This window comes from Perca fluviatilis, chromosome 18 (assembly GCF_010015445.1).
Source record: "Perca fluviatilis chromosome 18, GENO_Pfluv_1.0, whole genome shotgun sequence".
Taxonomy (NCBI): Eukaryota; Metazoa; Chordata; class Actinopteri; order Perciformes; family Percidae; genus Perca; species Perca fluviatilis.
The window spans coordinates 1,739,265-1,811,353 of NC_053129.1; the positions used below are offsets into that span (position 1 = coordinate 1,739,265).

The 72,089-nt window shown below is 38.8% G+C and overlaps 4 non-coding genes across 4 annotated transcripts; all 4 read left to right on the forward strand.

The window, feature by feature from the left end:
- Window positions 1-29,272: 29,272 nt before the first annotated feature.
- On the forward strand, window positions 29,273-29,354 carry trnas-gcu. The gene has a single exon. It is a non-coding gene; the product is annotated as a tRNA-Ser (tRNA).
- A 2,610-nt stretch (window positions 29,355-31,964) lies between these two features.
- Window positions 31,965-32,043, forward strand: trnas-gcu. The gene has a single exon. It is a non-coding gene; the product is annotated as a tRNA-Ser (tRNA).
- Window positions 32,044-34,312: 2,269 nt separating this feature from the next.
- trnas-gcu lies at window positions 34,313-34,394 on the forward strand. Its single transcript has one exon. It is a non-coding gene; the product is annotated as a tRNA-Ser (tRNA).
- A 6,667-nt stretch (window positions 34,395-41,061) lies between these two features.
- On the forward strand, window positions 41,062-41,143 carry trnas-gcu. Its single transcript has one exon. It is a non-coding gene; the product is annotated as a tRNA-Ser (tRNA).
- Window positions 41,144-72,089: the final 30,946 nt, after the last annotated feature.

Sequence of the window (72,089 nt, forward strand, 5' to 3'; positions counted from 1 at the left end):
AATCACACAGGCGGGAAAGAGGACAAAGCCCAGGAAGTCAATGAGACGAGAAGGTAAGTTTCTAAATAAAACAGGAACTGGAAAACTAAACAGAAAACACGAAACAAACTAAAAACTAAAACTTGACACAGGGACGAGACATGACAGCATGATCTGAAAGCATCGTTTGATTTTGCCAACAGAGTAAGGTGTTTTGTGAATATAGTTTGAGAATTTGGTATTGTGTTTACAGTTTCGAGAAAATGGGTAGGGTTTCAAGAAATGTGTAAGTAAAATAAATCCAATGTCATTTTGTAGTAGAATAAGAGTTTGTGATGCACCAGGATAATCTAACCAAAACTCGATATTAATGTGCAATTTATCATTCTGGATAAAATGAGACATTAAAAAAATAGTTTGGGTCATTCTAACACAATGATAAAGTATTATTACACAAAATATAGTGGGTATGAATTAAATTAAAACAATCCTAATACTGTATGTCAGGATCTGCTGTGACAGGCTAAAAAAAAAACCTCAAGCAAGAATCAGATATGTAATTTCCCCTGTTGATCTTTTAAATTGAGTTAGGCAGTATCGGTGGCGCCGGCGGGGTTCTATTTCATAGTACTCACAAAAACGGTCCGCCTGCTGAAGCGTTTTACTGCGCCAGAAATCAGCTGTTCTTATAATATGAAGGTGTGCTCCTAGCGTACTTTTTATCATATCATAATGACCAGATCGTGAAAATATTTTTAGAGAGAGAGAGAGAGAAAGGGGGAGAGAGAGGTGGATGTGCTCAGAGCAGACAGCTGTATAGAGATATAAATAACAGGATTTCTCTGTTCGCCGTCATCATATCCTGAATATGATCAAAAACGGGATAAGCCTCATAACCGCAATATTCATGTCCATGTTAACACACATGATTCATACAACATACTAGCTTGGTCCGTGGGTTTAGCGATACTCAGCGTCATACAAATGAACATTCTGATTAATAGTGGATGAGTTATTGGTGAAATAACGTGTAATAATGAGAAAATGAACAGAGCAGAAAGCAGAACAGAGCTGCTGTCGGCTGCTCCTGTGTGCATTTAACCCTTGTGTTGCCCTGGGGTTAAATTTGACCCGTTTTCAAAGTTTTCTATTTTAGAAATATGGGTTTCTTTCAACCAAATTGCCCCAAAATAACTTGAAAGCATGCATGTATGTTGTAGGAACACATACAACATTCTTCGCAGGTCAAATTAATGATTACTTTTATTCAATTTCAATGAAAGAAAAAGGTTTTAAAAAAGTATCATGACCAAACTTTGACATAAACCAGTCTGTGATTCACTCAACATCGTCTGCTCTTAACTATCAGTCAAAATAGTTCATAATGTCTGCTTTTTTAACAAAATAAATCTGGTATAATGTTATTTAAATTAGGTTTATTGACCATGAATAAAAAAAGCATTGGAAAAAGCGAATGAAACGTCAGAAAAGGTGCCAGAAAAAGTGAATTTTCAATTTTGACCCGGAAGGAGAACAAGTTCATGGTGGATGGGAAGACAACACAAGGGTTAAGCATTGTTCTCATTAGATGCGTTGCATACCTCACAGAAAAAAAATGTACGCACAGTGCTACAGGATTACGGCTTCCAGCGCCACTCAGCAGTATCATCAACATTATCATAGTAGTAAGATATATATTTTTGTTATATTGCTTTAAACCACTAATAGTTTTAATTATTTTTAAATTAACACGTTGCGATAATGGTACCTTTCAATCATTTCTGCCATTACTCTTTACCGTGTGTTAGTGTTTATCTTTGAAATTATTAATGTCCAAGCCCAAGCATGCAGAGAGACAAATGTCCTCCAACGTCCAAAAGAGCAGCAGATGGTCGATAGCTTAGGAGAGCAGACAGACAGCCAGGTTCCACTGCAAACACATTAACTTCACGGGTGCATGAAGCCACACTTATGTCAAGGAGCGTGATTGGATTTGCAGGAACCCAGTGTTATCATTGGTTATTCAGCCGTTTATCTGTAATATAAGGACGAGGATATTGAGTTCTTCCTGCCTTCCGTCCGGCGAGTATGACATCGTAGTCTGGAAGGGCGAGAGGATCATAACCTGATTATCTGATAAGAAAATGGAGACCTACCAGGGTCTAACACAGCTCTGCTGCCAAGACATCAAGCCAGTATGTGGTGCAGTCTGCCCCTGTCTTCTAAAACAGCTTTTTCACTTTTTATGGATCCCGGGATGTCACACCCATAACCTCCAGTTTCTTTTTCTCTTACCACTGATTTAGCAAAAGTCCACCCTGATTATGGTTTTACAGGCTTTAATTACAAAGTGCTCTGTCACAAAGAGGGCCCTGGCTTAACATATTCCAATGCTTTTGAATGACTCCTCTTTATTTTTCCCCCAAAGGAGGAACTGACCTTTCTGAAAGCTACCACACCTCTTTCCAAAGATTAAATAGGTCACCTCCTGTTTTCTTGCAGACACAATGAATTCATGCTAAAGCAGCACAGCCTAGGTTTGTAAAAACTCTAAATTCTCCAGCCATTCACTATGACATCTAAAACTATCTAATAGATATTTTACAGTATCATGATACATAGATTATTTTGCATTGGTAGCCCTATTGGGAACCATTGTTGTGGCATTGCTGATGTCATGTGAATAGCATGATGTCATTGAAATGAGCTGATCTAGTTGAGAGTCAATCTTCACACATTTCTTGCCAGAATGTAGGCATTTATTTCCTGCTCACAAGTAAGTAAGTACAATGTATCTATATAGCGCTTTTCACAGATAAAAATCACAAAGTGCTTTACATAAGACATACAATATAATACATATTAAAACACAGTGCACAATTAAAATCATATAGTAAACAAGCACTTAATACTGCGTTCAGCGCTCTCGGACATGATCAATTGAATTAAACATTCAATGTTTTATCTCAGTGAATGACTAAATAGCGCTAAAAATGTGTTACACTGGCTTGACTCCAGTGTCAGATCCAATAATGCTGTGTCCACATAAAGGACATTTAACATAAACACTGGACACGGTCAGTTTCACTAAGATTTATGCTGGACACATACCATTCAAACCTTTCCATGCTTGGTTCACTCTCATCCCATCTGTCTTTCTCGTGTATGGAATTAGGCATCAGTAACACACCTCTACTGGCAGATTTATTGGTTGTTGCGCCTGGCTTAATGGTGCTCTTGACAGCTTTCTCTGGCTCAGTGAGCAGGCCAGATCCTGGAGAAACCCTCTTTGGATCCTTCAAAGTGACTTACTGTGTTACCCTGACAGCCTGGATAGGCCTGTTTATCCTGGCCTTCACTGATAATTACAAATCTGGAGGCTGGAGCGTTCAATGGAGAACAAGAGAGGTGGAGTAGCCTCAAGAAGACCTGAGCCCCTTTCACACATGCACTGCAACGCTGAACGTATTAAGACATTAATGTAATTGTTTTAACTAAACATTACCGGGAGGAGCTGTATGAGCTGTGCGAGATTGCAAATGTCCGAATCAGGGGGATTGAACACTAAACGTTCTTTATCCTGCCAGCTCCCTAGTACAAAGTGTAATGTATTGTCTGATTGAGCCCATGTGTGAATGGAGCAGGGGTGTCATTTATAAACGTGGCGTACGCACAAAACGGGGCTGAAAATGAGCGTATGGCACTTCCCACGCAAAGGTTATGATTTATAAAAAACAAAATTGACGGGAGAATGCGCGGTCCTCCACGCAAACTCTGACCCATGCGTACGCACATTTTGGAGACAAAATAGGAATTGGCGACACAGATGGTGAGGTGGTGAACTGAAGTCAGACTGCAGAGAGTAAATGGGAATAAGATTACTCGTAATACTTTCTAGTATTGATGCCTCACGCATATTTTTTCACTCCATATCATTCACATTACCATGAAGATGAAATCCAGCAGTGTTATTTGCGCTTGTACTGAGTGATAACTGTTCTATAAACACCTCCAACTCAAATCTTAAATCAAAATTTGTTCTTCATATTTAATCGGCGCTGTCTCACCGTCACATTGTCCGCTACGGAGCGCAGGAGGATGAGATGGCCCGACTGCATGGAATACAGGATAGCATCAAATACCCTAGCATTAGATAACGGCAGAACACAGTGTAAATAAACATCAAATGTCAAAGACTGAAAATACAGCTGTTAAGCTCTCACGAAATCGTTACCCTTAATTTCCTCGTTATCAGTCCGAACTTTAATACCGTTTGTGACAAAACCTGCATGAAGAAAAGTGTGTTTGCCTATTACACTTTCTTTCGTCTTCTTTCGGGGTGGGGGATACCACTAGTTGATGCTGTGTTGGCAAGGTGTTAACAATCACAATAGGTTGTAAACATATAAACACTGCGGTGACCCCCGTGCGTAATGCTGCATGATGGCCCTGCTGGCCCTGCAGGAGGACTACGCTAATGGAAGAATCAGGAGAAAAAGAGACTTCAGGAACCATGACGATGACTGACTAATATGCAGATTTTGATTTTCTAAAGCTGAGCTCTTGGATCTATGTACTGAATTGGGTCCAGTAGAGAGGGCAACACGCCGGAACCGTGCCTTCCCGGTCCAAATACAGGTACTCGCCACTCTGGGGGCAAACGGCTGTTTCCAGAGTGAAATAAGTGTTTTTTTTAAATAAATATTCTATATAATCTTCAACTTTATCGCTAAGGCTTGTTCGGATATAATATATAGTTCTGTTAATACGTCTGGTATATTTGCTGATTTATTTATTTGATTAGGACAATGCACATTAATTAACATTTCTGTAAATGCGCCAGTGTTATAGCCAGTCAGCTAATTTTCAACTGTAGTCCTAGTTGCATCGAAGTTGTCCCCGAGTGCCGTAATGCCTGCCGTTTTGGACGTATTATTAATAAATGTAGTTATAGATCATGTTTCCCTACACAATAGAACAGGCCGAAATTATAATTAAATTTGCAGCAATTCCTGAACGTCTGAGAAGTTTTTTGCTTTTTCTCCGCCAGTCATCATGATTCGGTGTAACAACTACCAGGGTCATTCATATACTGATCAGCATTCACGAGGTGCTTTACATGGTTAAAAATGGGCATGTACAGGGCGGGATGAGAGGCTGATTCACGTACGCACACTTGTAGGTAATCTGATTTATAAAGGGAACATTGTGTATGTATGGTGTATAGTATAGTATAGTATAATATAGTATAGTATAGTATAGTATAGTATAGTATAGTATAGTATAGGTGTGCGTACACACGGTTTTATAAATCTGACTTTTTTTCGGCGTACGCAATTTTGGGCTTTTGGGGGCACGTAAGTAAGTAAGTAAGTAAGTAAGTAAGTAAAATTTATTTATAAAGCGCTTTTCACAGATAAAATCACAAAGTGCTGTACAAAAGAATAGGTAACACAAACAATATAAAATGTATATACATATGTAAAATTAAAGTGACACTAGTGAAAACCCATCAACCAAAAGCTTTCCTAAATAAACATGTTTTCAGATTCTTTTAAAAGAGACAACAGAGTCTGCCAGACGCATGGACAGAGGCAAGGGTTCCACAGTCTGGGAGCAACAGACTCAAAAGACAGGTCCCCTCGAGTCTTATAACGAGTCTTTGGGACTAAAAGCAGGTTCTGGGCCGCGGACCGAAGGGTCCGGCCAGAGGAATATGGCTTCAAAAGGTCCAGAATGTACTGTGGGGCCTGACCGTTTAAGGCTCTGAAAAGTCAGTACTAAAATCTTAAAACCAATTCTGAATTTCACAGGGAGCCAATGGAGAGCCGACAAGACTGGAGTGATATGAGACCTTCGAGGAGCACCTGTTAAAAGCCTAGCAGCAGAATTTTGAACAATTTGCAATTTGTTCAGGGCAGACTTATTCAAACAAGTAAAAACAGAATTGCAGTAGTCAAGTCTTGTTGATATGAAAGCGTGAATTATCATTTCCAGATCCTTTTTTGACAATATTTTGCGTATTTTACAGATGTTCCTAAAATGATAAAAGCAATTTCGGACGAGCTGCTTTGAGTGTGTCTCCAAAGACATGGCTTGGTCAAACACAACCCCCAAGTTTCTGAGGCTGGATTTGACAGAGAGGCCCAGAGAGCCAAGGTGCTGTTTGATCAGTGGGATCTTATGGTCTGGAGCAAAGATCAGCATTTCAGTCTTGTTTGAATTTATCTGCAGGTAGTTAGTGGCCAGCCAGTCTTTGATGGAGGACACACACTCTAGGAACAGAGACAAACGATGGAACTCAGCATCATTAAAAGAACAATACAACTGGACATCGTCGGCATAGAAATGATATGATACATCCTTGAAGCAACCAATAATTTGACCAAGTGGCAAAATGTACAGCAAAAACAAAATAGGACCCAAAACTGACCCTTGTGCCACTCCGCAGGACAAATTGGTCACATCAGACTGTACATTGTTTACAGCAACATTAAAGGTTCTGCCATGAATATAGGAAGAGAACCATTGAAGTACAGATCCTGATAGTCCCATCTCATTTTGAAGCCGATTGATCAGTATACTGTGATCCACAGTGTCAAAAGCAGAAGTCAAATCAAGGAGTACAAGTACAGTGTAGCGGCCAGAGTCTGATGCCATCATCACATCACTAGAGACTTTGATAAGTGCTGTTTCAGTGGAGTGTAATTTTCGAAAACCAGACTGAAAAGTATCAAACAGGTTGTGCTGCTCCATAAAGAAGGTCAGTTGGCATGCCACTACTTTTTCCAAAATTTTGGAGATAAATGGAAGTTTAGATATGGGCCTGTAGTTATTAGGTTCTGAAGGGTCAAGATTGGGCTTTTTAAGGATCGGGTTTACCACAGCGTGTTTGAAGTAGCTGGGGACTGAGCCAGATCTAAGTGACAAGTTAATTATTTTTTCCACACAGGGGCCGACAATAAAACAAATCAAACATTTTCAACAATAAAGTTGTTGGGACAATGTCAGCGGGGCTCGAAGACGGTTTCATAATTCCTGTTATGGTCTTCACATCCTGTAGGCTGACAGGAGTGAAGGACGACCAAGACGACACCGGTGAAAACTCAGTAGAACAAATACTGATGAGTGGAAAATTAACACTGGCCCTAATGTCATGTACTTTGTTCAGAAAAAACGACAAAAAGTTGTTACAATCCTTATGTGTGTACACAGGTACAAGAGGAGCCGAAGGTGCAGTAAGATTTTCAATGGTGTCAAACAAGACTTTTGACACCATATACTTATAGTAAGGATCCTACGCACAGTTTTATAAATGAGACCCCAGGTCATTCACACAGCGATTGGGCATGACTCATCCACAATTAATCAGAATGAAAATGTCTAACTGGAGAGACGACGATATTCAGAAACTTCTGTTGGTAAGGGCCAATGCAGAAATCGTCAGACAAATTCAAGGAATGACAAGAGACTCTGTGTTTACGACCAAATTACGAACCGGCTGCATGCTTTAATGGGGAAAGCAAACGTCACAACCCGGGACACAATCCACGGTCTCTGGGGGACACGCGACAACAACAGTCCTGTATTGTTTGACCCATCTACCACCCCAACCAACTTCCTTGCGCAGATTTTCGGCATTTCACACTACACACTACCGTAGTCGTAGTTCTTTTGCTCTTGAGAATGGCTAGACCTTTTGGAACAGTGTGTTTCCACATGCCACCATTTTAAACCTTTCAACTGCATCTTACAGACTTCTTGAGAAAATAGAGTGTCTTCCCCATCATTATACGAGCCCTGTCCAATGACGTGGGACAACTCCACATCCCTCTCGCGAAGCACCTTGACCACGTTGCCAAATATAAACTGTGCGGTTACAAAGTGCACATCATAATTGCCCAGAAAACACATCTCAACTCTTCCTTTAATTTCCAACTTGACGTACAGTATCTAATCAGCAGGGGTGGGAGTAAGTCACACATGCAAGTCGCAAGCGAGTCCCAAGTCTTAACCTTCAAGTCACCAGCAAGTCTTAAGTCACTGTGGTGAGAATCGAGCAAGTCGAATCCCTGCTATAAGTCCAGCAAGTCACAAGTCGAGTCGTACAACATTTTGATGATCTACCCAGTTTTCACATTTAAATCATCCCTTTGATTTGAATGTACTTTTCATATCTGGACCCAGTAAACAGAAGTGAGAAAAAAAAACGCGCACATTATGATCTTTATCACATAGTTAATCATAAGAAATCTAATTTAGACTGTGACAGTGGAGGACGTTGCCAGTTGTGAGAGCCCATTCATTCGAAACAGTTTCGGCCAAGGGGAAGCTCGATATTGACCGACATCACTCACTCCGACCAACTTCATCACTCACTCACTCACTCACTTATTCACTCACTCACTGACGGACTTTCGCATTTACTGTATAGGGCTGGCCCTTGGCCCTGCCAGTCCAGCCAAAAAGCAATTAGACCAACAATGACCTACAACAAATATAATTAAAGACTTCAGATATGATATGCGTCCTAATGTGAGCAGGGGCTTTTTTGAAATATCAACAAACCCAAAAAGACAGCTGAACATTAATTGTTAGCTATTTGGTTTATAAATGAAATGCTGAATCAGCCATTTTCATTGAGGAGGTAAAACACAGACGTAATGTCAAGTTTAAACTATTTAACCATGATTTAAATATTTAACAGTTTCACCCAAGATATTTTCTTTAGTTCAAATTCACTGCCAAGGATCATCGCCACAGCTGCAAAGACGTCTTCAGTATAAGGACAAAGAGGATTAAAACATATCGAAGTTTGGATGATGACTTACAGTTTTTCTCAATTGCTTAAACACATTTGCCCACTCTGACATCACATTTTCAAAACAGTTAACACACAGGATAAAACTGAAGCTCAATGGCCAAAATGACTCATTTTGTTAGCAAAATGCTCTAACACTCACAAAACATTTAAAGCATGCAACATAAGCAAATATTTCCATCAAACACCACAACTTGTGATCAAATTAATTTATTCTTTCAATCAATCATTACACAATGGACAACAAAATACAAAATACAGCCATCAATATGAAATATGACACTTTACAAACGGAAACAAATGGATACTGAAAAAAAAGAAGAAAAAAGCTACCAAAGGAAACTTATGGGTGGAAATACCTTTAAAAAAAAAAAAAAAAAGATACATTTTATCTTTCACATTTAGTCCATTCGTTCTTGACGATTATGCCACAGGTTCTCATCAACATCGCATTGAAGGTTTTCCCTTGCAATGCACCGAGGGAAATACCTCCTTGCATGGCGCATCCATCCCTGGCAGTCCTCTGCACCTATTGCCAGGCAACCAGCATTCATTGCCTCCAGGAGGGGCATCTGCTTATATGGCCGGTGATCATACACCTTCCACCTCCAAGCAGAGAAGAACTCCTCGATTGGGTTCAGAAAAGGGGAGTATGCAGGAAGGAATTGCATCATAATACGAGGCTGTGCTGCAAACCATTCGTTCACAAGGCGAGTGTGATGGAAAGCCACATTGTCCCAAATTATGACATACAGAGTCATTCCAGGCCTCAACAGCCCTCTCTCTTCGGGTGGAATCAGTATTTCTTTCAATGAATCAAGAAATGTGATGAGGCGTTCTGTATTGTATGGGCCAATGGTTGGTATGTGGCAAAGGACCCCATCATTGGAGATGGCAGCACACATGGTGATATTGGCACCCCTCTGACCTGGCACTGTGACAGGTTGAAGCCGGCTTCATCCACAAAAATGAATTTGTGATGTGCCCCTTCAGCTCCATTATTCTCTAAGAAAAAGAGCAAATTCATAAAGCAAATTACAGTATTCCAGTCGCATGTAACTATGGTAAACAAGGTATTACAATAACAAAATCTGTACCTGCACATACTGGAATCGTGCCTCCTTTACGATGTCAGAGTTTCTTTGAAATGGAACTCGGTACAGCTGCTTCATTCTGACATGGTATCGTTTAAGGACTCGATCTATAGTTGCCAAACTCACACTTTTTATATTTCTAAATGCTCCCTGATCTGCTGCCTGGATTTCACGCAGTCTGATTGCATTGTTTCCCACTACCATATCTACAATGGCAGACTCCTGTTCAATACTAAATATCTTTCCTCAGCCACCAGTGTGTGGTAATGTGTGGATCCTATAAAGTAAAAGCAAAAAGCATGTAAAAATTGACATTACTGTATGACAGTCACATAAATGGGATTGATAAAACATCTGCATTAGAAGACTTCTGCTGTGCTAATAATGTGATGATGAAGATAAAGCGGATCCCAGTTTCATTTAGTGTGTCTTAGCAAATGAGAAAAACTGTAATTGTAAATAACCTAAACTGTTAAAGGAGACCTATTATGCTTTTCCTAATTTTTCTATCATATCTATAATTACAATGTCGGATGTTCATATGAAATGTAGCCACAGCTGCAAATAATGTGGTAATTGGTATACATGTGTAAAAGTAATCCTTGTGAGCCAAAACCTCAGATACACCGGGCATGTAACCTGTTTAAAACATGAAACTGAAACATAAAATAAAATGATTGAAATAAAAATAAAAATACATTGGTTTTCAGGCTGTCCTAAACACTGGTTTCAACAGTTTTTTCTACTCTCGGCTCAATGTGATGTCAGTCCTTGCCGGATTTCTTTATGTGGTCATCTGCTCCAGGCAAGTTACTGCAGTTTTACCATTACATACACTGCTATATGTAGCTACATGCTAAAAATGTAATATTGGCTGCAGATGTTAATTGTTTCCCAATTTCAGATCATATTGCTGCTGGAACATTTTGATTGTGTTGTTTTTGGCCTTAATTTGTGATTTCCCACAAAGTTTTCAGAAACTTATACTGTATGTATACTCTGATACAGTCAGTCCACTGCTACATGTAACTGTACAATAAAAACACATTTTTTTAAACATTAAAGCATGCAAACATGTTCTAGTAGAAACCCAAAATACAAGTATGAACCTGACAATAAGCATGAGAGTTTAAAAATAAAAAAAACCTAGACCTGTCCATTCAACAGGCTAGTCATATAATTCATTTTTATTTATATATTTAATCCTATAAAAGCAGGCCCATGTTCATTGTGACTGCTCAATGAACTGCTTGCTCATTTTTTATGTCCTGGCTATTATTCCACTTTCTTGACCGCCTTCCACATGGCCAAATCGCTGCTCCTACAAGTTAAAAAGGACTGTGCGTCCCCCTGATTGAGGGGACAACAGATGCAGCACACTGCCTGCTTGAAGCGGAGCCATTAATCACAGAAGTGCCGTTAATGAAAGGGACTTACTCAGCCGAGCAAGGAAAGGAAAAAATAGGAAGCTCTTATTTAATTAAGAGGGAAAGCACAGATTGACAGTGATGGGCAGCACTGAGGGACTCCGCTTATCCAAATGGAAGCAGATTGCACTATTCACTTGGAGCTTTACAGGGAAACAGTTGGAAACACAACATTGTTAATGTTCAAATGGAGAACAGGTTGTGTATTCTTCCCTTGACAAAAGTATCTACTGCCTACATAAGCCGTTTCTATCCTCAGGGGGGAACACAGAGTCATTAACTAATTGCCTGCACCAAAACAAGCTGGAAATGTACACTATTCAGCACATTAAAAACCCTTCAAATTCAGGTTTATCTAACTTTACTCAGACTAAATATAAACACTGCCCTATAAAAGTGAAACTGAATCCATTGATGTTTTATTCACCATTAACCTGAGAAGTGTGGGCCATGTGTTACAGGTCAGAGGCCACTGGGGGGAGAGGGGTGTTGGTACAGTATTAGTTTGCACATAGACTCCATGAAGAGCTCCTTGGTTAAGCAACAGATGCCCGGTGTCAAAAGTCACTGTGTGCCCTTTCCCCCTCCCTCCTCAGACAGAAGGGAGATAGGGAGGGACAGACGGACACTAGGCCCCTTTTAGGGCCTCAACAAAAACACAATCCAGGCTTTTGTTTTCTCTGGAAACCTGCTGCCTGGATCCCCACTGAACTAGCCGAGGGTCCACTACAAGGTAATGGTTGGATGCAGGTAGTTGCATTTTTATTAAAGTGGGAAAGGGATGAAGGACACAATATAAAGACTAAGAAATTATAGGGGATCAAATGTTTTGCCTATCTGCAGCACTATTTCAGACAAATTGACATAGAAAAATATGAACATATACATACAGTATAGGCCAAACGTTTGGACACACCTTCTCATTCAATGCGTTTCCTTTTTATTTTCATGACTATTTACATTGTAGATTCTCACTGAAGGCATCAAAACTATGAATGAACACATATGGAATTATGTACTTAAAAGTGTGAAATAACTGAAAACATGTCTTATATTTTAAATTCTTCAAAGTAGCCACCCTTTGCTTTTTTATTAATAAGGGAAAAAAATCCACTAATTAACCCATTTCAGGTGACTACCTCATGAAGCTCATTGAGAGAACACCAAGGGTTGCAGAGTTATCAAAAAAAGCAAAGGGTTGCTACTTTGAAGAATCTAAAATATAAGACATGTTTTCAGTTATTTCACACTTTTTTGTTAAGTACATAATTCCATATGTGTTCATTCATAGTTTTGATGCGTTCAGTGAGAATCTACAATGTAAATAGTCATGAAAAAAAAGAAACACTGAATGAGAAGGTGTGTCCAAACTTTTGGTCTGTACTGTATGCAATGCACCCTCATGAACGGGTCCGTCTGATATTGTAGGAAAATGTATGAACACTAAAATGTAAGATACTGTATTTTATGAAACTAGGAGGACGCTACCTGGCTACGAGCTCCATGACGCCGAGCGGCAGTTGCTAGTTATTTAGGCCGCTACAGAGCTCCCTGACGCTGGATAATATAGTATGTTGAAAATAGTGATAAAAATGTTATAGTATTATGTCGAAAGAAGTCATAGTATAGCATGTCAAAAAGTCAAAGTATAGTATGGTGAAAAAAGTGATAGTACAGTATGTTGAAAAAAGTCATAGTATAGCATGTCGAAAAGTCAAAGTATAGTATGTTGAAAAAAGAATAATAGGTCATAGTATAGCATGTCAAAAAAAAGAAGTCTTAACTCCACACAAAAAGGCCGAGCCTCGACTGGCATCAAATCCAGTGTCATTGTCTGCGGTTCATATTTGCAGGCAGTTGTTGGAGCAGTGCTAACCACTGAGCCATAGTCTAGCATGTTGAAAAATGTCATGGTATAGTATGTCAAAAAAGTGATACAAATTCATAGTATACTATGTCGAAACCGTTACTATAGTTTGTTGGAAAAGTGAAAAGAATTCATAGAATAGCATATCAATATAATAACAAAATAATAAAAAAGTCATGTTATAGTATTTTGAATGAAGTGACAAAAAAGTCATAGTATAGCATGTTAAAAAAAGGCACAGCATAGTATATCGAGAAAAAGTGATCAATAAGTCAGAGTATAGTAAGTTGAATGAAGTGATTAAAAAGTCATAGTATAGCATGTTAAAAAAAAGTCATAATATGGTATGTCGTAAAAAGTTATAAAAATTCATGATATAGTTTGTTGAAAAAGGTCATGGGTTCGAATCCCATCCTTGTCAAACCCGCGTTCTTCATTCTGCTACAGTTGCATGTCATAAACATAACTGGCTCCATTCAAACAACTCTCTTTGTCACAAAAAAGTCATAGTATAGGTTGTTAAAAAATGTCATAGTATGTCGAATGAAGTGATAGAAAGTCATAGTATAGTATGTTGAATGAAGTTGTTAAAATGGCAAAGTATAGAAGGTTAAAAAAAAGTCATGGTATAGTATATTATGACACAAAAGTCTTAGTAAAGTTGTTGAAAAAAGTCATAGTATAGTATGTCGAAAAGTCATGGTATTGTATTTTCAGACACATTTGCAGGTTTCTGTTTAATTGGTGTCACAAGTAAAAAAGAAAAATATCTAAAATCCTCTGGAGAATGCGGGTATTGATCCCGCTACATCTCACATGCTAAGCGAGCACTCTACCATTTGAGCTAATTCAAAAGATATTGTGTAGCTCCGAATAGATCGTATATTCCTCATCTACTCCATGCCACATTTTTCTCGTCTTACGTGATAGTGATAGAAAGTCATAGTATAGTATGTCAAAACGTCTGGAAGAACATGCAAACTCCTCAGCCGAGCCTCGACTGGGGTCGAATTGAGTGTCATTGTCTGCGGTTCATATTTGCAGGTAGTTGTTGGAGCAGTGCTAACCACTGAGCCATAGTCTAGCATGTTGAAAAATGTCATGGTATAGTATGTCAAAAAAGTGATACAAATTCATAGTATACTATGTCGAAACCGTCACTATAGTTTGTTGGAAAAGTGAAAAAAATTCATAGAATAGCATATCAAAATAATAACAAAATAATAAAAAAGTCATGTTATAGTATTTTGAATGAAGTGACAAAAAAGTCATAGTATAGCATGTTAAAAAAGGCACAGCATAGTATATCGAGAAAAAGTGATCAATAAGTCAGAGTATAGTAAGTTGAATGAAGTGATTAAAAAGTCATAGTATAGCATGTTAAAAAAAGTCATAATATGGTATGTCGTAAAAGTTATAAAAATTCATGGTATAGTTTGTTGAAAAAGGTCATGGGTTCGAATCCCATCCTCGTCAAACCCGCGTTCTTCATTCTGCTACAGTTGCATGTCATAAACATAACTGGCTCCATTCAAACAACTCTCTTTGTCACAAAAAAGTCATAGTATAGGTTGTTAAAAAATGTCATAGTATGTCGAATGAAGTGATAGAAAGTCATAGTATAGTATGTTGAATGAAGTGGTTAAAATGTCAAAGTATAGAAGGTTAAAAAAAAGTCATGGTATAGTATATTATGACACAAAAGTCTTAGTAAAGTATGTTGAAAAAAGTCATAGTATAGTATGTCGAAAAGTCATGGTATAGTATTTTCAGACACATTTGCAGGTTTCTGTTTAATTGGTGTCACAAGTACAAAAGAAAAATATCTAAAATCCTCTGGAGAACGCAGGCATTGATCCCGCTACCTCTCGCACGTTAAGCGAGCACTCTCTACCATTTGAGCTAATTCCCCTACGTCAAAAGATATTGTGTAGCTCGAATAGAGCGTTATATTCCTCATCTACTCCATGCCACATTTTTCGCTCTTTCCGGTGTTCTTCATTCTGCTACAGTTGCATGTCATAAACATAACTGGCTGCATTTAAACAATTCCCTTTGTCACAAAAAGTCATAGTATAGGTTGTTAAAAAATGTCATAGTATGTTGAATGAAGTGATAGAAAGTCTTAGTATATGGACAATGCGGGCATTGATCCCGCTACCTCTCACATGCTTAGCGAGCACCCTACCATTTGAGCTAATTCCCTACGTCAAGAGCCGTTGTGTAGCTCCGAATAGATCGTATATTCCTCATCTACTCCATGCCACATTTTTCTCGTCTTACGTGATAGTGATAGAAAGTCATAGTATAGTATGTCAAAACGTCTGGAAGAACATGCAAACTCCTCAGTCGCAGCCTTTGCGGGGGGGGGGTTTTTGGGTTTTTTTGGTTGTTTTTGGGAGTGCTAACCACTGAGCCATAGTCTAGCATGTTGAAAAATGTCATGGTATAGTATGTCAAAAAAGTGACACAAATTCATAGTATACTATGTCGAAACCGTCACTATAGTTTGTTGGAAAAGTGAAAAAAATTCATAGAATACCATATCAAAATAATAACAAAATAATAAAAAAGTCATGTTATAGTATTTTGAATGAAGTGACAAAAAAGTCATAGTATAGCATGTTAAAAAAAGGCACAGCATAGTATATCGAGAAAAAGTGATCAATAAGTCAGAGTATAGTAAGTTGAATGAAGTGATTAAAAATTAGTATAGCATGTTAAAAAAAGTCATAATATGGTATGTCGTAAAAGTTATAAAAATTCATGGTATAGTTTGTTGAAAAAGGTCATGGGTTCGAATCCCATCCTCGTCAAACCCGTATTCTTCATTCTGCTACAGTTGCATGTCATAAACATAACTGGCTCCATTCAAACAACTCTCTTTGTCACAAAAAGTCATAGTATAGGTTGTTAAAAAATGTCATAGTATGTCGAATGAAGTGATAGAAAGTCATAGTATAGTATGTTGAATGTGAAGTGGTTAAAATGTCAAAGTATAGAAGGTTAAAAAAAGTCATGGTATAGTATATTATGACACAAAAGTCTTAGTAAAGTATGTTGAAAAAAGTCATTGTTGTATTATGCCAAAAAGTCATGGTATAGTATTTTCAGACACATTTGCAGGTTTCTGTTTAATTGGTGTCACAAGTAAAAAGAAAAATATCTAAAATCCTCTGGAGAATGCGGGCATTGATCCCGCTACCTCTCACATGCTAAGCGAGCGCTCTTACCACATTTGAGATAATTCCCCTACGTCAAAAGATATTGTGTAGCTCCAAATAGAGCGTATATTCCTCATCTACTCCATGCCACATTTTTCTCGTCTTACCGGTGTTCTTCATTCTGCTACAGTTGCATGTCATAAACATAACTGGCTGCATTTAAACAATTCCCTTTGTCACAAAAAGTCATAGTATAGGTTGTTAAAAAATGTCATAGTATGTTGAATGAAGTGATAGAAAGTCTTAGTATATGGACAATGCGGGCATTGATCCCGCTACCTCTCACATGCTTAGCGAGCACCCTACTTTGCGCTATTTGCTACTGGCTTACACGCAAGAGCCGTTGTGTAGCTCCGAATAGATCGTATATTCCTCATCTACTCCATGCCACATTTTTCTCGTCTTACGTGATAGTGATAGAAAGTCATAGTATAGTATGTCAAAACGTCTGGAAGAACATGCAAACTCCTCAGCCGAGCCTCGACTGGGGTCGAATTGAGTGTCATTGTCTGCGGTTCATATTTGCAGGTAGTTGTTGGAGCAGTGCTAACCACTGAGCCATAGTCTAGCATGTTGAAAAATGTCATGGTATAGTATGTCAAAAAAGTGACACAAATTCATAGTATACTATGTCGAAACCGTCACTATAGTTTGTTGGAAAAGTGAAAAAAATTCATAGAATACCATATCAAAATAATAACAAAATAATAAAAAAGTCATGTTATAGTATTTTGAATGAAGTGACAAAAAAGTCATAGTATAGCATGTTAAAAAAAGGCACAGCATAGTATATCGAGAAAAAGTGATCAATAAGTCAGAGTATAGTAAGTTGAATGAAGTGATTAAAAAGTCATAGTATAGCATGTTAAAAAAAAGTCATAATATGGTATGTCGTAAAAAGTTATAAAAATTCATGGTATAGTTTGTTGAAAAAGGTCATGGGTTCGAATCCCATCCTCGTCAAACCCGCGTTCTTCATTCTGCTACAGTTGCATGTCATAAACATAACTGGCTCCATTCAAACAACTCTCTTTGTCACAAAAAAGTCATAGTATAGGTTGTTAAAAAATGTCATAGTATGTCGAATGAAGTGATAGAAAGTCATAGTATAGTATGTTGAATGAAGTGGTTAAAATGTCAAAGTATAGAAGGTTAAAAAAAAGTCATGGTATAGTATATTATGACACAAAAGTCTTAGTAAAGTATGTTGAAAAAAGTCATAGTATAGTATGTCGAAAAGTCATGGTATAGTATTTTCAGACACATTTGCAGGTTTCTGTTTAATTGGTGTCACAAGTAAAAAAGAAAAATATCTAAAATCCTCTGGAGAATGCGCAGGCATTGATCCCGCTACCTCTCACATGCTAAGCGAGCACTCTACCATTTGAGCTAATTCCCCTACGTCAAAAGATATTGTGTAGCTCCGAATAGAGCGTATATTCCTCATCTACTCCATGCCACATTTTTCTCGTCTTACCGGTGTTCTTCATTCTGCTACAGTTGCATGTCATAAACATAACTGGCTGCATTTAAACAATTCCCTTTGTCACAAAAAGTCATAGTATAGGTTGTTAAAAAATGTCATAGTATGTTGAATGAAGTGATAGAAAGTCTTAGTATATGGACAATGCAGGCATTGATCCCGCTACCTCTCACATGCTTATCGAGCACCCTACCATTTGAGCTAATTCCCTACGTCAAGAGCCGTTGTGTAGCTCCGAATAGATCGTATATTCCTCATCTACTCCATGCCACATTTTTCTCGTCTTACGTGATAGTGATAGAAAGTCATAGTATAGTATGTCAAAACGTCTGGAAGAACATGCAAACTCCTCAGCCGAGCCTCGACTGGGGTCGAATTGAGTGTCATTGTCTGCGGTTCATATTTGCAGGTAGTTGTTGGAGCAGTGCTAACCACTGAGCCATAGTCTAGCATGTTGAAAAATGTCATGGTATAGTATGTAAAAAAGTGACACAAATTCATAGTATACTATGTCGGAACCCGTCACTATAGTTTGTTGGAAAAGTGAAAAAAATTCATAGAATACCATATCAAAATAATAACAAAATAATAAAAAAGTCATGTTATAGTATTTTGAATGAAGTGACAAAAAAGTCATAGTATAGCATGTTAAAAAAAGGCACAGCATAGTATATCGAGAAAAAGTGATCAATAAGTCAGAGTATAGTAAGTTGAATGAAGTGATTAAAAAGTCATAGTATAGCATGTTAAAAAAAAGTCATAATATGGTATGTCGTAAAAAGTTATAAAAATTCATGGTATAGTTTGTTGAAAAAGGTCATGGGTTCGAATCCCATCCTCGTCAAACCGTTGTTCTTCATTCTGCTACAGTTGCATGTCATAAACATAACTGGCTCCATTCAAGCAACTCTCTTTGTCACAAAAAAGTCATAGTATAGGTTGTTAAAAAATGTCATAGTATGTCGAATGAAGTGATAGAAAGTCATAGTATAGTATGTTGAATGAAGTGGTTAAAATGTCAAAGTATAGAAGGTTAAAAAAAAGTCATGGTATAGTATATTATGACACAAAAGTCTTAGTAAAGTATGTTGAAAAAAGTCATAGTATAGTATGTCGAAAAGTCATGGTATAGTATTTTCAGACACATTTGCAGGTTTCTGTTTAATTGGTGTCACAAGTAAAAAAGAAAAATATCTAAAATCCTCTGGAGAATGCGGGCATTGATCCCGCTACCTCTCACATGCTAAGCGAGCGCTCTACCATTTCAGCTAATTCCCCTACGTCAAAAGATATTGTGTAGCTCCGAATAGATCGTATATTCCTCATCTACTCCATGCCACATTTTTCTCGTCTTACCGGTGTTCTTCATTCTGCTACAGTTGCATGTCATAAACATAACTGGCTGCATTTAAACAATTCCCTTTGTCACAAAAAGTCATAGTATAGGTTGTTAAAAAATGTCATAGTATGTTGAATGAAGTGATAGAAAGTCTTAGTATATGGACAATGCGGGCATTGATCCCGCTACCTCTCACATGCTTAGCGAGCACCCTACCATTTGAGCTAATTCCCTACGTCAAGAGCCGTTGTGTAGCTCCGAATAGATCGTATATTCCTCATCTACTCCATGCCACATTTTTCTCGTCTTACGTGATAGTGATAGAAAGTCATAGTATAGTATGTCAAAACGTCTGGAAGAACATGCAAACTCCTCAGCCGAGCCTCGACTGGGGTCGAATTGAGTGTCATTGTCTGCGGTTCATATTTGCAGGTAGTTGTTGGAGCAGTGCTAACCACTGAGCCATAGTCTAGCATGTTGAAAAATGTCATGGTATAGTATGTCAAAAAAGTGACACAAATTCATAGTATACTATGTCGAAACCGTCACTATAGTTTGTTGGAAAAGTGAAAAAAATTCATAGAATACCATATCAAAATAATAACAAAATAATAAAAAAGTCATGTTATAGTATTTTGAATGAAGTGACAAAAAAGTCATAGTATAGCATGTTAAAAAAAGGCACAGCATAGTATATCGAGAAAAAGTGATCAATAAGTCAGAGTATAGTAAGTTGAATGAAGTGATTAAAAAGTCATAGTATAGCATGTTAAAAAAAATCATAATATGGTATGTCGTAAAAAGCTATAAAAATTCATGGTATAGTTTGTTGAAAAAGGTCATGGGTTCGAATCCCATCCTCGTCAAACCCGTGTTCTTCATTTTGCTACAGTTGCATGTCATAAAAATAACTGGCTCCATTCAAACAACTCTCTTTGTCACAAAAAAGTCATAGTATAGGTTGTTAAAAAATGTCATAGTATGTCGAATGAAGTGATAGAAAGTCATAGTATAGTATGTTGAATGAAGTGGTTAAAATGTCAAAGTATAGAAGGTTAAAAAAAAGTCATGGTATAGTATATTATGACACAAAAGTCTTAGTAAAGTATGTTGAAAAAAGTCATAGTATAGTATGTCGAAAAGTCATGGTATAGTATTTTCAGACACATTTGCAGGTTTCTGTTTAATTGGTGTCACAAGTACAAAAGAAAAATATCTAAAATCCTCTGGAGAATGCGGGCATTGATCCCGCTACCTCTCACATGCTAAGCGAGCACTCTACCATTTGAGCTAATTCCCCTACGTCAAAAGATATTGTGTAGCTCCGAATAGGCGTTATATTCCTCATCTACTCCATGCCACATTTTTTCGTCTTACCGGTGTTCTTCGTTCTGCTACAGTTGCATGTCATAAACATAACTGGCTGCATTTAAACAATTCCCTTTGTCACAAAAGTCATAGTATAGGTTGTTAAAAATGTCATAGTATGTTGAATGAAGTGATAGAAAGTTTAGTATATATGGACAATGCGGGCATTGATCCCTACCTCTCACATGTTAGCGAGCACCCTACCATTTGGTAACCAAGATATTTGTAGCTCGAATAGAAGTATATTCCTCATCTACTCCATGCCACATTTTTCGTCTTACGGTGTTCTTCATTCTGCTACAGTTGCATGTCATAAACATAACTGGCTGCATTTAAACAATTCCTTTTTTCACAAAAAGTCATAGTATAGGTTGTTAAAAAATGTCATAGTATGTTGAAAGAAGTGATAGAAAGTCTTAGTATATATATGGACAATGCCGGGCATTGATCCCGCTACCTCTCACATGCTTAGCGAAGCACCCTACCATTTGAGCTAATTCCCCTACGTCAAGAGCCGTTGTGTAGCTCGAATAGATCGTTATATTCCTCATCTACTCCATGCCACATTTTTCTCGTCTTATATTGATAGTGATAGAAAGTCATAGTATAGTATGTCAAAACGTCTGGAAGAACATGCAAACTCCTCAGCCGAGCCTCGACTGGGGTCGAATTGAGTGTCATTGTCTGCGGTTCATATTTGCAGGTAGTTGTTGGAGCAGTGCTAACCACTGAGCCATAGTCTAGCATGTTGAAAAATGTCATGGTATAGTATGTCAAAAAGTGACACAAATTCATAGTATACTATGTCGAAACCGTCACTATAGTTTGTTGGAAAAGTGAAAAAAATTCATAGAATACCATATCAAAATAATAACAAAATAATAAAAAAGTCATGTTATAGTATTTTGAATGAGGTGACAAAAAAGTCATAGTATAGCATGTTAAAAAAGGCACAGCATAGTATATCGAGAAAAAGTGATCAATAAGTCAGAGTATAGTAAGTTGAATGAAGTGATTAAAAAGTCATAGTATAGCATGTTAAAAAAACCTAATATGTAAGGTATGTCGTAAAAAGCTATAAAAATTCATGGTATAGTTTGTTGAAAAAGGTCATGGGTTCGAATCCCATCCTCGTCAAACCCGCGTTCTTCATTCTGCTACAGTTGCATGTCATAAACATAACTGGCTCCATTCAAACAACTCTCTTTGTCACAAAAAAGTCATAGTATAGGTTGTTAAAAAATGTCATAGTATGTCGAATGAAGTGATAGAAAGTCATAGTATAGTATGTTGAATGAAGTGGTTAAAATGTCAAAGTATAGAAGGTTAAAAAAAAGTCATGGTATAGTATATTATGACACAAAAGTCTTAGTAAAGTATGTTGAAAAAAGTCATAGTATAGTATGTCGAAAAGTCATGGTATAGTATTTTCAGACACATTTGCAGGTTTCTGTTTAATTGGTGTCACAAGTACAAAAGAAAAATATCTAATATCCTCGGGAGAATGCGGGCATTTATCCCGCTACCTCTCACATGCTAAGCGAGCACTCTACCATTTGAGCTAATTCCCCTACGTCAAAAGATATTGTGTAGCTCCGAATAGAGCGTATATTCCTCATCTACTCCATGCCATATTTTTCTCGTCTTACCGGTGTTCTTCATTCTGCTACAGTTGCATGTCATAAACATAACTGGCTGCATTTAAACAATTCCCTTTGTCACAAAAAGTCATAGTATAGGTTGTTAAAAAATGTCATAGTATGTTGAATGAAGTGATAGAAAGTCTTAGTATATGGACAATGCGGGCATTGATCCCGCTACCTCTCACATGCTTAGCGAGCACCCTACCATTTGAGCTAATTCTCCTACGTCAAAAGATATTTTGTAGCTCCGAATAGAGCGTATATTCCTCATCTACTCCATGCCATATTTTTCTCGTCTTACCGGTGTTCTTCATTCTGCTACAGTTGCATGTCATAAACATAACTGGCTGCATTTAAACAATTCCCTTTGTCACAAAAAGTCATAGTATAGGTTGTTAAAAAATGTCATAGTATGTTGAATGAAGTGATAGAAAGTCTTAGTATATGGACAATGCCGCATTGATCCCGCTACCTCTCACATGCTTAGCGAAACGCAACCATTTGAGCTAATTCCCTACGTCAAGAGCCGTTGTGTAGCTCCGAATAGATCGTATATTCCTCATCTACTCCATGCCACATTTTTCTCGTCTTACGTGATAGTGATAGAAAGTCATAGTATAGTATGTCAAAACGTCTGGAAGAACATGCAAACTCCTCAGCCGAGCCTCGACTGGGGTCGAATTGAGTGTCATTGTCTGCGGTTCATATTTGCAGGTAGTTGTTGGAGCAGTGCTAACCACTGAGCCGTAGTCTAGCATGTTGAAAAATGTCATGGTATAGTATGTCAAAAAAGTGACACAAATTCATAGTATACTATGTCGAAACCGTCACTATAGTTTGTTGGAAAAGTGAAAAAAATTCATAGAATACCATATCAAAATAATAACAAAATAATAAAAAAGTCATGTTATAGTATTTTGAATGAAGTGACAAAAAGTCATAGTATAGCATGTTAAAAAAAGGCACAGCATAGTATATCGAGAAAAAGTGATCAATAAGTCAGAGTATAGTAAGTTGAATGAAGTGATTAAAAAGTCATAGTATAGCATGTTAAAAAAAAGTCATAATATGGTATGTCGTAAAAAGTTATAAAAATTCATGGTATAGTTTGTTGAAAAAGGTCATGGGTTCGAATCCCATCCTCGTCAAACCGTTGTTCTTCATTCTGCTACAGTTGCATGTCATAAACATAACTGGCTCCATTCAAACAACTCTCTTTGTCACAAAAAAGTCATAGTATAGGTTGTTAAAAAATGTCATAGTATGTCGAATGAAGTGATAGAAAGTCATAGTATAGTATGTTGAATGAAGTGGTTCAAATGTCAAAGTATAGAAGGTTAAAAAAAGTCATGGTATAGTATATTATGACACAAAAGTCTTAGTAAAGTATGTTGATAAAAGTCATAGTATAGTATGTCGAAAAGTCATGGTATAGTATTTTCAGACACATTTGCAGGTTTCTGTTTAATTGGTGTCACAAGTACAAAAGAAAAATATCTAAAATCCTCTGGAGAATGCAGGCATTGATCCCACTACCTCTCGCATGCTAAGCGAGCGCTCTACCATTTCAGCTAATTCCCCTACGTCAAAAGATATTGTGTAGCTCCGAATAGATCGTATATTCCTCATCTACTCCATGCCACATTTTTCTCGTCTTACCGGTGTTCTTCATTCTGCTACAGTTGCATGTCATAAACATAACTGGCTGCATTTAAACAATTCCCTTTGTCACAAAAAGACATAGTATAGGTTGTTAAAATTTTTCATAGAATGTTGAATGAAGTGATAGAAAGTCTTAGTATATGGACAATGCAGGCATTGATCCCGCTACCGCTCACATGCTTAGCGAGCACCCTACCATTTGAGCTAATTCCCTACGTCAAGAGCCGTTGTGTAACTCGAGTGATAGACGTCATATTACTTCATCTACTCCATGCCACATTTTTCTCGTCTTACGTGATAGTGATAGAAAGTCATAGTATAGTATGTCAAAACGTCTGGAAGAACATGCAAACTCCTCAGCCGAGCCTCGACTGGGGTCGAATTGAGTGTCATTGTCTGCGGTTCATATTTGCAGGTAGTTGTTGGAGCAGTGCTAACCACTGAGCCATAGTCTAGCATGTTGAAAAATGTCATGGTATAGTATGTCAAAAAAGTGACACAAATTCATAGTATACTATGTCGAAACCGTCACTATAGTTTGTTGGAAAAGCGAAAAAAATTCATAGAATACCATATCAAAATAATAAAAAAGTCATGTTATAGTATTTTGAATGAAGTGACAAAAAAGTCATAGTATAGCATGTTAAAAAAAGGCACAGCATAGTATATCGAGAAAAAGTGATCAATAAGTCAGAGTATAGTAAGTTGAATGAAGTGATTAAGTAAGTAAGTAAGTAAGTAAAATTTATTTATAGAGCGCATTTCACAGATATAAATCACAAAGCGCTTTACAAGGTACATACACATATAAGTGGGAAGAAAATACAGCATGACATGAGGAGAGACGAGGAGAAAAAGGCAACTCCCAGACTATGCCCCTGAATAGGGGTACAGTGTGGGAATAGGAAAAAAACACCTCAGCACATAAGCACACAAGCAATACATTTGCACTGCTGCACACCACATAACAGTACATTTGCACTGCTGCACATAACACAACATAACAATATAACATGACACGCAGTGGGGGTGGGATGATGGGTGCATCGGGATGGGGGTCATGGAGTAGAGGTAGTCCAGGACAGGCAAACAGACATCTGGTCCTGCAGCCAAACAAAGGCGCTTGGCCCCAGACCTGCCCGCCTTGACTGGGGAAGAAGCGGTGAAGGCGCTTGGATAGGGGCTGGGGTGTGGTTGCAAATCTGTATGTATGTCAAAGTTTGTGTATGTGTAGGCCTGTTAAGTCAAGCTTACCGTCTGGCCCCCGGTAATCTGGTTTACTCAGTCCGCAACGATTGTCATTGCGATACACAGCCGGGTTGCCATGGAGTCAGCCCTGAAACAGGACCCAGTAATGAAGCCAATCAACACAGGTGTCTGTGGGAGTCGGGTGGGGAAATGAAGAGTGTGCCTCGCTGTAGTGCTCCAGGGGGAGTGAGAATTCAACACCGGCCTTGGCCAAGGCCAGCGCTGGTTCAGGAGCCGAAAAGATAAGGTTGGAATTGGTTTTGTCTTGGGTCTAGGAAGCCGGCAGTTAGTCACTCCCGACTTCTCTGAAATGTCCCCTCTGGTCTCCGTAACGATCAAATTTCCTTGCCAAAACCGTGAGTTTCCCCAAGATGTTGTCCAGCTTGTCCAGAGCTGACTGTCTCTCCAAGATGGTATCCAATTTTGGGCCCATGATAATCACAGTATCCAATTTGTGGCTCATGGAGTTCAGAGTCACAATTTGAGTTCCGACAGCTCTGCCCACAGCTTCAACCATGACGGGCAGCCTGGTAATTTGCTCTGTTCCCGTCTTCACTTTAATTTCTCGATAAACCAGGGCAATGCCTGAGCCAATCAGCAAAAGACCTGTTATCATGGTTCCGAATAGGTAGATATCTTCAATGTCCTCCACGGAAAGAACCGCCAGACACACGACCCGCCACCTCTCCCACGCACGCCGCCATCGGTAGCCCGGCTGCGAACGTCTCCGGCAGGTCAGTCAGGTTCCCCCGAACCCGAGCTTCTCATCGAGAATATGGTGTCAATTGCGCCGAGAGACCAGTTAATCAAATCCATAATTCGTAGTTTAGGAGCAGTGCAGAGAGAGAGACTCTAAAAGTACAAGAAACAGCAGACAGCACGAGACAAGCTAGCAAGCAGGGTAGGCCTGGGAGGGAGAGGGAGAAAAGCGACCGCCTTCGTTGAGAGCAGAAAGAAGAGGATATAGGTTGATTAAAAAGTCATAGTATAGCATGTTAAAAAAAAGTCATAATATGGTATGTCGTAAAAAGTTATAAAAATTCATGGTATAGTTTGTTGAAAAAGGTCATGGGTTCGAATCCCATCCTCGTCAAACCCGCGTTCTTCATTCTGCTACAGTTGCATGTCATAAACATAACTGGCTCCATTCAAACAACTCTCTTTGTCACAAAAAAGTCATAGTATAGGTTGTTAAAAAATGTCATAGTATGTCGAATGAAGTGATAGAAAGTCATAGTATAGTATGTTGAATGAAGTGGTTAAAATGTCAAAGTATAGCAAGTAAAAACAAAGTCATGGTATAGTATATTATGACACAAAAGTCTTAGTAAAGTATGTTGAAAAAAGTCATAGTATAGTATGTCGAAAAGTCATGGTATAGTATTTTCAGACACATTTGCAGGTTTCTGTTTAATTGGTGTCACAAGTAAAAAAGAAAAATATCTAAAATCCTCTGGAGAATGCGGGCATTGATCCCGCTACCTCTCACATGCTAAGCGAGCGCTCTACCATTTGAGATAATTCCCCTACGTCAAAAGATATTGTGTAGCTCCGAATAGAGCGTATATTCCTCATCTACTCCATGCCACATTTTTCTCGTCTTACCGGTGTTCTTCTTTCTGCTACAGTTGCATGTCATAAACATAACTGGCTGCATTTAAACAATTCCCGTTGTCACAAAAAGTCATAGTATAGGTTGTTAAAAAATGTCATAGTATGTTGAATGAAGTCATAGAAAGTCTTAGTATATGGACAATGCGGGCATTGATCCCGCTACCTCTCACATGCTTAGCGAGCACCCTACCATTTGAGCTAATTCCCTACGTCAAGAGCCGTTGTGTAGCTCCGAATAGATCGTATATTCCTCATCTACTCCATGCCACATTTTTCTCGTCTTACGTGATAGTGATAGAAAGTCATAGTATAGTATATTGAATGAAGTGGTTAAAATGTCAAAGTATAGCAAGTAAAAAAAAAGTCATGGTATAGTATATTATGACACAAAAGTCTTAGTAAAGTATGTTGAAAAAAGTCATAGTATAGTATGTCGAAAAGTCATGGTATAGTATTTTCTACGGTGGCCGGGAAGTGCAATGCAACATTACAAAGAATGAAACACTTTTACATTTTGGAAAACAAATTTACATTTTGGAAAACAAAATAACATTTTAGAAAACAAATTTACATTTTGGAAAACAAAATAACATTTTAGAAAACAAATTTACATTTTAGAAAACAAATTTACATTTTGGAAAACAAATTTACATTTTGGAAAACAAAATAACATTTTAGAAAACAAATTTACATTTTGGAAAACAAAATAACATTTTAGAAAACAAATTTACATTTTGGAAAACAAAATAACATTTTCGAAAACAAATTTACATTTTAGAAAACAAATTTACATTTTGGAAAACAAAATAACATTTTTAGAAAACAAATTTACATTTTCGAAAACAAATTTACATTTTAGAAAAACAAATTAACAAGATGCAAAACACTTTTACCAGTCCCGAAACAAATTTACAAATGACAGATTCTTCACGGAAAGGGAATGTACCACATACCGGAAGTGATGAGGTGTTGTTGGTGAGCGCAGTCAATTTGTGTTGTTGTGAGTGAGTATATGGCGTGAATGAAGTTTATGGTGACTTTACGTGTGGTCGGTGTTTGGAGTTTTTATATGACGCGGACCTGACGGAAACACAGGGAACGTATCGACAGCCGCGGCCGGATCGAAGCTACAGCAGGGGGGCAGCTGAGTCCGTCTGCAGCTGCAGGACCTGGAGCTCACTGCCCATTCCTGGGAGCCAAAACCGACACCACGCAGCTGGAGACCCAGGCCGTATTGCTGGGCCCGCGGGAGGGAAGGGACGCGCCGGGAGAATCAGATCCAGGACTGAACGGAGCGGACTGTCACAGCCTGCTGAAGTTTAAATCACAGGTTTCCTAAAGGGAGTCTGGGGACTCGGACTGTGGACGACAAAACACGACTTAAAGTCTCGTTAAATAAATAAATACATGCAGAAATAAATGAATCATTAGTGGGGGAGTGAGCCTGGACATTTCAGTCTGTTTAAACTTCACTTTGAAGCAGAACCTCTTAGTTCAGAAGGGTGAAGTTTCCGTTTGTACTCATATCTGTGAACTGATTATAATAAATATTCTTTGTATTAACACATTAATTAGTCTCTTTGTCTTTTTGTTTAAAAAAACTAGAACATCGCATGAGATTTTGACGATTTATAGTGATTTTATTTCCGTTAGACCTTTGCCTACATTGACGCTGATGCATTAAGGACGGCCCATAGACAGTATATAAGGCAGTGCCTCCCCTGTTCCAAGATGGCGGCTCTATTGACGCATTCGATCCATAACTGCCGTAGTCAAGGCGACATGTATACAAAACCTCATCACTTCCGGTATGTGGTACATTCCCTTTCCGTGAAGAATCTGTCATTTGTAAATTTGTTTCGGGACTGGTAAAAGTGTTTTGCATCTTGTTAATTTGTTTTCGAAAATGTAAATTTGTTTTCGAAAATGTTATTTTGTTTTCCAAAATGTAAATTTGTTTTCTAAAATGTTATTTTGTTTTCCAAAATGTAAATTTGTTTTCTAAAATGTTATTTTGTTTTCCAAAATGTAAATTTGTTTTCCAAAATGTAAATTTGTTTTCTAAAATGTAAATTTGTTTTCTAAAATGTTATTTTGTTTTCCAAAATGTAAATTTGTTTTCTAAAATGTTATTTTGTTTTCCAAAATGTAAATTTGTTTTCCAAAATGTTATTTTGTTTTCCAAAATGTAAAAGTGTTTCATTCTTTGTAATGTTGCATTGCACTTCCCGGCCACCGTAATTTTCAGACACATTTGCAGGTTTCTGTTTAATTGGTGTCACAAGTACAAAAGAAAAATATCTATTGCATTGATCGCGCTACCTCTCACATGCTAAACGAGCGCTCTACCATTTGAGCTAATTCCCCTACGTCAAAAGATATTGTGTAGCTCCGAATAGATCGTATATTCCTCATCTACTCCATTTTCTCGTCTTACTGGGTCTATGTAAACACTCAGGGCGTGATCTGGATTGGACCTTTACTTTGAACAATCAAGAAGGTAGACGAGGTGGCCGAGTGGTTAAGGCGATGGACTGCTAATCCATTGTGCTCTGCACGCGTGGGTTCGAATCCCATCCTCGTCGAACCGGTTTTCTACATTCTGCTACAGTTGCATGTCATAAACATAACTGGCTGCATTTAAACAATTCCCTTTGTCACCAAAAGTCATAGTATAGGTTGTTAAAAAATGTCATAGTATGTTGAATGAAGTCATAGAGAGTCTTAGTATATGGACAATGCGGGTGATAGAAAGTCATTGTATAGTATGTCAAAACGTCTGGAAGAACATGCAAACTCCTCAGCCGAGCCTCGACTGGGGTCGAATTGAGTGTCATTGTCTGCGGTTCATATTTGCAGGTAGTTGTTGGAGCAGTGCTAACCACTGAGCCATAGTCTAGCATGTTGAAAAATGTCATGGTATAGTATGTCAAAAAAGTGACACAAATTCATAGTATACTATGTCGAAACCGTCACTATAGTTTGTTGGAAAAGTGAAAAAAATTCATAGAATACCATATCAAAAATAATAAAATAATAAATAAAAAGTCATGTTATAGTATTTTGAATGAAGTGACAAAAAGTCATAGTATAGCATGTTAAAAAAAGGCACAGCATAGTATATCGAGAAAAAGTGATCAATAAGTCGGAGTATAGTAAGTTGAATGAAGTGATTAAAAAGTCATAGTATAGCATGTTAAAAAAAGTCATAATATGGTATGTCGTAAAAAGTTATAAAAATTCATGGTATAGTTTGTTGAAAAAGGTCATGGGTTCGAATCCCATCCTCGTCAAACCCGCGTTCTTCATTCTGCTACAGTTGCATGTCATAAACATAACTGGCTCCATTCAAACAACTCTCTTTGTCACAAAAAAGTCATAGTATAGGTTGTTAAAAAATGTCATAGTATGTCGAATGAAGTGATAGAAAGTCATAGTATGTTGAATGAAGTGGTTAAAATGTCAAAGTATAGCAAGTAAAAACAAAGTCATGGTATAGTATATTATGACACAAAAGTCTTAGTAAAGTATGTTGAAAAAAGTCATAGTATAGTATGTCGAAAAGTCATGGTATAGTATTTTCAGACACATTTGCAGGTTTCTGTTTAATTGGTGTCACAAGTAAAAAAGAAAAATATCTAAAATCCTCTGGAGAATGCGGGCATTGATCCCGCTACCTCTCACATGCTAAGCGAGCTCTCTACCATTTGAGATAATTCCCCACCGCTCAAAAGATATTGTGTAGCTCGAATAGAGCGTATATTCCTCATCTACTCCATGCCACATTTTTCGTCTTTACCGGTGTTCTTCTTTCTGCTACAGTTGCATGTCATAAACATAACTGGCTGCATTTAAACAATTCCCTTGTCACAAAAAGTCATAGTATAGGTTGTTAAAAAATGTCATAGTATGTTGAATGAAGTCATAGAAAGTCTTAGTATATGGACAATGCGGGCATTGATCCCGCCTACCTCTCACATGCTTAGCGAAGCACCCTACCATTTGAGCTAATTCCCCTACGTCAAGAGCCGTGTGTAGCTCGAATAGATCGTATATTCCTCATCTACTCCATGCCACATTTTTCTTGTCTTACGTGATAGTGATAGAAAGTCATAGTATAGTATGTCAAAACGTCTGAAGAACATGCAAACTCCTCAGTCGAGCCATTGGGGTCGAATTGAGTGTCATTGTCTGCGGTTCATATTTGCAGGTAGTTGTTGGAGCAGTGCTAACCACTGAGCCATAGTCTAGCATGTTGAAAAATGTCATGGTATAGTATGTCAAAAAAGTGACACAAATTCATAGTATACTATGTCGAAACCGTCACTATAGTTTGTTGGAAAAGTGAAAAAAATTCATAGAATACCATATCAAAATAATAACAAAATAATAAAAAAGTCATGTTATAGTATTTTGAATGAAGTGACAAAAAAGTCATAGTATAGCATGTTAAAAAAGGCACAGCATAGTATATCGAGAAAAGTGATCAATAAGTCAGAGTATAGTAAGTTGAATGAAGTGATTAAAAAGTCATAGTATAGCATGTTAAAAAAAGTCATAATATGGTATGTCGTAAAAAGTTACATAAAATTCATGGTATAGTTTGTTGAAAAAGGTCATGGGTTCGAATCCCATCCTCGTCAAACCCGCGTTCTTCATTCTGCTACAGTTGCATGTCATAAACATAACTGGCTCCATTCAAACAACTCTCTTTGTCACAAAAAAGTCATAGTATAGGTTGTTAAAAAATGTCATAGTATGTCGAATGAAGTGATAGAAAGTCATAGTATAGTATGTTGAATGAAGTGGTTAAAATGTCAAAGTATAGCAAGTAAAAACAAAGTCATGGTATAGTATATTATGACACAAAAGTCTTAGTAAAGTATGTTGAAAAAAGTCATAGTATAGTATGTCGAAAAGTCATGGTATAGTATTTTCAGACACATTTGCAGGTTTCTGTTTAATTGGTGTCACAAGTACAAAAGAAAAATATCTATTGCATTGATCGCGCTACCTCTCACATGCTAAACGAGCGCTCTACCATTTGAGCTAATTCCCCTACGTCAAAAGATATTGTGTAGCTCCGAATAGATCGTATATTCCTCATCTACTCCAATTTCCGTCTTACTGGGTCTATGTAAACACTCAGGGCGTTGATCTGGATTGGACCTTTACTTTGAACAATCAAGAAGGTAGACGAGGTGGCCGAGTGGTTAAGGCGATGGACTGCTAATCCATTGTGCTCTGCACGCGGTTCTAATCCCATCCTCGTCGAAACGGTTTTCATGCTACAGTTGCTGTCATAAAATAACTGCCTTTATTTAAACAATTCCCTTTGTCACCAAAAGTCATAGTATAGGTTGTTAAAAAATGTCATAGTATGTTGAATGAAGTCATAGAGAGTCTTAGTATATGGACAATTGCTGGTGATAGAAAGTCATAGTATAGTATGTCAAAATGTCCAAAGAACATGCAAACTCCTCAGCCCGTACTGGGGTCGATTGAATTGAGTGTCATTGTCTTGCGGTTCATATTTGCAGGTAGTTGTTGGAGAAATGCTAACCACTGAGCCATAGTCTAGCATTTTTAAAAATGTCATGGTATAGTATTTTAAAAAAGTGACACAAATTCATAGTATACTATGTCGAAACCGTCACTATAGTTTGTTGGAAAAGTGAAAAAAATTCATAGAATACCATATCAAAATAATAACAAAATAATAAAAAAGTCATGTTATAGTATTTTGAATGAAGTCACAAAAAAGTCATAGTATAGGTTGTTAAAAAATGTCATAGTATGTCGAATGAAGTGATAGAAATTTATAGTATAGTATGTTGAATGAAGTGGTTAAAATGTCAAAGTATAGAAGGTTAAAAAAAAGTCATGGTATAGTATATTATGACACAAAAGTCTTAGTAAAGTATGTTGAAAAAAGTCATAGTATAGTATGTCGAAAAGTCATGGTATAGTATTTTCAGACACATTTGCAGGTTTCTGTTTAATTGGTGTCACAAGTAAAAAAGAAAAATATCTAAAATCCTCTGGAGAATGCGGGCATTGATCCCGCTACCTCACACGCTACGCTGTTAGCGCTCCCCCATTTGAGCTAATTCCCCTACGGTCAAAAGATATTGTGTAGCTCGAATAGAGCGTATATTCCTCATCTACTCCATGCCACATTTTTCGTTCTTTACCGGTGTTCTTCATTCTGCTACAGTTGCATGTCATAAACATAACTGGCTGCATTTAAACAATTCCCTTTGTCACAAAAAGACATAGTATAGGTTGTTAAAAAATGTCATAGTATGTTGAATGAAGTCATAGAAAGTCTTAGTATATGGACAATGCGGCATTGATCCTACCACCTCACATGCTTAGCGAGCACCCTACCATTTGAGCTAATTCCCTACGTCAAGAGCCGTTGTGTAGCTCCGAATAGATCGTATATTCCTCATCTACTCCATGCCACATTTTTCTTGTCTTACGTGATAGTGATAGAAAGTCATAGTATAGTATGTCAAAACGTCTGGAAGAACATGCAAACTCCTCAGCCGAGCCTCGACTGGGGTCGAATTGAGTGTCATTGTCTGCGGTTCATATTTGCAGGTAGTTGTTGGAGCAGTGCTAACCACTGAGCCATAGTCTAGCATGTTGAAAAATGTCATGGTATAGTATGTCAAAAAAGTGACACAAATTCATAGTATACTATGTCGAAACCGTCACTATAGTTTGTTGGAAAAGTGAAAAAAATTCATAGAATACCATATCAAAATAATAACAAAATAATAAAAAAGTCATGTTATAGTATTTTGAATGAAGTGACAAAAAAGTCATAGTATAGCATGTTAAAAAAAGGCACAGCATAGTATATCGAGAAAAAGTGATCAATAAGTCAGAGTATAGTAAGTTGAATGAAGTGATTAAAAAGTCATAGTATAGCATGTTAAAAAAAAGTCATAATATGGTATGTCGTAAAAAGTTATAAAAATTCATGGTATAGTTTGTTGAAAAAGGTCATGGGTTCGAATATAAAATAATTGACTCCACTTCAAACAACTCTCTTTGTCACAAAAAAGTCATAGTATAGGTTGTTAAAAAATGTCATAGTATGTCGAATGAAGTGATAGAAAGTCATAGTATAGTATGTTGAATGAAGTGGTTAAAATGTCAAAGTATAGCAAGTAAAAACAAAGTCATGGTATAGTATATTATGACACAAAAGTCTTAGTAAAGTATGTTGAAAAAAGTCATAGTATAGTATGTCGAAAAGTCATGGTATAGTATTTTCAGACACATTTGCAGGTTTCTGTTTAATTGGTGTCACAAGTACAAAAGAAAAATATCTATTGCATTGATCGCGCTACCTCTCACATGCTAAACGAGCTCTCTACCATTTGAGCTAATTCCCCTACGTCAAAAGATATTGTGTAGTCTGATTAGATCGTTATATTCCTCATCTACTCCATTTTCGCCCTTTACTGGGTCTATGTAAACACTCAGGGCTGATCTGGATTGACCTTTACTTTGAACAATCAAGAAGGTAGACGAGGTGGCCGAGTGGTTAAGGCGATGGACTGCTAATCCATTGTGCTCTGCACGCGTGGGTTCGAATCCCATCCTCGTCGAACCGGTTTTCTACATTCTGCTACAGTTGCATGTCATAAACATAACTGGCTGCATTTAAACAATTCCCTTTGTCACCAAAAGTCATAGTATAGGTTGTTAAAAAATGTCATAGTATGTTGAATGAAGTCATAGAGAGTCTTAGTATATGGACAATGCGGGTGATAGAAAGTCATAGTATAGTATGTCAAAACGTCTGGAAGAACATGCAAACTCCTCAGCCGAGCCTCGACTGGGGTCGAATTGAGTGTCATTGTCTGCGGTTCATATTTGCAGGTAGTTGTTGGAGCAGTGCTAACCACTGAGCCATAGTCTAGCATGTTGAAAAATGTCATGGTATAGTATGTCAAAAAAGTGACACAAATTCATAGTATACTATGTCGAAACCGTCACTATAGTTTGTTGGAAAAGTGAAAAAAATTCATAGAATACCATATCAAAATAATAACAAAATAATAAAAAAGTCATGTTATAGTATTTTGAATGAAGTGACAAAAAAGTCATAGTATAGCATGTTAAAAAAAGGCACAGCATAGTATATCGAGAAAAAGTGATCAATAAGTCAGAGTATAGTAAGTTGAATGAAGTGATTAAAAAGTCATAGTATAGCATGTTAAAAAAAAGTCATAATATGGTATGTCGTAAAAAGTTATAAAAATTCATGGTATAGTTTGTTGAAAAAGGTCATGGGTTCGAATCCCATCCTCGTCAAACCCGCGTTCTTCATTCTGCTACAGTTGCATGTCATAAACATAACTGGCTCCATTCAAACAACTCTCTTTGTCACAAAAAAGTCATAGTATAGGTTGTTAAAAAATGTCATAGTATGTCGAATGAAGTGATAGAAAGTCATAGTATAGTATGTTGAATGAAGTGGTTAAAATGTCAAAGTATAGCAAGTAAAAACAAAGTCATGGTATAGTATATTATGACACAAAAGTCTTAGTAAAGTATGTTGAAAAAAGTCATAGTATAGTATGTCGAAAAGTCATGGTATAGTATTTTCAGACACATTTGCAGGTTTCTGTTTAATTGGTGTCACAAGTAAAAAAGAAAAATATCTAAAATCCTCTGGAGAATGCGGGCATTGATCCCGCTACCTCTCACATGCTAAGCGAGCTCTCTACCATTTGAGATAATTCCCCTACGTCAAAAGATATTGTGTAGCTCCGAATAGAGCGTATATTCCTCATCTACTCCATGCCACATTTTTCTCGTCTTACCGGTGTTCTTCTTTCTGCTACAGTTGCATGTCATAAACATAACTGGCTGCATTTAAACAATTCCCGTTGTCACAAAAAGTCATAGTATAGGTTGTTAAAAAATGTCATAGTATGTTGAATGAAGTCATAGAAAGTCTTAGTATATGGACAATGCGGGCATTGATCCCGCTACCTCTCACATGCTTAGCGAGCACCCTACCATTTGAGCTAATTCCCTACGTCAAGAGCCGTTGTGTAGCTCCGAATAGATCGTATATTCCTCATCTACTCCATGCCACATTTTTCTTGTCTTACGTGATAGTGATAGAAAGTCATAGTATAGTATGTCAAAACGTCTGGAAGAACATGCAAACTCCTCAGCCGAGCCTCGACTGGGGTCGAATTGAGTGTCATTGTCTGCGGTTCATATTTGCAGGTAGTTGTTGGAGCAGTGCTAACCACTGAGCCATAGTCTAGCATGTTGAAAAATGTCATGGTATAGTATGTCAAAAAAGTGACACAAATTCATAGTATACTATGTCGAAACCGTCACTATAGTTTGTTGGAAAAGTGAAAAAATTCATAGAATACCATATCAAAATAATAACAAAATAATAAAAAGTCATGTTATAGTATTTTGAATGAAGTGACAAAAAGTCATAGTATAGCATGTTAAAAAAAGGACACAGCATAGTATATCGAGAAAAAGTGATCAATAAGTCAGAGTATAGTAAGTTGAATGAAGTGATTAAAAAGTCATAGTATAGCATGTTAAAAAAAAGTCATAATATGGTATGTCGTAAAAAGTTATAAAAATTCATGGTATAGTTTGTTGAAAAAGGTCATGGGTTCGAATCCCATCCTCGTCAAACCCGCGTTCTTCATTCTGCTACAGTTGCATGTCATAAACATAACTGGCTCCATTCAAACAACTCTCTTTGTCACAAAAAAGTCATAGTATAGGTTGTTAAAAAATGTCATAGTATGTCGAATGAAGTGATAAAATAAAGTCAAAGTATAGTATGTATGAATAATTTAAAATGTCAAGAAAGTATAAAAAAAAAAAGTCATGGTATAGTATATATATGACACAAAAGTCTTAGTAAAGTATGTTGAAAAAAGTCATAGTATAGTATGTCGAAAAGTCATGGTATAGTATTTTCAGACACATTTGCAGGTTTCTGTTTAATTGGTGTCACAAGTAAAAAGAAAAATATCTAAAATCCTCTGGAGAATCGGGCATTGATCCCGCTACCTCTCACATGCTAAGCGAGCTCTCTACCATTTGAGATAATTCCCCCACGTCAAAAGATATTGTGTAGTCTCGAATAGAGCGTATATTCCTCATCTACTCCATGCCACATTTTTCTCGCTTTTACCGGTGTTCTTCTTTGTGCAACAGTTGCATGTCATAAACATAACTGGCTGCATTTAAACAATTCCCTCGTTGTCACAAAAAGTCATAGTATAGGTTGTTAAAAAATGTCATAGTATGTTGAATGAAGTCATAGAAAGTCTTAGTATATGGACAATGCGGGCATTGATCCCGCCCCCTCACATGCTTAGCGAGCACCCTACCATTTGAGCTTTGTCAAGAGTTATAGTGTATATTTCATTACCCACATTTTTTGTTTCGTGATAGTGATAGAAAGTCATAGTATAGTATGTCAAAACGTCTGAAGAACATGCAAACTCCTCAGCCGAGCCTCGACTTGGGTCGAATTGAGTGTCATTTTTCGCGCGTTCATATTTGCAGGTAGTTGTTGGAGCAGTGCTAACCACTGAGCCATAGTCTAGCATGTTGAAAAATGTCATGGTATAGTATGTCAAAAAAGTGACACAAATTCATAGTATACTATGTCGAAACCGTCACTATAGTTTGTTGGAAAAGTGAAAAAAATTCATAGAATACCATATCAAAATAATAACAAAATAATAAAAAAGTCATGTTATAGTATTTTGAATGAAGTGACAAAAAAGTCATAGTATAGCATGTTAAAAAAAGGCACAGCATAGTATATCGAGAAAAAGTGATCAATAAGTCAGAGTATAGTAAGTTGAATGAAGTGATTAAAAAGTCATAGTATAGCATGTTAAAAAAAAGTCATAATATGGTATGTCGTAAAAAGTTATAAAAATTCATGGTATAGTTTGTTGAAAAAGGTCATGGGTTCGAATCCCATCCTCGTCAAACCCGCGTTCTTCATTCTGCTACAGTTGCATGTCATAAACATAACTGGCTCCATTCAAACAACTCTCTTTGTCACAAAAAAGTCATAGTATAGGTTGTTAAAAAATGTCATAGTATGTCGAATGAAGTGATAGAAAGTCATAGTATAGTATGTTGAATGAAGTGGTTAAAATGTCAAAGTATAGCAAGTTAAAAAAAAGTCATGGTATAGTATATTATGACACAAAAGTCTTAGTAAAGTATGTTGAAAAAAGTCATAGTATAGTATGTCGAAAAGTCATGGTATAGTATTTTCAGACACATTTGCAGGTTTCTGTTTAATTGGTGTCACAAGTAAAAAAGAAAAATATCTAAAATCCTCTGGAGAATGCGGGCATTGATCCCGCTACCTCTCACATGCTAAGCGAGCGCTCTACCATTTGAGCTAATTCCCCTATGTCAAAAGATATTGTGTAGCTCCGAATAGAGCGTATATTCCTCATCTACTCCATGCCACATTTTTCTCGTCTTACCGGTGTTCTTCATTCTGCTACAGTTGCATGTCATAAACATAACTGGCTGCATTTAAACAATTCCCTTTGTCACAAAAAGACATAATATAGGTTGTTAAAAAATGTCATAGTATGTTGAATGAAGTGATAGAAAGTCTTAGTATATGGACAATGCAGGCATTGATCCCACTACCTCTCACATGCTTATCGAGCACCCTACCATTTGAGCTAATTCCCTACGTCAAGAGCCGTTGTGTAGCTCCGAATAGATCGTATATTCCTCATCTACTCCATGCCACATTTTTCTCGTCTTACGTGATAGTGATAGAAAGTCATAGTATAGTATGTCAAAATGTCTGGAAGAACATGCAAACTCCTCAGCCGAGCCTCGACTGGGGTCGAATTGAGTGTCATTGTCTGCGGTTCATATTTGCAGGTAGTTGTTGGAGCAGTGCTAACCACTGAGCCATAGTCTAGCATGTTGAAAAATGTCATGGTATAGTATGTCAAAAAAGTGACACAAATTCATAGTATACTATGTCGAAACCGTCACTATAGTTTGTTGGAAAAGTGAAAAAAATTCATAGAATACCATATCAAAATAATAACAAAATAATAAAAAAGTCATGTTATAGTATTTTGAATGAAGTGACAAAAAAGTCATAGTATAGCATGTTAAAAAAAGGCACAGCATAGTATATCGAGAAAAAGTGATCAATAAGTCAGAGTATAGTAAGTTGAATGAAGTGATTAAAAAGTCATAGTATAGCATGTTAAAAAAAAGTCATAATATGGTATGTCGTAAAAAGTTATAAAAATTCATGGTATAGTTTGTTGAAAAAGGTCATGGGTTCGAATCCCATCCTCGTCAAACCCGCGTTCTTCATTCTGCTACAGTTGCATGTCATAAACATAACTGGCTCCATTCAAACAACTCTCTTTGTCACAAAAAAGTCATAGTATAGGTTGTTAAAAAATGTCATAGTATGTCGAATGAAGTGATAGAAAGTCATAGTATAGTATGTTGAATGAAGTGGTTAAAATGTCAAAGTATAGCAAGTAAAAAAAAAGTCATGGTATAGTATATTATGACACAAAAATCTTAGTAAAGTATGTTGAAAAAGTCATAGTATAGTATGTCGAAAAGTCATGGTATAGTATTTTCAGACACATTTGCAGGTTTCTGTTTAATTGGTGTCACAAGTACAAAAGAAAAATATCTATTGCATTGATCGCGCTACCTCTCACATGCTAAACGAGCGCTCTACCATTTGAGCTAATTCCCCTACGTCAAAAGATATTGTGTAGCTCCGAATAGATCGTATATTCCTCATCTACTCCATTTTCGCCTTACTGGGTCTATGTAAACACTCAGGGCGATCTGGATTGGACCTTTACTTTGAACATTCAAGAAGGTAGACGAGGTCCAGTGGTTAAGGCGATGGACTGCTAATCCATTGTGCTCTGCAACGGGTTCAATCCCATCCTCGTCGAACCGGTTTTCTACATTCTGCTACAGTTGCATGTCATAAACATAACTGGCTGCATTTAAACAATTCCCTTTGTCACCAAAAAGTCATAGTATAGGTTGTTAAAAAATGTCATAGTATGTTGAATGAAGTCATAGAGAGTCTTAGTATATGGACAATGCGGCCCCCCCCCCCCCCCCCCCCCCCTTTTTTTAGTGATAGAAAGTCATTGTATAGTATGTCAAAACGTCTGGAAGAACATGCAAACTCCTCAGCCGAGCCTCGACTGGGGTCGAATTGAGTGTCATTGTCTGCGGTTCATATTTGCAGGTAGTTGTTGGAGCAGTGCTAACCACTGAGCCATAGTCTAGCATGTTGAAAAATGTCATGGTATAGTATGTCAAAAAGTGACACAAATTCATAGTATACTATGTCGAAACCGTCACTATAGTTTGTTGGAAAAGTGAAAAAAATTCATAGAATACCATATCAAAATAATAACAAAATAATAAAAAAGTCATGTTATAGTATTTTGAATGAAGTGACAAAAAAGTCATAGTATAGCATGTTAAAAAAAGGCACAGCATAGTATATCGAGAAAAAGTGATCAATAAGTCAGAGTATAGTAAGTTGAATGAAGTGATTAAAAAGTCATAGTATAGCATGTTAAAAAAAAGTCATAATATGGTATGTCGTAAAAAGTTATAAAAATTCATGGTATAGTTTGTTGAAAAAGGTCATGGGTTCGAATCCCATCCTCGTCAAACCCGCGTTCTTCATTCTGCTACAGTTGCATGTCATAAACATAACTGGCTCCATTCAAACAACTCTCTTTGTCACAAAAAAGTCATAGTATAGGTTGTTAAAAAATGTCATAGTATGTCGAATGAAGTGATAGAAAGTCATAGTATAGTATGTTGAATGAAGTGGTTAAAATGTCAAAGTATAGCAAGTAAAAACAAAGTCATGGTATAGTATATTATGACACAAAAGTCTTAGTAAAGTATGTTGAAAAAAGTCATAGTATAGTATGTCGAAAAGTCATGGTATAGTATTTTCAGACACATTTGCAGGTTTCTGTTTAATTGGTGTCACAAGTACAAAAGAAAAATATCTATTGCATTGATCGCGCTACCTCTCACATGCTAAACGAGCGCTCTACCATTTGAGCTAATTCCCCTACGTCAAAAGATATTGTGTAGCTCCGAATAGATCGTATATTCCTCATCTACTCCATTTTCTCGTCTTACTGGGTCTATGTAAACACTCAGGGCGTGATCTGGATTGGACCTTTACTTTGAACAATCAAGAAGGTAGACGAGGTGGCCGAGTGGTTAAGGCGATGGACTGCTAATCCATTGTGCTCTGCACGCGTGGGTTCGAATCCCATCCTCGTCGAACCGGTTTTCTACATTCTGCTACAGTTGCATGTCATAAACATAACTGGCTGCATTTAAACAATTCCCTTTGTCACCAAAAGTCATAGTATAGGTTGTTAAAAAATGTCATAGTATGTTGAATGAAGTCATAGAGAGTCTTAGTATATGGACAATGCGGGTGATAGAAAGTCATAGTATAGTATGTCAAAACGTCTGGAAGAACATGCAAACTCCTCAGCCGAGCCTCGACTGGGGTCGAATTGAGTGTCATTGTCTGCGGTTCATATTTGCAGGTAGTTGTTGGAGCAGTGCTAACCACTGAGCCATAGTCTAGCATGTTGAAAAATGTCATGGTATAGTATGTCAAAAAAGTGACACAAATTCATAGTATACTATGTCGAAACCGTCACTATAGTTTGTTGGAAAAGTGAAAAAAATTCATAGAATACCATATCAAAATAATAACAAAATAATAAAAAAGTCATGTTATAGTATTTTGAATGAAGTGACAAAAAAGTCATAGTATAGCATGTTAAAAAAAGGCACAGCATAGTATATCGAGAAAAAGTGATCAATAAGTCAGAGTATAGTAAGTTGAATGAAGTGATTAAAAAGTCATAGTATAGCATGTTAAAAAAAAGTCATAATATGGTATGTCGTAAAAAGTTATAAAAATTCATGGTATAGTTTGTTGAAAAAGGTCATGGGTTCGAATCCCATCCTCGTCAAACCCGCGTTCTTCATTCTGCTACAGTTGCATGTCATAAACATAACTGGCTCCATTCAAACAACTCTCTTTGTCACAAAAAAGTCATAGTATAGGTTGTTAAAAAATGTCATAGTATGTCGAATGAAGTGATAGAAAGTCATAGTATAGTATGTTGAATGAAGTGGTTAAAATGTCAAAGTATAGCAAGTAAAAACAAAGTCATGGTATAGTATATTATGACACAAAAGTCTTAGTAAAGTATGTTGAAAAAAGTCATAGTATAGTATGTCGAAAAGTCATGGTATAGTATTTTCAGACACATTTGCAGGTTTCTGTTTAATTGGTGTCACAAGTAAAAAAGAAAAATATCTAAAATCCTCTGGAGAATGCGGGCATTGATCCCGCTACCTCTCACATGCTAAGCGAGCTCTCTACCATTTGAGATAATTCCCCTACGTCAAAAGATATTGTGTAGCTCCAAATAGAGCGTATATTCCTTATCTACTCCATGCCACATTTTTCTCGTCTTACCGGTGTTCTTCATTCTGCTACAGTTGCATGTCATAAACATAACTGGCTGCATTTAAACAATTCCCGTTGTCACAAAAAGTCATAGTATAGGTTGTTAAAAAATGTCATAGTATGTTGAATGAAGTCATAGAAAGTCTTAGTATATGGACAATGCGGGCATTGATCCCGCTACCTCTCACATGCTTAGCGAGCACCCTACCATTTGAGCTAATTCCCTACGCCCAAAGAGCCGTTGTAGTCTCGAATAGATCGTATATTCCTCATCTACTCCATGCCACATTTTTCTTGTCTTACGTGATAGTGATAGAAAGTCATAGTATAGTATGTCAAAACGTCTGGAAGAACATGCAAACTCCTCAGCCGAGCCTCGACTGGGGTCGAATTGAGTGTCATTGTCTGCGGTTCATATTTGCAGGTAGTTGTTGGAGCAGTGCTAACCACTGAGCCATAGTCTAGCATGTTGAAAAATGTCATGGTATAGTATGTCAAAAAAGTGACACAAATTCATAGTATACTATGTCGAAACCGTCACTATAGTTTGTTGGAAAAGTGAAAAAAATTCATAGAATACCATATCAAAATAATAACAAAATAATAAAAAAGTCATGTTATAGTATTTTGAATGAAGTGACAAAAAAGTCATAGTATAGCATGTTAAAAAAAGGCACAGCATAGTATATCGAGAAAAAGTGATCAATAAGTCAGAGTATAGTAAGTTGAATGAAGTGATTAAAAAGTCATAGTATAGCATGTTAAAAAAAAGTCATAATATGGTATGTCGTAAAAAGTTATAAAAATTCATGGTATAGTTTGTTGAAAAAGGTCATGGGTTCGAATCCCATCCTCATCCCAAACCCGTGTGTCTTCTTTCTGCTACAGTTGCATGTCATAAACATAACTGGCTGCATTTAAACAATTCCCGTTGTCACAAAAAGTCATAGTATAGGTTGTAAAAAAATGTCATAGTATGTCGAATGAAGTGATAGAAATTTATAGTATAGTATGTTGAATGAAGTGGTTAAAATGTCAAAGTATAGCAAGTAAAAAAAGTCATGGTATAGTATATTATGACACAAAAGTCTTAGTAAAGTATGTTGAAAAAAGTCATAGTATAGTATGTCGAAAAGTCATGGTATAGTATTTTCAGACACATTTGCAGGTTTCTGTTTAATTGGTGTCACAAGAAAAAAGAAAAATATCTAAAATCCTTCTGGAGAATGCGGGCATTGATCCCGCTACCTCTCACATGCTAAGCGGGCCTCTACCATTTGAGCTAATTCCCCTACGTCAAAAGATATTGTGTAGCTCCGAATAGAGCGATATTCCTCATCTACTCCATGCCACATTTTTCCGTTCTTTACCGGTGTTCTTCTTTCTGCTACAGTTGCATGTCATAAACATAACTGGCTGCATTTAAACAATTCCCTTTGTCACAAAAAGTCATAGTATAGGTTGTTAAAAAATGTCATAGTATGTTGAATGAAGTGATAGAAAGTCTTAGTATATGGACAATGCGGGCATTGATCCCGCTACCTCTCACATGCTTAGCGAGCACCCTACCATTTGAGCTAATTCCCTACGTCAAGAGCCGTTGTGTAGCTCCGAATAGATCGTATATTCCTCATCTACTCCATGCCACATTTTTCTCGTCTTACGTGATAGTGATAGAAAGTCATAGTATAGTATGTCAAAACGTCTGGAAGAACATGCAAACTCCTCAGCCGAGCCTCGACTGGGGTCGAATTGAGTGTCATTGTCTGCGGTTCATATTTGCAGGTAGTTGTTGGAGCAGTGCTAACCACTGAGCCATAGTCTGGCATGTTGAAAAATGTCATGGTATAGTATGTCAAAAAAGTGATACAAATTCATAGTATACTATGTCGAAACCGTCACTATAGTTTGTTGTAAAAGTGAAAAAAATTCATAGAATAGCATATCAAAATAAGAAAAAAGTCATGTTATAGTATTTTGAATGAAGTGACAAAAAGTCATAGTATAGCATGTTAAAAAAAAGGCACAGCATAGTATATCGTGAAAAAGTGATCAATAAGTCAGAGTATAGTAAGTTGAATGAAGTGATTAAAAAGTCATAGTATAGCATGTTAAAAAAAAGTCATAATATAGTATGTCGTAAAAAGATATAAAAATTCATGGTATGGTTTGTTGAAAAAGGTCATGAAAAAGTCATAGTATAGTATGTCGAAAGAAATGTATAAAAAGTCATAGCATACCATGTCGGAAAAGTCATAGTAGATTATGTTGAAAAAAGTCATAGCATAGTATGTCGAAAAAAGTCATGAATAAGTCATAGTAAAGTATGTAAAAAAACCTCTCCTAAGTGGAATGCAGCCATCATTAATGGTTTTGAATACACCTGTGCTTTTCCTACTATGACATGTCAACATGTCTGCCGTGAAAAAGGTCTATATAGTACATTGAAAAAAGGTCATAACAAATTCATAGCATACTACAGCGATCGTCAACTGGCGGCCCGCGGGCCACATCCGGCCCGCCAAAGCTTTCAGTCCGGTTGCAGAATAATCATGATTTCAGAAAATGCGTTCTGATATTTTGCTTTTTTAGCATTCACAGCAGGTAACATTCCACAGGGAGAGCACAAACCCACCCCCCTGTATTTTCATCTCTTTTCACATTTCGATTAGTTTCGGTATTGCGTATCTAAGTCACACTGGACAACACACAGGTAAACCACACAAAATGCAATGCAGCTTCAAGCACAATTTGTTTGATACAAACGTTGCATTTTTGGAAGATTCTGAACAGCGCGATGCCCGAGCTCCACACACACAACAGAGCTGAGAGGCGTGTGCGTTACTACACGCAGCACATGTAGGCTACCTAACTGGGACTGTAAGTACAATAAAGCCTTCAAGTCAACACTTGTCAATACCCATTTACCTGTCTACAGGCATACATTTTGTAGAAAGCAATATTTCAATCTGATCTGCCTGCGCAGTCCACTAGTCCACACAGAATCAGAATGTAAATCACAAAATATCACAATGACAATGTGGAGTAACTCATGGCAGTGCACTACCCAACGGCCCTCCGTTAAACAGCACATATCTGCGTTCATCAACCACCAGAACCAGACCGTTTGTGTGTGTGTGTGTGCACACACGCAGAGAGAGAGAGAGAGACAGACAGAGAGAGAGTGACAGAGAGAGAGAGAGAGAGAGACAGAGACAGACAGACAGAGAGAGAGTGACAGAGAGAGAGAGAGATGTTGTCTTGTGTAGTTTGATCGTTAAAGTAGTGCTACTTTGCACATTTTAGCTGCCAAAGCTCTGCTGCTCTTTATCTGTCTCTGCTCCTGCTCACTGCTCACTCAGTGAGCAGAGGGGGAGGGGCCAGTGGCTTGAGCAGCAAAAGCCAATAGCCGCTTTCCGACCAAGTAGTTCCAGGAACGTAGTTATAGGAAAAGTCCACTTCTAAGCAGTTCTACTAACTACTCTCCCCCAAAACCGTTTTTCCCATTTGCATTTGCACTGGGATGCTATGGGCCATAGGGACTATAGGAGGGGTAAGGGAGTGATGCAAGCACGGCAACGGTCTTTATAGCGTTAAAATCAGAAAACAAATACACCAAAAAAGTATTAACTACATACTACATCTAATATATAGCATATTTGTCATAATTTAAACAAGTCTCCCGAAGAGAAACGGGTATCTCTCTCTCCCCCGCCTCTGCAGGATGCACTGTGGACGTGTGTGTGTGTGAGAGCGAGGTTGTCAAGCCCGCAGGGCTTGTGGAGTTTAACTCCGAAAAGACAGTTTACCACAGGTTCCCGTTAATCTTATGATGGACATGTGTTGTGATATTTAAACAAATGAACCGTCAACGGCGAAATAAAAGCCTGTTATTAATGAGAGCGGTCTGAGAGACCTCCAGCTTACAGCGGGGTTTCTGAGCAGGACTGGCCGAGTGACGAGCTCGCGGCCGGTGCAGGCACCTGCTGGCTGTCGCCTGCTGGCTGTCGCCTCACTTCATGGAGCTTCCCACCTCCGAAAACTTTGAAGCAAATTGTCAATTCAGCATCAATTTCCGCAAGACTGCCTATATTCGAAATGTTAACAGTTCATTTCTCGCCTAAAACGTTAGAAGTGAATTTAGTGATGATTAAGATGGCGAAAATTGTTAAAATTGTCCCGTTGTTGGTCTGTCTGTACCGTAAACCCGACCCTCGTTGACCTAGGTCCCTATGCTGAAAAGGGAACAGCGAAAAGATCCTGCCCTGAAGTAGGAGCTGAAAGAGTTACAGGGACTGCAGCCAGAGGAACTTAAAAATCCCCAAATTGGTCCAGTCGGAACACGAGAAAAAAAGAGTTCTAGGAATTTTATGTTCTAGGAACTGCAAAAATCCCTCCGGTCGGAAAGTGGCTAATGTGTGCTTCTTTAACCGACGATATCTCTTGCGTTTCTTATCCAAACAACGTCAAACTTGGCACTGCACTTACTCGTGCCTGTAACAAGACACTTGTCAAGTTTGAAATCCATCGGACTAACAGTTCGAGAGATATGCGCTTAACACCCACACACACACACACACACACACACACACACACACACACACACACACACACACACACACAAACGTTCCTGCAATTTATAGATAGATTATTGTAATGCTGGCAAAACAAACCATGCTCTCGGCTGGAGCGGTAAATCTATGGATTATACGACCAAAACAGATGCATGTGGCTACTTGATACGCATGTGAATGACGTCATTGTCATGTTCACCTTCTTCATTCTTGATGATGATGCCGGTTGTTTGTTTAATTGCAAATGAGGCATACAGGTTCAGCGTTACTGAAAGTCAGCAAAAGGAATGCATAGCCTACTTATCAGTCAATTCATCATTAAAGCTGTGGTTTTCCACGTCAACTCTATGACAGTGACATTTTTACCTGATAAGAAGCCTGCAAGCTCAGTGAACTGCCTCCTAATCTGAGATCATTTTCTAGTTAAGGAGCCAGTTATCATTATGGATTTTCCATGTTTTTAGGAGTCTGTTCACACCAATACATGTTAATAAATATAGCATTCATTTAGTAAGATGTATAAATCAAACAAGGATAGGCGTATTAGGTATAAATATATTTAATTTTATTTAATTGATGGTCTACACATCTGCTTTGAAAGATTCTGGCCCTTGGAAAAATGTAGTTGATGATCTCTATAGTATATCAAAGGGTCTTGTGGAGAAAACTCCACACAAAAAGACCCTGTGATGACAAAGGCATAGTATATTATGATGAAAAAAGTGATAAAAAGTCATAGTCTAGTATGTCAAAAATAGGCATAGAGTAACATGTCGGAAAAAGTGATATAAAAATGTTCAAACCCAGGGAAATCTGTAATTTTATTCAGCAACACGGACAATGTCAACAATGTCAACATGTTGAGAGGACTCCCAGCAAACGTGTTAGGTAGTGTAGCTGATTACAGTTAGAGGAAAATCAACAGTGTGATGTCTCTAAAAATATCCTATAAAGCTTCTTCTTTGGTTCTACACAATGTCAGCTTGTTGAACTCTGCAGCACTGTCATTACCAGTATGAATTCCAAAGAAACTTTCATTTCCAGGCCTGAAGTTGAGTCAAATTATAGCCGTGCTTCTCTTCCAGTCACCACAGAATTTTCTGATTTGCATCAGCTGTAATTTTGCACAAACACGTTTCCTGTCGCCACGATGAGCAGCTTGTGTTCCTGGAAGCTAAGATTGATTTATTTTGATGGGCAGAGGAAGTGCTGAGGGGAATTGGGGGGAGTGGGGGGGGGATTTCAGACAGCTCAAATAGAAACTGAAGTTGACCCCCTCAGCCCTCAGCTGGAACTTTGCCACCATACATGGCACTGGCAGTCTAAAACTTATTTTGATTTGCATGGCATGCTTGTTGTGTTTTCTAATGAAAGTCAAATAAAAAGCATTTAAAATGGTCAACATGAGTGATTTTGAGACTGTCCTCCCACGAATTATGAAAAGATTATCAAAGGTCTGCTAAAGCCACAGAAACATGAATATATGGGTCAACAAAATATCAGACTTTAAAGGACAATTCCGGTGCAAAACGAACCTAGAGGTTAATAACATATGTGTACCGAGTCTTTCTCTGGGATCTGTTTTCATGCTAATCGAATGTGTCTCTAGCTTGAAACTAGCTACCGCAAACCGGTGTTTAGCTGCTAACGCTAGCTTTCGGAGCAGAGGGTAAATCACTATTTCTACACCACTAACAAGGCTCAAAATAGCACCACACTTCAACGGTAGCATCATGAGGGTCCCTACATGTAAACCGAAGCATTGAGAACTTTGTAAGTGTACAGACAGTTTATTACAAAGATAGATTAGAAAGACAGTAGCGTTAATGTTTACACAGCGTTCGTGATAGGTTCATTTTGCGCCGGATTGCCCTTTCTCCGCCAGTCAGAAATGGTCAACTTTTGAAATGTATGTGTTAAATGAAAGAATATCATTTAGATAATTTAGAGATCATTTGTTAGGAATGTTTCAATGTTTGATATGTTTGAACAAAAAACATGGCGGGTAAATTCAGTGTTCGAATTACACCGTGGCTTTGGGTGGGGCCCAATTCTTTGTGGATAGGGGGTGGGAGAGTATTGTACACATGCAGTTACATACATGAATACGCCCACCTACATGCAAAAATATACTGTCAAAAACATAAACTGCCTACTCCAGCTTTAACAGAAAGACAACCTTAGAGCTACAAGCTTTATTTTTGGGCCAATCCATTTCTCCTCAAGAAAATGTCAACTTGGGCTGTTTTCATGGGACAGCTGAATGACTCAGTGGTTAGCACTGTTCCCTGGTTGGGGTTTGTGTTAGGTTGAATGGTTCAGAGTTCAATCGCTGTTGGTGGCATCGCTTACATGAGCACCGCAACTAACCAATAAATTCTTACGTTCATGTACCACTGCTGCCAAGTCTTCGAGCTACAAGCTTTACTTTTCAGGCCATTAAACTTCTACAGTTGGGTTTAGGAAGAGATTGGGGTGGGGTTATAAAATGAACATTTCAGTGACACGAACCCCAGTCTCCGGGGTGAAAGTCCTGTGTTGTTTGACCAATACACCCCCCAAACCAACCTCCCTACGTGGAATGTTCGGTCTTTCATACTACTCGCTACCGTTGTCGCTCTTAATACTGCGCCATCGTCACGCACCACGGAGCTGCTTCTCTGCCCGATAAATCTGAGCATCCATCTATGAAGATATATTTAATTAATTTTATTGTAGATGACGAAGAGGATTTACAGAACTTTCAGGACTGTGTCATCATACAGAATCTGAGCATACAGAGCAGAGAGGAATGTATGATCAGAACTGATGAAGGTGAAGTCTGTGGAAGATGAAAAGAATACAGCCCAAGAGGATGTTTTGTTGTCAAGTTCAAAGAAGAGACCATGGAAGTCATGGATTGGAGGTGGCTGCTGCTTAAGGCTCTTTTTTTAGATGGGAAGCAACACTTCGCCTGCGTACCAGCTTAACCCTACAGTCACATTAGCTACAAGCGACAGCAAAAAAGCGACCACGAGCAAGGCGGGGCCAAAATAGACAAGAAGTCTATTTTATGCAAATGCTGAGCAATTCGACAAAGCGAAAGGGCAGCGTGACACATTTACGTTGGTTGCTCAGTCGAAGAAAATCATTCAAGATGGCGGCAATGCTTCAGGACATCATATTTCTATATATAACTGATATGTTTGGCATTTTATCTCATATTTTGTTACCCTTATCGAGAAATATATATTTTTAAATCCAAAAACATTGTTCTTGTGACTTGACAATACCTCTGAAGTGACTTGTCGTAGTGCTTCGTCAGGTCAGTGGTAGTTGGTGGTCTAGTTAACCCAGAATAGGTGACTGTGCATTGGGTATAGAGCGCTTTAGTGTTTTTTGCCCCCAACGGCTCCTTCCAGGCAGCGCTGCGACCGCTGCCTCCAAGGCACCTAACCTTAACCCTAACCATAACCAGTGCCTAATCCTAGTGCCTTCCAGGCAGCACTGCCGTTGGGGGCAAAAAACACCGATAACCATATAGAGCACCGCAAGCTGCCGGTCGTGGTGGTTCAGTTACCCCTGAATAGGTGTGCGCTGGGGAGAGGTAGCACCAGAGAATTTCGGTTTACTTTTGCCAAGTGACCAGGAGTAGGCTAGGCACGCCCAGGAATGCCCATCAAGCGAGTGTGTGTCGCTCTCTTTTGTAGCTAATGTGACTGAAAGGTTAGTATGCTGGGTGTCACTGCGCTCCTGTGAATAGACAGGTAGACAAGCACTGTGACTACACCAGGTGCTCTATGAGTGGTAACCATGGACTGTATATAAAGATGGACAATGCAACAACACTTCCTACCACTGTACAAAGATGAAGCAAAAACATCACGGATACGAGCGCTGCCATCTTGTAAATTTGAAACCAGAGTCTGCGCAGTAGTGTCCATGCAATATTGAAGTCTCGCCCATTTCCCCGCCCGACCAATCGCGAGTCAATCCCATCTGTAAATCATATCAATCCCAGCTGTTTTTATTGAATCAAATAACTTATTAAAACCAAACTTATCAGAAAAATGAACACTTGAACATACATCCGCGTGATAAGAACTACCTAAAATGTACTTTGATTTTTCAGTTTAGTCCATGTCCCATCTGCTTACATGGCGAGGGTGGGGTTTATGACCTATACTGCAGCCAGCCACCAGGGGGCGATGGAGATGTATTGGATTCACTTATACAGTCCAAGCATCAACCCCTGGGGGTAACACTACTTTATCCCTGCTGGTACAACTGAATTACATAATTTGACGGTGGTATCATATATCCCTAATCACAGGTCAACTTATGACAAAGAGTAGCTATCCTAGTCTTTGCTAACCACTGATACGTCATTACCTGATGATGTATCAGGTAATGTTAGTTTAAAACTTGTCCCAATGCTCTGCCATGCGAAAGCCCTCCTGTTTATGTCCTGATAACAGCTGATTTCAGGGTACACACAAACCGCATTGATATGTACTGTGCGTTGCGTCGCTTAGAAGAAAGACAATTCAGCTGTGGCAGCGGGTGGGCATGTGTGTGAGAGATGTCCGCAAATGTTTGACAGGATGCACACGCTTGTAGCTACGCTTGTTAGATTGCCCAAGCCTCCCTACCTGCCCGCTCACCTCTCATTAAAAAAAAGAATTACTAGGCGCGTCAATCGCTCCCAGTCTAAATAAAAAAAGGCCTTAAAGCTGCACACAGAGCAGCTTCCTTGTTAGCATTGCAGCTGACAAAAGCATACTTTTAATTAACGTCTTCATTTCTGTCACTGCAATAAAAGCCAAAAGAGAATGCATACGGGTATCCCCTTGTCTTTGATGTATGGAGACTGGCTGCTCCAACATGTACTCTACCCTTCTGGCCTGAACTGACAATGGCAGTCCTACATCAAATCTCATTAGTGGTGACTAATATTCTTTTCATCTTCCACAAAAGGCTTCCATTGTGCCAGCACTAAAGTGCATTCCTCAGCTCCCACTTGTCTTCTCTGTGTCTCAGAGGGAGGAGGGGGGCAGGGAGGGAGGTGCAGACAGTGTAAGAAGAAGAGATTACTGCCAGAGTTGACTAAGTTCAACTTCACCTTGCCATGCATAAAAAGATTACAGCAGTCCCATTGTACGTTTGATTAATTTTGGTAAATGAATATGCAGCCCCGACGAGAAACGGTGCCAACTCTGGAACACCACTTCCATAGTGAACTGACACACTGAAAACACTTGATATAAAATCGCAACTTTAGAACATTCTCTAAGAATCGGTGTGATTGTAGACCAGTGAAACAGAATGAAACTCTGAAGTTAATTACAGCACACAATATAAAGACCAGAGTAGCCCATGGAATTATGACAGTCCACAGCAGCCTAAACAGCACTTTCAAATAAAACGCGGCCCTTTAAATTGCAATGTGTGGTACATTTCAAACAGTGTGCTGACATATCAGGTCAGGTTAATTGAGGTCATTACGGTGGAGGAAATCGAAATTGTGAAGAGAAGCCGAGGTGGCTTTACGCCACTGAAACCAGAGAAAGTTATCACTGTCATTCAAGTGAAACAACAGAAAAGGTTAGCAAGTTCTCCAGTGATGCAAATAATACTAGACTACTTAGATATTAAAAATGGATTGATGGATATATAGTTGCTCAAAATGAGAACAGAAAGTGATAGGAGGCCTAGGTACTGTGAAACTGGACCTGAGCCCTGGTAGAACAAGTGGATGGTGGCAGAACACTTGCAACAGAGAGAGAGACTTGGACTTGGAATTGGATACCAAAATTAGCGGACGCATTTGGTGTTATGATGCGCTGGAGGGAAGGTCAACAAAATTAATGGAGAGACATGTCTGGGGACCATGAATATCCACAAGACATTTTGTGGAAATCCAGTGGTTAGTTTTTGAGACATTTTGGACCAATGTGTTGGATGGATATCCTGTTACGAACAAAACATCTCTCTCAGCATACCACACGTAGTGGACAACCACTAGCACCGCAGACATGTTAGAAATGTCAGCCAGTTAGTCATTACAGTGTGTAGGCTGAGGCAGGATATACAGTACAACATTACAGACAGACAAAGTACACTTGTTTGTTTTGGAATCTTCTTTCAAAGTCAGCTGACGACTATCTGGCACTTTAGGAAACAAGCATTTAAATGTTCATTTTATTTTCTGCCATTAGATCCTACTGTCCACAAAAAAATACAGGCGAAAACAACAGAGAGCCTCTGATAATGTCACATTAATCATGATGCATTTATCTCTGAAAGCATGATTAATGCAGTTACTTACTGCACTTACTGTGCATGAGCCTGTAGTGTGCATGAATTAACAACCTGAAAGATGAAGTGTGCTTTGTTGGGTCCATCTCCTTAATTGCCTCCGATGGGCCTATTGTTCTGAATTACAATCTCTAAAAAATGACCATTCATTCAACCATTGCAGTTTATGACCTCACCTAAAAATATATTCTGAATTAAGATTGATGTAGTTGATTTGGACACCTACTCTGACACGCATTCAGACAGCCGGTTATAGAGGCAAGCTGTACTGGGTCTGTGTACACGTTTCCTAATACGCTCTGATCGGCATGGGTGGAATGTAACTAAGTACATTTACTCAAGTACTGTACTGAAGTACACATTTGAGGTAGTTGTACTTTACTTGAGTCTTTTCTTTTCATGCCACTTTCTACTTCTAGAGAAAGAGAGAGACATATTGTACTTTTTACTCCACTACATTCATCTGTTACAGCTTTTGTTACTAGTTAGTTTAGAAATTAGGATTTTTGCACACAGAAAAATACAATGTTTTATTATAAATGAAACTAGCCAAAAATATAACGACCTACTGAAATGATTAGACCGTTAAACACACAACTGGTTGGATTCTTTACACTTTCGAAAGTAGGAGGAATTTTCTGCATTGAGTACTTTTACTTAAAATACTCTCTACTTTGCCAGATGGCAAACATCAATGCACAGCCAATTCTACATTCACATAATCTATTGGACCTCAGTTGGCTGACTGTAAAGAACGATTAGAAAGTGAAAATACCTGCTATATATTGTATTTTAAGAAATCTATCTGAGGAAACAAAATTTCTTAATCCCTACTCCCAATTTACAGAATATTTGTGATGTTAAAGAAATCAAATTATTGCAGAAAGCAGAATGTAAGCCTGTTATCTAAGGCTACATTTACACCGCTACATTTTGGTTTTTTAAGTAGAGTTTCGAGCCAAAAGTGATTTTCGTGCACACACGTGTTTTTAGCTACAGTAGAAGAACTAATCTCGGTTTAAACTAACACGCCCAAACCTCATATCTCATCAACATTCTGGTATATACTGAGCATGCTCGTGTCGGAGTAAACTGGATGCAGCATGTAGAGTCTGCCCGCTGCTGGTAGTTGCCATGGTAATGTTAGTAGCTTAGTCTCAGAGAACGAGATGCCATGACCAATAAGACCCAATCAGAAGGTGAAACCTTGGCGTCAGTGGGGGGGGGGGGGGGGGGGGGGGGGGGCGGGGGGGGGGGGGGGGGAAGGACCCCAGGGGAAGACAAAAAAGGGGGGGGGGGGGGGGGGGGGGGGGGGGGGGGGGGGGGGGGGGGGGGGGGGGGCCGGGGGGGGGGGGGGGGGGGGGGGGGGGGGGGGGGGGGGGGGGGAAAGCCAGAGCAGGGGGAATGAGAGAGAGAAACACCAGAGCAGGGGGAATGAGAGGTGTAAACGTAGCAAAAGATATTCATTTTTAAAGGTGCCCTGCCACAAGTATTTCATGACTTTGTGATAATGTCTGAAGTTCTACCGTGGACTCTAACATTTTTTGTGGAAATGCCTTGGTTACCTTGTTTCAAGCCATTCTAGCGTCGGATAGAAAGCCTGCAGGAAGACTCAGCTCGATTTGTGCCAGTTCTCATTAATATTCAACGAGCTAAGCTGTTTGAATCTGATTGGCTAACAACTAGCCAATGAGATCCTGGCTGTCAGAATCCTTTACCCAACCCAACTGGGCGAGCTCATGAATAGTAATGAGCTCAGGTAACATGATGTCAGACTAACCAGCTTTTGTAATTGGTCTGATTTCTCTGCTTATTCCTTTTCAGTGGCTAGAGTTGACCGAGGAGGCAGCAGTTCATTTTCACATTCACAACATAACACAAACACATATGGACCTAACATATTTCAAAAAATGCAAGTAAAAACGGTTTTGTATGTCAGGGCACCTTTTAAACAAAAAAAACGTAGCAATGTAAATGTAGCCTGAGTGCATGTAAACACACTGAGTGAGAACAAAAAAAATCTAAGCTATGTGAAGTGTGAGAGTAAACAGCAGCCTGTTAACACATTCCCATGCTGAGGTAAATCTGTTTTGTTTCCTTTTCCCTCCCATAATTGGACGTAAAGCCTCCAGCTAAAATGTGCTGACCTGTAAAATCCCAGCTGTGGGCCCTGCGGTGCCCAACACAAACTGGGTCTTTCCCGTTGAAACTCAACGCCCAGGGTAACATGCCATGTTTTGATGCCCGAAACCAAAGAATGTTTGACCGCTGAGCCTGGCGTCTGATGGCAGACTGCGTCCGTTTGAAGTATTCCCCTTCCAAGGCTGTGGCCAAAGTAAATAAAAGCACCCCGCTCTCTCGACCTCCATCAAACATAACTCAGAAACAGCTGTTACCATTTAGCTGAAAAAACCCCACCAACATTCCTCCCCTCTGAATGTATACGGAACATGTGAGATAGCAATCAACACACACATTCTTTGACTGTGGTTACACTTGCAATTTCTTCCCCTTCCAAGAGTAAACAGACTGGGCTGCCACACAGACCAGGTTGGAGTTATGACCTCAGATATTGTTTTGTTGTTTCAAACATTTCTGCACTGTGATTATGTCGTCTGGTTTGTTTTGCTTCCATCCAAGAATCTGTGAAATTCCCTGACTGGCTGCTTACATTTTTAGCTCAGAGATAATGTTTGCTTATCACCCCCTACAGTAAAAGTCACTTAGTGTTGTACAGTGCACACAGCACAATAAGGTGGAGCTAGTTCAAAACAGAAAACAGCTCTTCCAGGAATTTGTTGTTGTGATTGTACTCTATATCCATATCTGAATACTGCATATAGGAATTCTTGGGCTTTATTTGTATGTATATGTAAGTTCAGTAAGATACACTTTTCAATTTCGGCCTGTTGTTTTTATGGTCGCCCCTAAAAATTCTCCAGCCTTACTTAGGCTCGTCCTTAAAAAATAATCCAATTCTGTGGTCAAACTATCCAAAGCCTCCTTTAACCAACATCCTGTGAAATAGATTTACTCCTTAGAGTTTACCTTTCCTCCTGATAAATAAGGGCAGGTATTTTGCACATAGACTTGTCTATGTTCATTGGACTTAAAAGACATAAATAAGGGTGCCTGGGTAGCTCTTTTGGTAGAGCGGGCGCCAATGTGCAGAGGCTCAGTCCTCGACGCAACGGCTCAGGGTTCCAGTCATGCATGTCTTCCCCCTTTCCTGTCTACAGCTGTCCTGTCTATTTGAAAAAGAACAATTTGTAGCATAGTTTAAATATACCTCTATTACTGACATGTAAACTATGAATATACCATCAGGGGATTCATGGAGGTAAACTTTATCTTTCTCTCCCTCAGAGACTCCAGACTCTTCACCTATTGCTGCTTTTAAAGAGGAAGAGAAGAGCTTGTGTCATGTGATTGGTCATTATTGAAGCTCGCCCAGAGTTTTTTAATGCCAGTGGTCACCACAAGTGCAAACATTTAACAAAATGCTAAATGTTGTGCCAATCTATCCAGTGGATGTCAAGTTCTCTTTCTGATTGGGTTAAACATTTTGAGCTGCTGATGGTGCAGGAGGAAAAGTCAGAGGATCATTAAACGTATTAGAATTTAAATATCTGTAAAAAAAAATGTCATACATACAGTATGTGGCACATATAATACGTATAATCATGTTGGAGATATTTGAGTCTAGACTAAAATGGCCAACCCAACTACCAACAGACAGACGCTAAAAGGTGAGGCTCGATGGTGTTTTTCAATTCAATTCAATTCAATTTTATTTATAGTATCAAATCATAACATAAGTTATCTCGAGACACTTTACAGATAGAGTAGGTCTAGACCACACTCTATATTTTACAAAGCCCCAACAATTCCAACAATTCCAGTAATTCCCTCAAGAGCAAGCAGTGCGACAGTGGCGAGGAAAAACTCCCTCTTGGGAAGAAACCTCGGACAGACCCAGGCTCTTGGTAGGCGGTGTCTGACGAGCCGGTTGGGGGTGTGATGAACAGTGGCGATAGTAGTCACATTAATAATGGAACAGTGACTGGATGTAGCGGGAAGCTGCAGGGTTCAGCAGGACGCAGCATGACATTGCAGGGCATCGCTGAGCTCAGCAGGGAGTGCAGCAGGACCACGGCGACAGCTGCAACCAGGGTCTTGGTTTTAAGCCCCCCAACGTCTCCTACCAGGCAGCGCTGCCTGGAAGGAGACGTTGGGTGCTTAAAACACTGATAAACAAAAGGTGATCATTTGATTCATGATCAAATTCATGATTTGACTCACCAAAAATAACATATTTTGCACTGTGAGCAGTGAAGAGGAGTTTTTTTCTCCAACTATTTGCTAATGCTGTCTTTGGGGTGCATGTTTGTCGTTATTTGACAGTTGACAATAAAGAGACTGGAAATCTGGGGAGGACAGTAAGCTGACTGCAAAGGTCCCCAGCCTGCATTATTACAATTTTCTTAAGTAAACTTCATTTATGGTCACAATATCAATCATTCAAGGAGTGTCAATACTGAAAGTATTCTTTACATTATCTACAGTGCCTTGCGAAAGTATTCGGCCCCCTTGAACGTTTCGACCTTTTGCCACATTTCAGGCCTCAAACATAAAGATATAAAACTGTAATTTTTTGTGAAGAATCAACAACAAGTGGGTCCCAATTATGAAGTGGAACGAAATTCATTGGCTATTTCAAACTTTTTTAACAAATAAAAAACTGAAAAAGTGGGCGTGCAAAATTATTCAGCCCCTTTACTTTCAGTGCAGCAAACTCTCTCCAGAAGTTCAGTGAGGATCTCTGAATGATCCAATGTTGACCTAAATGACTAATGATGATAAATAGAATCCAGCTGTGTGTAATCAAGTCTCCGTATAAATGCACCTGCTCTGTGATAGTCTCAGAGGTCCGTGTAAAGCGCAGAGAGCATCATGAAGAACAAGGAACACACCAGGCAGGTCCGAGATACTGTTGTGGAGAAGTTTAAAGCCGGATTTGGATACAAAAAGATTTCCCAAGCTTTAAACATCCCAAGGAGCACTGTGCAAGCGATAATATTGAAATGGAAGGAGTATCGGACCACTACAAATCTACGAAGACCCGGCCGTCCCTCTAAACTTTCAGCTCATACAATGAGAAGACTGATCAGAGATGCAGCCAAAGAGGCCCATGATCACTCTGGATGAACTGCAGAGATCTACAGCTGAGGTGGTAGACTCTGTCCATAGGACAAAAATCAGTCGTATACTGCACAAATCTGGCCTTTATGGAAGAGTGGCAAGAAGAAAGCCATTTCTTAAAGATATCCATAAAAGTGTCGTTTAAAGTTTGCCAAAAGCCACCTGGGAGACACACCAAACATGTGGAAGAAGGTGCTGTGGTCAGATGAAACCAAAATGGAACTTTTTGGCAACAATGCAAAACGTTATGTTTGGCGTAAAAGCAACACAGCTCATCACCCTAACACACCATCCCCACTGTCAAACATGGTGGTGGCAGCATCATGGTTTGGGCCTGCTTTTCTTCAGCAGGGACAGGGAAGATGGTTAAAATTGATGGGAAGATGGATGGAGCCAAATACAGGACCATTCTGGAAGAAAACCTGATGGAGTCTGCAAAAGACCTGAGACTGGGACTGAGATTTGTCTTCCAACAAGACAATGATCCAAAACATAAAGCAAAATCTACAATGGAATGGTTCACAAATAAACATATCCAGGTGTTAGAATGGCCAAGTCAAAGTCCAGACCTGAATCCAATCGAGAATCTGTGGAAAGAACTGAAAACTGCTGTCACAAACGCTCTCCATCCAACCTCACTGAGCTCGGCGGTTTTGCAAGGAGGAATGGGCAAAAATGTCAGTCTTCGATGTGCAAAACTGATAGAGACATACCCCAAGCCTTACAGCTGTAACCGCAGCAAAAGGTGGCGCTACAAAGTATTAACTTAAGGGGGCTGAATAATTTTGCACGCCCAATATTTCAGTTTTTTATTTGTTTAAAAGGTTTGAAATATCCAATAAATTTCGTTCCACTTCATGATTGTGTCCCACTTGTTGTTGATTCTTCACAAAAAATTACAGTTTTATATCTTTATGTTTGAGGCCTGAAATGTGGCAAAAGGTCGAAAAGTTCAAGGGGGCCGAATACTTTCGCAAGGCACTGTACTTTTATGTCTGGCTGGGATTTATTTGATTTGAATCAAAAGCTAAGGAGGAAGTGGCCCCTCGCAGAGTCCCCACTTCCCATTCTGCTTTACCTTCTGTGGCTATTCAAATGTCAAACTGATCTCAGCCAAGCATATGGGTCTTTCAGCATCTATTGTATGTGCATTTGCGGAACATGGGGGTAGAAAAAGTCTCACAAAAAATCCCGTCACTGGGGAGCTACGACTAAGCTGAATCCTCACTAATGCAACTTTAATGAGGAGCAAGAGAGGGAGGACGTGTGGCCCAGCCAGCTGACGGCTGGATAGACACGCTGCTCGTACTACCGCTGCCATGGTTGGTTAGAAATGCTCCAAACTCTAAAACATTGAGATAAAAGATTTAAGATCTGAAAATGTCAGATTTTAAGCTGCTCTGAGTCCTATTTATATATTAGCAGTTGTTTAAATGACTATATGAAAGATGTTTCTCGTAGTGACTAACTTATTATCACCAACTATGTAGTCTATATTGAAGATGTTCCACTTCCGAGATTTTTCACGTGCCGCCGAAAATTCCGCCGGATGACCCAAATATTTCAGCCGGATGTCCGTCCCCTTCCTATTCCTTTGTGTTGGCGTTCTAACCTCCGGTGGATTTGTGGTTAACTGCTCCTCAGATCTCTGCAGGGTAAATCCAGACAGCTAGCTAGACTATCTGTCCAATCTGAGTTTTCTGTTACATGACTAAAACTTTTGAACGTACACATGTTCCACCAAAACAAGTTCCTTCCCGAGGCTATTTTGCAGAGGTACCGTCATAGTGTCCGGGGCTTAGCTTCGCCCAGGACGACTGTGATTGGTTTGAAGAAATGCCAATAAAGTAGAGCATGTTTTCTCCCATCCCAGAATGCTGTGTGGACTAGCCAGACCTTCCTCTGCAGCACTGTGGAGGAAGGTCTGGCAATGCAGGACTACCTACTCTGTAATATTCCTCAGCTCTACTGAGCTCCCATGTTTTGGTTTTTTAGCCTGCAACTTCATGGTTTTGGTTCACTCTTACCAATCGCTTCAACCTAATTTCATCAGCAGGCAGTTTTTTACCTGCTCAACACATTCTTATTATACGATATCATACGAACTGTATTATCGTACGAAAACTTATGCACAACAATTTGTACGATATCCTGTGAAATTATGCGCAGTTAAGTTGAGCAGTCATTCCAGTTAAGTTTAGCAGAGAAAATGTGGTTTAGTGGTGTTGATAAGTTTCTCTCAGTTTCTAACTGGCCTATCACAAAGTATGTGGTAAGTTATCTACTCCAATCACACACTTTGCCGCTTAAAAAGTTGTGTTATTTGAGTTTTTGCATATAGTGTTTTAGGGTTAGGGTTAGGGTTATTTATACACGGGAAAATATCTAAATTATGAAAATGTCTACTTAATTGATATATAAAAATGAAAAGAAATAGTAGAGGAAAATAACAGAACTGGACTGCCTGGTAAGCCCAGAGTTCAGTCAATCAGAGCTGTCACACAAACACACACAGGGTTGTTGTGTACATGCATAGACTGGTGTGTATATCCAGATTTCAACAATCATCTGTGATAATAGCATAGGAACATGTGAATAATCAATATAAAGCTTCTAAAAGCTGTATTTGCAAACATCGCACACTTCCTTAAAATCACTGTGGACATTGGTTGCGTACGAAATTGCATGCTCTGCACTACATACTCAATATGTATACTATTGTTCAACATACTTTTGCATAAATAACCATAAGTAGTGTGGATCTTTTTGGACGCACTAAGCTGTAATTTTTAACGTCACTTCCTGAGAGCCTCCTTGACGCTGAAGACGCGTAACCATGGTAACCCCTGCCGACCTCTGTACTAGAGGCATCGCCAGATAAATAATATAAGCTTAAATGACTGATAGAGGTGAATAACTAGACCAACAGTCGTTTAAAAATGTAAATTAGAGTGCTATTGAAGTCGTTAGTACCGCACTGCATTGTGGGATATTTATTCCGGCGTAGTGTCCAGTATTGCATACTGTAATATTTTACCAGAAATAGTATGCAATTCACAAACAAAAAAAATCTCACATACTGTTTTAGCTACTAAATAGCATGTTAGTATTGAATTTCAGATGCAGCCATAAGCTCTCTGTTGGATTCTTTTTTGGAGTTTGGAAGGGAACACAAATATGTCTTCCAGAGAAGCTTGGGACTGTCGCTCTGCTCACAAATACATTAAATTAGGTGAAATGCACTAAAGTGTCATCATTATTTGAGGTACAAAGTATTGACATTTGCATGTCAACAACTTTATAAGTATCTTGTAAAGGAAATTTGGTCTGACATAGTTTGGGTGGAGCTAACAGCACTCTCCCTGAATTCCATTGGGATGGACCCGAGACGACAGAGAGCAGCTGAACAAACACTCTTTCATGTTGTAACTGATACCCCAATCTCCTCATTCACAGCTATGGATAAAAGACTCTGGACTTTTGCCAGATACCAGACAGCAGAAAAACCACTACAATATATGACACTCAAATGGTATTTTGGCTCATTTGATCATGCCTTCGGGTGGACGGAGCACTGTGTGCAGCTTCAGATCAATATGCAGGTCCGGCAGCGGGCCGGGTTGTGGACACAGTTGACCGCTCTCTGTCTGGAGGGGAGGGGTGAGTTGGCAGTACATGGCCTGAAACGGCTAAATGGCCTGTCTGTGACCCAGCGTCACATTCACTCCCATGGTCCACTGGTTCAGGGCATTGGCGTTTTACTGGGCAGGCACAGAAACAGACTGACACGCCTGCACAATGCTGCTCAGACTCATTATGTGACTGACCAACGGGACAACCTGCAGGCTGGAGCGGTGAAGAAAATTCTTTAACAGTGTGATAGGCCAAACCCTTCTACCACAAGAATCGACTTACTGACCATGATACCCAGTGAGGATGGATTCTTTAGGAGTTAATCAACGAACATGTTTCTACAGACACTATTTGAAAGATAGAAATGGTCAATAAATCAATAAACCACACAATATACAGTCCCCATAGAGCAGGGGTCTTCAAAGTTTTTAGGCCAAGGATCCCTTAGCTGAAAAATAGGCGGAGTAGGGACCCCCTACTTACCTATAGTAAGCTTATCTTCAATGTGAACATTCTCTCCCCCCCCCCACAAATAGGCCAATTTATCTTGCTATTAAAATGTTAGATCCATTTTATTTAATCTTTTCAGACATATTTACATTTTTGAAAAAGTAACTTTCAAAACATTTTTTAAACATAATTTGGCGGGTCAGGTACCCCCTGTTGAATATCTCTGCCATAGAGTATTGCCCATGTCTGTGTGTACGTTACGAGTGACATCATACCTTGCAGAAACACCTCAGACTTACATTTAAAGTATACAGTACTTTATCCAGTAGGGGGATGACGTCTCCATAACGCCATGACACCTACTATTAGAATTAGAATCAGAATCAAAAAAGGATTTATTGCCAAATAGGTAGCAATTAAGATTAATTTGCCTTGTTGGTTCATACATAAACATTTCACATTAATATGAAATAAACAAAAAAATAAATATAGAAACAAATAACATACATATAACCATTTAACAGAAAAAAAAGAGGCAGTGTGGATTAAGTGCAGGATGTGCAAATGTCAAGGGATGTGCAAAAGTACAGGACATATAGAATGTGCAGGGGACAGGATGTAGGATTGAGACATAATGTCAGCGGGGGTCCGGGGCCTTGTTAATGAGGCTGACTGCAGAGGGGAAGGTTTTCATGGCGTGAGGTTTAAGACACAGCCTGCATTACAAACTGGAGGTGTGGAGGTTGACAAAGAGCATTTATCAGTTCTAATGGGCTGTACATGGACTGTATTTATATAGCGCTTTTCTAGTCTTAACGACTAGGCTACTCAAAGCGCTTTAACATAGTACAGGAACCATTCACCACTCACACACATTCACACATTGATGGCGCAGCATCGGGAGCAATTCAGGGTTCAGTTTCTTCCCCAAGGACACTTCGACATGGGACTGCAGGGCCAGGGATCCAACCACCAACCTTCGCAGGCGACCGCTCAATGACCTGAGCCACAGCTGCCCCAAATGACCATGATCCAGTGTTTTTGGAGCATGATCAATACAAGGGACTTAAAGTCAGGATATCTCGGCCTCTACCTGTACTTTTTTTTAGTGTCTCTCGCAAGTCCCCCAACTTCATGGAAGAGCAGTACTAAATCCCTGTTTGAGTCATTTATCTTAAAGTGCCTATATTATGAAAAAAACACTTTTTCTGGGATTTGGGGTGTTATTTTGTGTCTCTGGTGCTTCCACATGCATACAAACTTTGAAAAAAATCCATCCATGCTGTTTTGAGTGAGATACGGTTTCTGAATGTGTCCTGCCTTCAGTCTCCGGGTGAGCTGGTCAAAATCTGCACGGCTTTATACGTCACTAGCCGAAACGAGCTGGCTAACCGCAACCGTTAGCATGCTAACGCTAGCATGCTACCTCGTTCTCAATAGCAATGAACTGCTACAACACACATAAATTCACCATAATCTACAAAAGAACTACTTACATGTGCGCCCTCGTTTAGAAGAAGTCTCACGGCTAATCCTGCCTCATAACTGACTGAAGTTGGAGAAACAGCCTCTCTTTTACTTTCTATGGAGCTAGCTGACATGATCTACGATTAGAGCTACTGTGCATGTGCGAGTGCAATCAAAGATAGTACAGAAGAAGAAGAAGAAAAGAGGTCTCACTCTGTAGCTAAAACAGAGACCAGGTGAAAAGAGGATCTGCAGCAGTGAGAGAGCTGTGCAGTACAACAAAAAATATGGTGTTTTTTGAAAATTAAACCATGTAAACCTATTCTGGTACAATCTTAAAATACAAGTATGAACCTGAAAATGAGCATAATATTGGCGCTTTAAGTACTATGTCGACACTTTCCCCTCATGTACTGTTTTCTGTGGCACAGTAACGGGTGAACCAAGTCTGTGTTTTGCCCAATGTACTGACTAAATTCCAAGGATTATCTCTAGATATGAGTGAAATGTAACATCCAGTTTAATTTCTGAGCAGTGTTTTCAACAATTCTTAAAGTGATGATTCGGAGTAATTTCACCCTAGGGTCCTTTGCACCACGACCTCGAGCCAAACACCCCCCCAGAAGCTTTTTTCACCTGGGTCGAACATTGGGAGAGTTAGCGTTATCAGCTGAATAGCTTAGCGCAGGGGCTAATGTTTGTATCTAGTAAATAACCCCACTAATAATGCCCGAAATGATATCAAACTTCTACACTAGTACAAATAGGTTATGTACTCATAAAATGATGGATTGGAAAGTTTGTAAGTACCCCAGAAGTTTATGTAAATAACACTTGCCTGTTGGCTTCTGCTCTCTGCTGTTGCTGCTGCTGCTGCTACTGCTACCGGGCAGTAATTTATTTATAATTTTATAATTTACACTAATAATAACTTAGAATTTAATTTATACTTTATAGATCCCCAGTGGGGAAATTACAATTTACACTCTGTTAGAAATCACTACACACAGGCCTGAAATACACACAGACATCCTCAGGACTTATTCATGCACAAATGGAGAGATGTCAGAGTGAGTGGGCTGCCAGTGCTGGACCAGCACCCTGAGCAGTTGGGGGGGGGGGTACGGTGCCTTGCTCAAGAGCACCTGGCAGTTCCCAGGAGGTGAACTGGCATCTCTCCAGCTACCAATCCACACTCTGTACTTTGGTCCGTACTGGGACTTGAACCAGCGACCCTACGGTTCCCAACCCAAGTCCCTACGGACTGAGCTACTGCCTCCCCCTGCCACCCCCAGTAAGAGTGCTTAGGGATGTCTACAAATTACAACACCGAAAAGACATACAACAAAAATATTTATTAATTGCATGACTAAATAAGGTAATGTCTCCAAACTTACCTTAATTATAACTTGTCTCATGGTAGTTATACTACAGCACTTACTTAAAAAAATTTAAAGTTAAATAAATATTTTTGTTGTATCTCTTTTCGGTGTTGTAATTTGTAGACGTCCCTAAGCGCTCTTACTGCCTGGTAGCAACAGCAGCACAGAGTTCAGCTCCATCAGAGGAATAGTCAACGGCACGCCATGAATGAAGTTTGTTTTTGATGAAAAAGGAGCACCAGGCTGTTCTGCTCTTCTGTTGCTCCAACCAGGGTTCATAGACAAGCTAGTCAAAATCCCTGGAGTGGCTGGATGATTTTATGGTGTGTTTAAGGCTATCCCAGGGTAATGCAGCCCTGGCACTGGGGCCTCAAGTAGGAATCCGGGGATCTGGACACAGCTGATATGAATCAACGATGCAATGCACAGGACTGCTGAGATCGGACTACACTTCTCAGAAACTTTTAGTAAATTGACTGGATGCTCTCGCTGTTTCACTTCCTGCCCGGCAGTCTGAACGCCCTGCAGCTTACGTGTAAATAGACCTAGCGGATATCTTTAGTGGAGCGCCGCTTCATGCACGCTTCTGGGACGCGCTGTGGCGCATCTGGAATATGGAAAGCCAAGAGGGTCATAATACGTCACAATTCTCACGTATTTTGAACGCCGTTCTTGGCGCCACCTGGCGTTTTATAAACTGTAAACAGTAGTGCATGTTTTCCTGGTTTTCTCCTCTTGGATATGGAAAGTGGTACATGCAAAACACAAGTGTTCAAAAATACTGCATTTTGGAAATACTGTAAATGGCAATGTTTTTGTTACTGTATTGCTATAGTTTAACACTGAGAATGCAAAAGGCATAAACCTTCTGATGGGATATCCTTTGTGTTGAGCACATCAGTGTGCTGCTGGTTGGTAGACAGATCTATTCATATGATGCGTGTGTGTTTGTGTGTCATTTTGGAAAGAGATGTAACAGTTTTGAATGCAGTGTTTGCTTTTGCAAGGGACTTGTAGAGTTTACCATTTTGTGTTTGTGGTTTTGTGTTTACAGTTTGGGGAAAATGAGCCAAGGATTCAGCTAACAGCTAACAGCTTTTTTTTATTAAACGTGCTTTATCAGACTCTACAATGTGGTTTGAGACAGTGTGATACACCCCATGGGTTGGGAGTGTGCTTCACCTTGTATTGTTGCCATCGTAACCTGATCTTAGTGTCAAAAAGAGACAATGCAGTGTGCTTTTAGCTGAACCAATCTTTTCCATTTAATTTTAAGTGTCTACTACTACTGGGTTTTTCTCACAAGATACTGAAGGTGTAATTCGGTTCTACTGTGTAATTTCACTGAGTCTTGTGTGAGCTATGTGGAAGCTTGATGGGATGTGGTGGGAGGAAGCTATAGAGCAATGAATTAACTCTCAGCCACCAAGAAGGATCCTTTGTGCTCCTGTCTCCAAGGACACCTCACTTATATTTGGCGAACAAATAGCCATCCCACACAATAATGGGAATTAAATAAAGTTCCCGGAGATAAGAGAAAGATATTTCCCTTTTGGGGACACAGAAATACAAAGAGTTGGAAAATGAATGGCAGCTTTTTGTTCTGTTGAGGACATGTTGAACCCCTTGGCATTAAAAAGGAACGTGACAGAAAGTGCCTAACTGATTACCGTGCAGATTCAATTTGCTTGTTTTCCACTGATTTTCTCGTTATACTGCTGGGACTCTGGCAACTTGTGCCCATCATAGTTTCTCAGATCTCTATGACAACAGATCACTAACTATTATTTAAGGCAGATTCTCTAATTATTATAAACTGACAGACTGCAATTTTTCAAACGTTATGTTGTCATAAAGGAAATCAGTAACAAAAGGTGATGGGAATGGGATCAAGAGGAGAGGATGTTAGCTCACAGACAACTTTCTTGATCATTCAGACTGATCTCATGAAGTGGCGTATCACACCAATTCGTATGCCATTTTGGCGTGTTATCAAGACGCATAATCGCTTTTTAGCGTGTTTATCAACGCTGTTTGGCCTCCATTGACCCACATTACGTGTGAATTATCACCGTAGCGAGTAGAATGAAACGACGGAAGTCCGCAAATCGAGGTTGGTTGGGAGAATGGATGGGTAAAACACAGAACTTTCACCCAGGAGAGTGGGGATCGCCACCTGTGTGTGGCGTTTTTCAACCGTTTTTTAATTTTTTTTAATAAAGCCTTCCCCAATGTTCTTTTCCTAAACCCAAACGTTTATTGTTTTCCTAAGCGTGTGACGTTGGTCACCGTCATGTTTTTGTCATTTTTTTGTGTTACTAAAGTATTTCCCAATGTTCTTTTCCAAAACCCAACTTTTTTTTTACACGCGTGTGACGTTGTTCTCACCATAGCACGGCACGCACGTACACACACACACACACACACACACACACACACCACGTGGAGACGATGGATAGCTTAAAATGCGTACTGATAACACACCATTTGGCTTTAGGAAAGTGGCATGTATGTTTATGCAAAGTCCTGATGCCATGTTGATTCATTTCCAAGTCCACTGATGTACAAAAATGCATGGTGCACTCAAATGTTGGGGCAATACTTATCCAGCCTTTTCTGAGTAATATTCATTCTGATTCCCACAATCTTATCTCTGAAATAGGCAGAGAATTCATAGCACTTTGTAACACTTAAGTGACCTGAGTAATAATTAGGGGCAGGGTTTATTTTAACGTGTATACGTACCCTGTTAAGTACAGGAGAACAGTGGATACTTCATGATCCAGCCAGCGCCCCTGATGTTACAGGGTCCTTACAGGGTAAGAAAAAGAGAACAGCACATACTTTGTTGTTACTGTCAAATTACAATACTGTATTATAACTGTGTTGTTTATTTTTGTCCTTGGATGACAATACATGCCTTTCATAGCACTTAAGGTAAGTTTGTTTTCTACTCCAGCCTACCCGATATGAGCTGCTTCAAGGCTGGATGAACATTCCTGCTTGGAGCTAATTTTCAAAAGTATAGGCCCTTTTTGAAAGTTCTCGGGCCATTATTATTCCAAATATAGAAAAAGTAAAAGACATATTTATAATACATCCCTGGAGTGTGGGGTGGAGCTTGCCTGCTGAACCTTTAAGAATGTATTGTCACAATTGCCAATGACAAGGCCAAAAGTTTTTATTATTTTACTTTATCCATTAGTATATTATGTTTTGGTAGTACATCACAGTTATGAAATACATTATACCATAATTACTTAAGAGGTACCCTGTACCCAGTACTCACAATATACTGTAAGTCATTTCCTTTACTCTAAAGTACCCCGTAAGTACCCAGTACTTACTAAAATACTTACTGTATAAATAATTTCTCCTTTCTTCTGAAAGTCCCAATTCTTACTCCCTTGTTTCACTGTACCTACTGTACATGTAAGTACAAGTAGGAAGCAGTAAGTAATTATATGTACTGTTTTCTACGACGATATTACACCGTTAGTGTCCAGTAATTACCCTGTAAGTCGCCGGCTGTAATATAAAGCCAGGATTTTGAAATCACTCTTTGATGCTGAAACGTCTTTGAATGCAGCACCAAAGAACAAAATATCCTGCATTGACCATGCAAAAGTATGGGAACTTTGACAAAAACATATTCACTGTAATGAGTTTCCTACAATATCAAGTCTTTTCAAGTTCATGCTGAGCTGCTACTCCTGTCTGGAGGATGGGGAAAACTAATGGTTTGCTTGGGAAAATGGTCACCAGTGACGTAACAGTTCACATGACTTGTGAAAAAAGAGAGTGAAATGGTTAAAACATGCGAAACCACTTCCTCTTCCCTGTATCGTTTAGTATGCCATGATTCTAGACCACCCAGGCTGGTAAACATGCTGCTGATGTGTGCTTAATGGTGTCAAAGACATAAAAGGGGGAGCTGAAGAGAAAAGTGGGGGTTGGAAGGGGTACACACGCTGCTCTGGAGGACACGCTGCAAGCTCAGCTGTCCAACACAAAACAACAAAGACGATGCAAACATTTGGCTCCTGCAATAATTACATTAATGTAGGCTTTCTAAAGTTAGAGCCTGGCTGGGCACAATGGTAACAGCTGCCTGTGTACAAGCTCATTATCTGTACCCCCCCAAACCCTGGACATACACATGCGCGCACACACACACACACACACACACACACACACACACACACACACACACACACACACACACACACACACACACACAAAAACACATGAAGTTCACACAATTTTTTGGAAAGTTGAAAAAAAGAGCAGCTTGGTTTCGCCTGCTGGTATAGAGCTCAACAGTCCCGCCCCTCCTCTGAGAGACCTTGGGTTCCAGAAGAAAATTTCCCATTCATTTCTCCCATTGACGTCTGTAAAAATCTGTATATAAAGAGTTTTAGACCATGCCTTAGGCTAACCAGCTATGATGTGACTCATAAGCGTACAACATATCATAAAACAAACAGAAAATCCCCAAAAAGTCAAAGGTACAAGACTGTGTACATATTTTCATTTCAGAGCGAAGGAACTACTCATGCCATAAACCACCGCGCACCACTGAATAAAGGATGCTAACGTTAGTTTAGCTAACAGCTAATTCGGCTAACCGCTAGCTGAGACAGCATGTAATAACTTTAAAAGACCCTCAAAATAAAACCTGAAAATAACCGTTAAAATATATAACGGCTGTTATGTCAGCTGTAGCCTGCTTTTCCCAGTGTTTAGTTTGAGGTAACGTTATTTTAGACTGAATCAAGCTGTCAGCTAGCAGTTAGCCGAATTAGCTGTTAGCTAAACTAACGTTGGCTTATACACCAATTGTCAATGGAAAAATTGCATTGTATTTTTACTTCCGGAACCAGCTGTGGGCGAGACGTGTGTGTGTGTGCTCAGATTGACGTTTGGGCAGTGGTGGAATGTAACTAAGTAGAAACCCCACTTCCAATTAAGTTGGGATTTTGTGTAAAACATAAATAAAAATAGAATACAATAATTTGAAAATCCTTTCAACCTATATTCAACTGAATATACTACAAAGACAAAATATGTAATGTTCAAACTGATATACATTGTGGTTTCTTTTGCAAATATTCACTCATTTTGAATTTGATGCCTGCAACACGTTCCAAAAAAGCTGGTACAGGGGCAACAAAAGACTGGGAAAGTTGAGGAATGCTAAAAAAACCACCTGTTTGAAACATTCCACAGGTGAACAGGTTAATTGGTCATGATTGGGTATAAAAGGAGCATCTCCAAAAGGCTCAGTTATTCACAAGCAAGGAAGGGGCGAGGGTCACCACTTTGTGAACAACTGCATGAGCAGTTGAGCAACTAGTCCAACAGTTTAAAAACGTTTCTCCACATACAATTGCAAGGAATCTGGACTGGCCTGCCTGCAGTCCAGACCTATCTCCCATTGAAAATGTGTGGCGCATTGTGAAGCGCAAAATTTGACAACGGAGACTCCGGACTGTTGAGCAACTGAAGTCGTACATCAAGCGAGAATGGGAAAGAATTCCACCTACAAAGCTTCAACAATTACTTTCCTCAGTTCCCAAACGCTTATTGAGTGTCGTTAAAAGGAAAGGTGATGTAACAGAGTGGTAAACATGACCCCCAGCTTTTTCGGAAATTGTTGAAGGCATCGATTTAAAAATGAGTGAATAGTTGCAAAAAACAATTAAGTTAATCAGTTTGAACATCAAATATCTTGTCTTTGTATTCAATTATAATATAGGTTGAAAAAAATTTGCAAAGGATTGTATTGTTTTTATTTACGTTTTAAACAACGTCCCAACTAAATTGGAATTGGGGTTTGTACTTTTACTCATGTACTGTACTTAAGTACAAATTTGAGGTACTTGTCTTTTCTTTCTTTGACACTTTGTACTTTTCTACTTCACTAAAGTAATCTGACTGACTTTAGTTATTTAACAAATTAAGATTTCTGGTAGGGGTGTAGAACCCCTCCATTTTCCTGATGGTATTAACATACTTTTACTTAAGTAACATTTTTAATGCAGGACTTTTACTTGTACCAGAGTATTTATACAGTGTGGTATTAGTGCTTTTACTCAAGTAAAGGATCTGACTACTTCTTCCACCGCTGAGTTTGGTAGAGAGGGACATAATGCTGATGTAGTGGAGGCTTTAGAGGAGGATGCTGCTGGCTCTGATAGCTGTGGTTCACTGACAGCCAGGGCTTACACTGCAAAAGCTAACAGAGCCGCTGACTCGCTGCTCTCTCTGCTCTGACACACTGACCGAGAGAGAGAGAGATGTATGTATTTAATATGTGATATGTACTATATGCATTTTCTGTAAACTGCTTTGGCAACAACATGTTTTCTTTGTTCATGCCAATAAAGCAAATTGAATTGAAATTGAATTGAGAGAGAGAGAGAGAGAGAGAGAGAGAGAGAGAGAGACTGATTATATTTTTTTCTTATCATATTATTGAATTGTATTATCCTTGATACTTTGGCAATATTGTTTTCCTGGCATTCATGCCAATAAAGCATTTTGAATTTGAGAGAGAGAGAGAGAGCGAGAGAGAGAGAGAGCGAGAGAGAGAGAGAGCGAGAGAGAGAGAGAGCTCCTTCATATGTTCTCCATGTGTTTTTTGACACTTAACGATTTTCAATTAATATACTGTTATTTCTTTATTGACCCTAAATAAATGAACTCACTCACTCACTCACTCACTCT